Raw genomic sequence first — 61,585 nt, forward strand, 5'->3', positions numbered from 1 at the left:
GGCCCAGGCGTCCGGGCCGCCATTCCCCCCCCCCCCCCCCCCCCCCAGCTAGGCCCCACAGTGCTCGGCAGAGGACCCAGGCGTCCGGGCACCCGCCCAGCCCCCGCCAGCAGCCGAGGCGCCTCCTCCATTAAACTTCTTTCCCAAAATAAAGCCGAGAAACGAGTCTATAAAACTCAGGAAATTTCAGGGAATTTCCCTGATGTCACAGCGAGGGGGGCGGCGGGGGGGGGGAGATGGGGGGAGGGACCCCTGGGAGGGCGGGGCTTAACCAGTGGCCCCGCCCACTCTGGCAGGGCGGGGCCGACGCGGCGGCCTCACCCAGGCCGGGCGGGACTTGCCCACGTGGCCCTTGGGCGCGGCGCCTTTAAGAAGCGCGGGCGGTGCCTCGCCCTCCGCCGCCGATTGGCCGCGGGGAGGGGAAAGGCAGCCGCCTCGGCTTCTCATTGGGCCTCGCCTCTGTCAGTCAGCACGGCGCCCCGAGCCGCCCACGCGGGGAGGGAGCGTTTGTCAATCGGGGCAGGGACTGGCCAATCAGCGAGGAGGCGCCCGCCGCGGGGGCGTGGCCTCGCCCGCTCCATTCAGAACTTTCCGCCGGCGGCGGCTATGACGTAACGGGGGGGGCGGGACCACCCACCGCGCCGCGGGGAGCCCCCGATCCCCCCCCGCGGCTCCAGGGCCCCTCGCTGTGCCCACCTCGAAGATCCTGTTGCCTCCCCCAGCCCAGCCCAGCCCTAGGACCCCCCCACGGCCCCAATCCTGGCCCCGAGGACCCCTCTGGCCCCCCCAATCCCGGCCCCAGAGGCCCTGGCCTCAATCCTGCGACCCCCCCTGCACGGCCCCGATCCCAGGACACCCCCCTCAGAACGCCCCAATTCCAGCCCTGGGACCCCCCACACACACACATTGCCCTGTTCCCAGCCCTAGGACCCCCCCACGGCCCCAAGGACCCCTCTGGCCCCCCCAATCCCAGCCCCAGAGGCCCTGGCCTCAATCCTGCGACCCCCCTGCACGGCCCCGATCCCAGGACACCCCCCTCAGAACGCCCCAGTTCCAGCCCTGGGACCCCCCCCACACACACATTGCCCTGTTCCCAGCCCTAGGACCCCCCCACGGCCCCGAGGACCCCTCTTGGCCCCCCCAATCCCAGCCCCAGAGGCCCTGGCCTCAATCCTGCGACCCCCCCGCCCCCGCATGGCCCCGATCCCACGACACCCCCCCCCCCCGAATGCCCCAATTCCAGCCTGGGACCCCCCCTCCACATTGCCCTGTTCCTAGCCATAAGACCCCATACCTTGATCCCAGCCCTAGGACCCCCCATGCTACCCCCTTTCCAGGGACGAACCCCCCCCCCCCCCACTATACTGCTCCCAGCCTCCCTGTCCCGATGTCAGCAGGGGGGGGGGGGCCTCTCCAAATCTGGCCAACCTCAGCCTCCCCCAGTTCCCCCCTCCCGCCCCAGCGGTGGTGCAGATGGAGCCGGACCCGCAAACAGGGCCCAGCTCCGGCCACACCGGACTCAGGAACAACTTTGGACATCCCAACGCGGCCAAACCTCCCTCCGGGCCCCCGACAGCCCCAGCTCCTTGGGGAGGCCCCTACCCGCCCCCCCCCAAACCCCCCCCCCGGCACCATCAGCCTCGCGCAGCCCAGTCACCCGGCGGGCGAGGGGCAAAGCAGCAGCTCCCGCCTTCACTCCCTTTTATTAAAAAAGTCGCAGAAAAGGCTGAGCACGGGCACGCTCGTGCCAGGTCCAGCGCCACCGGCTCCACCGGCCGTCCCCAGCAGCTGGGGGGCCCCGGGGGCTCCGGAGGGCTGGGGGGGGGGTCCCGAGGCTCGGGAAGCCTGGCTCAGGGCTGAGCCTTCTTGGCTTTGCCCTTCTTGGCAGCAGCGGGCGGCGGCGCCTTCACCAGCGCCAGCTTCTTGGGCAGGCTGCCGCTGGCCCTCATCACCACCTCGTGCTCGATCTTCATCCGGATGCCCACCTCCAGGCTCTGGGAACGGCACCGTTGGGGGGGGGGGGCGGCCTGAGACCCCCCCCCGCTCTGCCCAGCGCCCGCCTGCCCTCCCCCCAGTCCGTGGGCAGCCCCCTCCTCACCTTCTTCAGCTTCTGCTGCTGGATCACGCGGACTTTCTTGGGGGCGATGGTGCGGCCTGGGGAGGGGGCAGTGCTGGGCTGGGGGGTTGGGTACCCCCACACACACCACCACTGGCCCCATGGGGACACCAGGACCCTCCCCCGGGGGCCAGCGCTGAGCCCCCAGCATGGGGGAGGGGGGGGCAGGCGGCGGGCTGGGAAACAGCGAGCCAGGGGGGCCCTGGGACTCCCTGGGCCCCTGCCCCCTTCCCAGGGGACCCCCCTGAAGATCCCCCCCTCTCTCCAAGGCCCCCCCGTGCCCCTGCCCCCTTCCCAGGGGACCCCCCGGAGACCCCTCTCTTCAAGGCCCCCCCTTGCCCCTGCCCCCTTCCCAGGAGACGCCCCCCAGAGATCCCCCTCCCCAAGGGCTCCCCCGGCCCCTCCCGGCGACCCCCTCTCCTTTCCAGTGCCCCCCCCGGCGACCCCCTCCCCAAGGGCTCTTCCCACCTCCGCTACCCCCCAAGCGACCTCCCTTTCCCCGCCCTTCTCCCCCCAAGGAGCCCCCCGACGCCAGGGGAGGGATGCTCGAAGGGACCTCCCCCAAGCGCCCCCCACAGGGATCCCCCCCCCAAGGGGCTGTCCACCCCTCACCTCCCTTCCGCGGCCCCCGGGCCGCCGCCGAGGCCGAGGCCGCCGCCGCTTTCGCCTTTCCCGGCCGCTTTGCCGCCGCCTTGAGCCTGCCCTGAGCCATGTCGCGCCGCGCTTCCGGGTTCTGCCCGCTTCCGCCTCCTCCGCGAACTGCACGCCGGGATGCAGCGAGGCGGAAGCGGGGTGGTGGGCGCAAAGGTCTGCGGCGGGCGCAAAGTACGCCGGGATGCAGCGAGGCGGAAGCGGGGTGGTGGGCGCAAAGCTCTGCGGCGGGCGCAAAGTACGCCGGGATGCAGCGAGGCGGAAGCGGAGCGGCGAGCCGGTTATGGCTCCCCGAACTCCATCAACGCTCCCCATTAAATGCGGCTCCGAGCTGCCGGGAAGGGCTTTATTGACCCCGCTCAGTCCCCCCGCGCCGCGGCCAGGGCCCGGGACAGCTCCCCGGGGGCGTAGACCCCCGTCTCGGTGATGAGGCCGCCCGTGATGAGCTCGTGGGGGGTGACGTCGAAGGCCGGGTTCCAGACGTCGATGCCTGGGGGTGGGGAGATGGGGGTCAGGCCGGCCCCGCCGGACCCCTCCGCCCCGCGTGGGGACACCGTGACCCCACGGGGACCTGCCAGCCCTGTAGGACACCTCCATCCCGTGGGAGACACCACGACGCTGTGGGGGACACCACGACTGCAGCCGGATCCAGCAGCCCCCCCAGCGTGACGGATGGGGACAAGGATGGGGACACACCAGCCCTGTGGGACATCCCTGCCCCATATGGGGCACCCTCACCCCGGCCAGATCCAGCAACCTCTCAGGGAGGTGGGGACATGCCAGGCCTCGGGGACATCTCCTTCCCATATGGGACACCACACCCCCCCCCAGCCCGATTCAGCACCCCCTGAGAGGACGGGGATAGGGACGTGCCAGCCCAATGGGACACCCCTGCCCCATGTGGGACACCATAACCCCAGCCAGCAGCCCGCCGGGGGGACAGGGACAAGGATGGGGACGTGCCAGCCCTGTAGGACATCATCTCCATCCCACGGGGGACACCACAACCCCAGCCAGATCCAGCAACCTCCCAGGTGGGATGGGGACATGCCAGCCCTGTGGGACCCCCCCAATCCCACGCAGGCCCATGAGCACCCCAGGGGGTGACAGGGGACAGCACGGCCACCACAGCCTGGTGGGACCCACCTGGGGCAGCCACGCGGACGCCCTGGAAGTCTGTGAGCTCCTCGCCGGGACGCTCCTCGATGGGGATGTGGGCACCGCTGGGCAGCTCGGGGTCGCAGGAGGAGCTGGGGGCCGCCACGTAGAAGGGGACGCCGTGGTGCCGGGCCGCCACCGCCAGCTGGTAGGTGCCGATTTTGTTGGCCGTGTCGCCGTTGGCGGCCACCCGGTCGGCTCCCACCACGACGGCTGCAGGGCGAGAGGCGGCGTGAGGCCCGTCCCCCGCGCGCCCGTCGGCCCGCCGCCGCCGTGCCCGCGTCCCCGGCTCACCGTGCACGCCGCGGTCCCGCAGGGCGGCGGCGGCGGCGCTGTCGGCGATGAGCGTGGCCGGGATGCCATCGTGCACCAGCTCGAAGGCCGTCAGCCGGGCGCCTTGGTTGTAGGGCCGCGTCTCGGTGCAGTAGGCGCGTGCCAGGCGGCCCTGGGCGTGCAGCGAGCGCACGACGCCTGCCGACCGCGCGGCGGTCAGGGCCGGCGCTCGCGGCCAGGCCGCTCCCCGGCACCGCAGGGCAGGGAATCGGGGCAGATCTGGCAGGTGCCAGGCTGGCCCGGACGCCTGGGTCCCTCGTCACGTACCCAGGGCGGTGCCGTAGCCGGCGGTGGCCAGGATGCCCGTGTTGCAGTGGGTGAGGACGGTGACGGCGGCGCAGGGGACGTGCTGGAGGATGTGCCGGGCGCCGTGCGCTCCGATGCTCCGGTTGTCTTCCAGGTCCTTCTGCAGCAGGGCCTCCGCGTGCTCGATGACGCTGCGGCGCCGGCGAGACGGGCTCGGCCTCCCGCCCCCGCGCCGGGCAGCCTCCGTCCCTCCCGTCCCGCCGGGCATCCCCGTCCCCACGATCCCGCGTCCCGCTGCCCTGCCGGGCACCCCCGTCCCCACGATCCCGCGTCCCGCTTCCCCGCCAGGCACCTCCATCCCCACTATCCCACGATCTCATATCCCGCTCCCCTGCTGGGCGCCCTCCATCCCTGTGATCCCACCTCCCCACTGTGAATCCTCCATCCCTGCGATCCTGCATCCTCTCTTCCTGGGATTCTGCATCCCGCCTTCCCACCAGGCACCCTTTCCTCGCGATCCCACTGGGCATCCTTCATCCTCCTCATCCTGCCTCCCGGCTGGGTTGTTCTCTATCCCTGCTCCCTGCGATCCTCCGTCCTCCTGATCCCACCGGGAATCCTCCCTGCCTGCTCCCCGCGATCCCGCCGGGCACCCTCCATCCCTGCGATCCTCCGTCCTCCTGATCCCACCAGGAATCCTCCCTGCCTGCTCCCCGCGATCCTGCCGGGCACCCTCCATCCCTGCGATCCTCCGTCCTCCTGATCCCACCTCCCCACCGGGAATCCTCCCTGCCTGCTCCCCGTGATCCCGCCGGGCACCCTCCATCCCTGCGATCCTCCGTCCTCCCTGCTCCCCGCGTGGCCCCGGCCCTACCTGTCGCGCAGCTCCCGGGCGGTGACGCCGGGGCTCCGTGCCCGGCGCCGCAGGGCGTCGCGCAGCCGCTCGGCCTCCCGGGCCATGTTGACGGCGGTGGGCCGCGCCGTGAGCAGGTAGCTCAGCCGCTCGCCCACGAAGGTTTCCAGCGCCGCCGCGTCGCTCTCCGGCCCGGCTCCGCCGTGCAGCTCCACCGCCAGGCTCAGGCAGCCCACGAGGGCGATGGCCGGGGCCCCCCGCACCTGCGGGACGCGCGCGGGCCGTGGGACGCCGGCCCCCGGCCCCCTCGGCACCCCCGCCGCCGGCTCCTCACCTCCATGGCCCGGATGGCCTCCCAGGCCCGCTCCACGCCGTCCACGGCCTCATAGCGGATCTGCCCCGGCAGCAGCAGCTGGTTGAGGATGGAGAGGGAGCCGCGGCGGTACCGGATCGCCTCCAGGCTCATGGCCTCGGCCGGAAGGAGCCCTCGCGCTTCCTGCCTCCCTCGCCTCCTCCCGGGGACAGGGGGAGGGACCCGGGCGCCCGAGCGGAGCCGGGGAGGGGGGAACGAGACGCCGCGGAGCGGCGCCGGAGCCCCACGGGCACAGCCAGCCCGCGGCTGCTCCCGTTCCGGGCGCTGGGATAAGCCCGAGCGCAGCTCGGCTCCGGCCCTTGGTTCCCATCCCGCACGGGGGAGCGGGAGAGACGGCACTTGCCCTTTCCGGGTGCTGCAAAGTCCCTTTAATACGCACAGGGGAGCAGGGCGAAGGGAGTGTATAAATTACAGGGGGGAAGGGGGGGCGATGCCCCCAGCCACCGCCTCCAGGACCAGCCCCAAGGGACGCGGGGACCTGCCCCGCTCAGGAGCTCTCCGGGTCCGAGCCGGAGTCCGAATAGTCGGCAACGAGGGAGGTGTTGTGGCCGGAGGCAGCGGGGCCAGGGGCTGCCGGGGAGGCATCGCGGGGGGCCGCCCCGGCCTCGGCCGCCCCGTCGGGCTCGTCGGTGGGCGCCGGGAGGCCGCCCGGCGCCTTCTCGCCCCGCTCCAGCGCCTTCTCGCCCCGCTCCAGCGCCGCCGGCTCCGCCGGGGCCTCGGGACCGTCTCCGGAGCGGCGCCGGACGATGCCGAGGCAGGCGGAGGCGGTGGAGGCGCCCGGGGCCGCCCGGCCCGGCGGTGCTCGGCCCCCCCGGCCCAACTTCCGCAGCGCGTCGCCGGCTTTGCTGCTCGGAGCCGAGGAGAACCACGACCGGCTGGAGATCTCCGTCCGCTTCATCTTCTGCTTGTCCTCGTAGGCTGGGAGGGGGCAGACCGGGACGGGCTCAGCGTCGCAGCCATGCACGGGGGTCCTTCCCCTCCCTGGGGACCCCAGGAGCCCCGGGTGCCCCCGGCTCCCCCCTCCCCGGGGCGGGACGCACAGTCCAGGCTGTGGTACTTGAGCAGGGCGGCCAGGCGCCGGTCCTCCTCGGCCTCCGGCACCAGAGGGATGCTCAGGCCGGCCTTCGCCTGCAGCGCCGCGGCCTCCTCTTCCTCTTCCCGCAGCGTCTTCTTCTCCTCCTGGGTGGGGAGGGAAGGGGGACAACCGCGGGGGGACGAGGCTAAGCGGGGAGGGGAACGGCGCCGCGGCCCCCCGCCTCCGCGCGGCCGGGGGGCCGGGAGCTCACCCTGAAGCGCCTCCGGAGCATGCTGTTGAGGGCGAAGTCGTCCTTCCAGGCGCTCTGGGCCTCCTGGAGGCTGGCCAGCGTGGGCACGGCTCTCTGCAGCACGGCCCGGTCGGCGACGCCGTGCTCCAGCCGGTACATGGCGTCCGTCTCCAGCTTCGCCTTGTCCTCGTGCTCTGCGAAAGGAGGCGGCCGAGGAGGGGTCGGGGCACGGGGGACTCGACGGCTGCGCCCCCCCGGGACCGCCGCCGCCGGGACTCACCGGTGGGCAGGACCTGCTCGTTGTCCTGCATGTCCCAGCGCTCCTCCTTGCGCCGGGCCCCGCTCACGATGACGTAGTCGCAGCCCGCCGGGTCCGTCTGCATCTCGATGTAGTTGACGCACAGGTGACATTTCATGCGAAACCTGGGAGCGGAGGGGACGGCGACGGGGTCGGGAGCTCCTCGTCCCCCGGGACGAGGGGTCCCCGCGCCCGTCGCAAAGCGCCTCAGACACCGGCAGGCGACGCGGGAGCCCCGGGGCCGCCTCTGCGCGAGCCCCCAGCACCCACCTGTAGATGGGAGTCGTGTAGTAAGTGCCGACCTTCTTCTTCTCCGCGTTGTACCGGACGCCTGGGGACACGGAGACGCGCGGCTGAGCCCTGCCCTCCCGTCGGCCGACGTCTCCCCCCTCCAGAGCCACTGGCCACCGGGTGATTTCCCGTCCCTCCGTCCGCAGCTCCCGTCAAAAGGGATCTCCGGGGCTAAAGCAGCACCGGAGCAGCAGCCGGAAGGTCCCCGCAGCATTCAGCTGGGCCGCCAAGGACCATCCTAGTCCCAGGACGTGGCTCAAGGTGGCTCTGGGCACCAGCGGAGCACGTCGGAGGAGACTGGATCATGTCAGGGGGGGTCTGCAGGGACCCGGGGACACGCTGGAGGGGGGGAGGAAGGATGCCGGAGGGGGTCAGGGACACCTCAGGGATGCCGGATGGGGGTCAGGGAGATGCTGGAGAGGTCCTGTGGCACCCAGGACGTGCTAGAGGGGGAGGAAGGATGCCGGAGGGGGAGGAAGGACACCCTGCGGATGCCGGAGGGGGGTCCAGGGCGTGCCGGAGGGAGCCTGGGGCACCCAGGACACACAAGAAGGGGTCAGGAACACCCTGGGAATGCCGAATGGGAGTCCGGGGGGTGCCAGAGGGAGCCTGGGGCACCCAGAATGTGCTGGTGGAAGAGGAAGGATGCCGGAGGGGGGTCAGAGACCCCTCGGGGATGCCGGAGGGGGGTCCGGGGCGTGCCGGAGGGGGCCCTGGGGCACCCAGGACATGCTGGTGCAGGAGGAAGGATGCCGGAGTGGGGTCAGAGACCCCTCGGGGATGCCGGAGGGGGGTCCGGGGCGTGCCGGAGGGGGCCCTGGGGCACCCAGGACATGCTGGTGCAGGAGGAAGGATGCCGGAGGGGGGTCAGAGACCCCTCGGGGATGCCGGAGGGGGGTCCAGGGCGTGCCGGAGGGGGCCCTGGGTCACGCGGAGCGGGGCGGCCGGCTCACCCATTCCGATGTGGTTCTTGCAGCCTTCGCACCAGATGTTGTACGGCATCTCGAACCTGCGCGGAGAGCAGGAGCCCGTCGCCGGGGGCGGGGGGCCGCCGAGGCCCCGGCGGTCGCGCCCCCCCCCCCCACACCCCGCGCCGGGGGGGGGGGGGGGGGGGCTCTCCCCGGCCCGCGGCCCCGCTCACCTGATGACGAGGATGCCCTGGGAGAGCTTGCGGGCTCTCTCGCGCAGCGGGTGGCTGTGGTGGTACTTGTTGAGGGAGCCATGCTGCGGGGGCGAGCGCGGGGGTCAGCCGGGCGCCGCAGAACACCCTCCCCCCCCCCCCAAACGGCTCCGGCACCCGGAGACCCCCCCCCACGGCAGCGAAGCCCCCAAACCGTGCTCAGGGCGAGCCCCGCAAACAGCCCCGGGGGCCCCAGGAGCCCGCGCTCACCTTGGCCGGGTCGAAGTCGGGCGGGTAGTACTTATTGACGCCCTTGCGCTCGCCCTGCGGGGAGGAGACGGCCGGCGTCGGAGGCGGCTCCGGGCACATCCGCGCCGGCTCCGGCGCCGCCGCCTCCACTCACCATGGCGTCGGGTCTCTAGCGCCGCGGGGCCGGGACACGCGGGACCTGGGGAACGAGGAGCCGCGGTCAGCGCGGAGCTGGGCCCTCGGCACGCCGGGAACGCCGCCCGCCCAGTACGGGCGCCCGGGCTCCCAGTCCTTACTGGGGGAGGGACACTGCTACCAGTAAGGGGCGCTGCACTCCCAGTACGGGCTGCGGCAAGGACAGCGCTCCCCGTCTGGGGCTAATGGCCACCAGTATGTGCTGGGGCAGGAACACACTCCCAGTACAGAGCTATATAACGGTCACTAGAACATACTGGGGCAGGGACACCCTCCCAGTACGGAGCTATATAATGGTCACTGGTATGCACTGGGGCAGGGACGCCCTCCCAGTACAGGGCTCATGGTCACCAGTAAGTATGGGGGCGAGACACCGCCCCGATACGGGGCTCGCGGTCACCAGTACGTACTGCAGCACGGACACCCTCCCAGTACGCGCTAACTAACGATCACCGACGCGCACTGGACCAGGGCCGCCCCCCCACTACGGTGTTCACAGCCACCACTACGTACTGGGACAATAACGCTTTCCCAGTATGGGGCCAGCGGGCACCTGTAGGCACTGGGATGGGGACACCCTCCCAGTATGGGCCCAGTAGGCACCAGTACGTACTGGGACAGGGCCGTCCTCCCAGTATGGGCCCAGCGCGCACCGGTATGTACTGGGACAGGGATGCCCCCCCAGTATGAACCCAGGAGGCACCAGTACATACTGGAACAGGGCCGCCCTCCCAGCACGGACCCAGCGCGCACCAGTACGTACTGGGACGGGGCCGCCCTCCCAGCACGGGTCCAGCACGCACCAGTATGTACTGGGACGGGGCCGCTCTCCCAGCACGGGCCCGGCGCGCACCAGTACGTACTGGGACGGGGCCGCCCTCCCAGCACGGGCCCGGCGCGCACCAGTACGTACTGGGATGGGGCCGCCCTCCCAGCACGGACCCAGCGCGCACCAGTACGTACTGGGATGGGGCCCAGCCCCCACCTCACCTCTTCCTGCTCCGCTCCTGACGCCCCACCTCTTCCTCTACGTCACTACCCGACAACGACGTCACCAGCGCAAAAAAGGGCGGGGCCCCGCCCCCCGCCCCGCCCCCCGCCCCGCCCCAATCCCCGCGGCTCCGCGGGCGGCCACGTGCAGCGCCGCGCGCGCGCGCTTCCCCGCCCCGCCCCGCTCCTGTCGTCACTTCCTGCTCCGCTTCCGCCCTTCGTCCCCCGCCGTGATGGCGGCCGCGGAGCTGAACGCGCGGCGCGGCCCAGCGCCGGGAGGAGAATTCCCGACCTTGTCCCCCCGCCCGATCACGTTCCCCACCCCCACCACCCCCCCCGGGGGGGAGATGGTATCGCCCGGCCGGGGGGGCGGGGCCAAGGGCGGCGGGGGGCGGGGCGCCCTTGCCGTGGCGTCGCCGCCATGGCTACCGTGGCAAAGGGCTGCCTCGGTAGGTATGGCGGCCGGGAGGGGGCGGGGCCTCGCGCCGCCGCAGCGGCTGCGCCCGCAGCCCCGCGGGGACTCGCGCGCGCGCCCGTGCGCACGCACCGCCGCGCGTGCACGCACGCGCGCGCATCCTTGCACGCGCGTGTGCCCGTGCTCACCTGTGCGCGTGCACATGCCCATCCTTGCACACGCGTGTGCCCGTGCACACCTATGTCAGTGCACAGGCACATCCTTGCACATGCATGTGTCTGTGCACACACACACCCCTGCACACGTGTGTGCCTGTGCACACCTGTGTGTGTGCACATGCACATCCTTGCACATGCGTGTGCCCGTGCACACCTGTCAGTGCACAGGCACATCCTTGCACATGCATGTGTCTGTGCACACACACACCCCTGCACACGTGTGTGCCCGTGCACACCTGTGTGTGTGCACATGCACATCCTTGCACATGCGTGTGCCCATGCACACTTATGTCAGTGCACAGGCACATCCTTGCACATGCATCTGTCTGTGCACACACACACCCCTGCACATGTGTGTGCCCATACGCACCTGTGTGTGTGCACATGCACATCCTTGCACATCCGTGTGTCCATGCACATACACACCCCTGCACACATGTGTGCCTGTGCACATGCATATCCTCACGCACACGTGCTCATGCCGATGCGCATCCCTGCACACGTGTGCCCATGCACACATGCATCCCCACATGCACATACCTGTGCACACGTGCAGCCTCGCACACGTATGCCTGTGTGCACACGTGTTCCTGTGCACACATGCATGCCTGCACACACGTGCCCATGCGCACACATGTTTGTGCGCACACATGCCCGTGCACCCGCGTATCCTCACAAATGCGCACACCACCCCTGCACACACGTGCCCATGCACACGCACATCCCCACCCATGCACACACGTGCCCGTGCACGCATACCCCCCCCACATGCCTGCTTGTGCACACCCAGCTCTGCACATGCACACCCACGCACGTGTGCCTCCCCGTACACACAGGCCCGTGCAGGTGCACATCCCTGCACACGCCTGCCTGTGCACACGCACATCTGCACCCACGTGTGCCAAACGCCGCCCGCGTGGGGCCCTGCAGAGCGGGCGCCGCTCCGCCGACGCCGCGGCACCTTTCCGGGGCCACGGGAGGGTCCCGGGTGGGGATCTTTTTTCCAGGGAAAAGCAAGAAGCCGCTGCAGGTCTTCCCTGCCCCGAGCAAGGGCGTCCGGGCGGAGCGTGCCGGGACGGATCCGGGTTCACCCCTCGCTGCCCTTCTCCGGGGGGCTGACGAGCTGCCGAGGCTCCCGGCGCCGACTCGCCGGGGGCGATCCCGGGAAACGGGGCCGGGACCCAGCGGATGCCGGGTTTGCAACCCGGAGCCGCTCTGCAGCGTCTCCGACTCCCAAATCCGCAGATCCTGCCGCTGCCTCGGCCTTAGAGCCGCCTGGGACGGATCCCGGCTCTTGGCTGTGGGGAGACGGACGGATCCGCGCGGAGCGTGCACGGAGCAGGGGGCCGCCGGCGCTTCCAGGGCAGCCGCTGTCTCCGCAGGCGCTTGCCGAGCTCGCGGGCGGCCTCTGATCCCGGCGGCTTGAAGCCGCCGGCGGCAGCGGGAGGCGGCTGCTGCGTCGCGGCGGCAGGTCGCTGCTTCCCGCTCCGGCGCCGCTTCCTGCTCCGGCGCCGCATCCCAGCCCAGGGGCCCCCGGCGCCGCTTTGCCCCCTCCCCGCGGGAAGCTCCTGGGGGCTCAGAGATGGAGCTCAGCGCCCGGCCGCGCTCCCTCCGGCGGCATTCCCGGCCTGTGCCAGCAGCATCCGGAGCCCTGGAGCCGCGGCGGCCCTGGGACCGACCCCCTGCAGCAGCACCCGGCGGCTCCGGCGTTGTCCCGCGCATCGCGGATGCACCTGGGCTGAGCGGAGCAGGATGCGTCCCGCCCCCCCCGGGGTCCCTGCTCTCCCGCAGCGCCCGGCGGGCGTCACAAGCTCGCGGGGCCTCAGCGCCGTTCCGCGGCTCTCGGCGCCTATTTGGGGGCTCTCGGCGCCTCGAGCCGGAGCCGGTGGCGGCGGCACTGTCCCGCGGGAGGCCGGAGGCGGCTGGTGCGGCTCCGCTGCCAGCCTCCCGCCAAGCCCCTTCCTGGCTCCGGATGCTCCGGGCATATGGGGCTCGGCCGGAGGCTCCTCTCGGGAGCTGCTCCGGCTCCCGGGCAAGCGGTGCGTGGGCTGGCGCGTGCAGCTAACGAGCTTTAATTGCAGGGGCGACGAACAAACCGTCAGTGAGCACGGGAAAGGGCGGGAAAGCCGGTGGAATTCCTCACGGAGGAGCCGGGCCGCGGGAAAGGGAGTCCGGCCTGGCAGTGCGGTGGGAAGTGCAAATCCGCGGCACCCGTGGGGCAAAACCGGCCGCCCGCGTCGGCTCCCGGAGCCCGTCCGGGTGCGGGGCCGAGCAGCAGGGTGGGCGCCGGGCGCGGGAACGGCTGGAGCACACGGGAACGGCTCAGGTGCATGGGAATGGCTGGGGCACGTGGGAACGGCTGGAGCATGCGGGAATGGCTGGGGCACGCGGGAACGGCTCAGGTGCATGGGAACGCCTGGAGCACGTAGGAACGCCTGGAGCACGTGGGAATGGCTTAGGTGCATGGAATGGCTGGAGCACACGGGAACGGCTGGAGCACGCGGGAACGGCTGGAGCATGCGGGAACGGCTCAGGTGCATGGGAACGGCTGGAGCACGCGGGAACAGCTGGAGCACGTGGGAACGGCTGGAGCATGTGGGAATGGCTTGGGCACATGCGAATGACTTGAGAGTGCGGGAATGACTGGAGCACGAGGGAATGGTTTGGGAGTGTGGGAATGACTGGGATGCACGGGATGCACGGGAATGGTGGGGATGCATGGGAATGGCTGGGATGCACAGGAACAGCCTGGACGCATGGGAATGGCTGGGACACACGGGAATGATGGGGATGCACGGGAACCACTGGGATGCACAGGAGCAGCTGGGATGCACGGGAACAGCGGGGACGCATGGGAACAGTGGGAATGCACAGGAAGGGCTTGTGCGCAGGGGAGCGCGGCTCCGGCATGGGCCCGCCGGAGCCCCCCGTCTGCCCCCTTTCCAGCGCCGGGAAGGGGCTGCGGCGCCGCCCCGCTCCGCTCCACTGCGGTTCTGGTGCTGCCGGCACGGGACAAAACCTTCAGCCCGGACAAGGGGGGCGGCGAGGTCGGGGTGAACCGGGGGGGGGGGGGGGTGTGTGTGTCCCTCACCGGGGCCTCGGGGCCGCAGGGTTATCGCAGAGGCGCTTGCAGACAAGGACCGCGGGCGAACAGGATCAAGGCGCGCGGGGCGGGCGCGACGCCGCTCCGGGCGCTCGTTCCCTTTGTGCGGGTCAAGCCGACTTGTAAAACCGGCCGCCTAATTAAATCTCCTGGCAGCGGATGGAGGCGAGCGCCGGGCCGGCGGCCGCGGCGCGAGGCGGCAGCGGGCGGCCCCGCGGAGCCCGGCAGAGCGGAGCCGTGCCGTGCCGTGCTGTGCCGTGCCGTGCCGTGCCACGCCGTGCCACCGGTGCCGCACCAGGGCGAGCGGCTGGCGCGTCTCTGCTTGCGGTCGGGCGCATGGATGTGATTGGGCGCACGCTCGTGCCACGCGTGCCGTCGGTCGTGCGTGTGGCCTCGCACATTGACCGCGTGGACACACACCTGATCTCGCACACGAGTGTGCACGGGCTCACGCACGCTGCCTGCACGGTCATGCACGCGGTCTTGCACGAGACTGCGCGCACATGGCCGCACAGGCGCTCTAGTACCAAAGTGTGCGCAGGCTGCTGCGTGTGGCCACGCACGCGCTCTTGCACACGAGCGTGTGCAGGCTCGTCCATATGGCCGTGCGCTTGCTCTTGCACGTGGTTGCATGCACACTTGTGCACATGGCTATGCACATGCTTTTGCACGTGAGTGAGTGACGAGTGTGCACGTGGCCACACACACGCTGCTGCATGCAGCTGCACGCACACTCGGGCGTGCGGCCCTGCACGCGCTCTTGCACCTTTGCATGCACGCTCGTGCATGAGGCCGTGCACGCGCCCTTGCATGCGGTTGCGTGCACGCCCGCGCACGTGGCCCTGCACGTGCCCTTGCACGCCCGCACTCCCGGCCTCGCGCACGCCGCCGGCCCCGCGCCGCTCCCGCCGCGGCCGCCCTCCGGCGCGGGGCAGGATGTGGCCCGGCGCCCGGCCTCTGCGTCGCCCATTGGTCCCGGCCCATCATGTGCCGAGCCGGGCCGCGGCCCCGCCGCCCTGAGCTTGCACGAAATTGCTGCGCTGCTGCACATCCGAGCTCAACCTGCCGGTGAATCAGAGCTGGCCCTTCTCGCTCTTTTTTTTCCCCTTCCTTTTTTTTTTTTTTTTTTTCCCTCCCCTCTCCCTCCCTCCTCCCCTCCTCCCTCCCTCCCTAACACCAGTCTTATTTTAGCTATAACCCAAGAGGAGGAGGAGGTGGAGGAATACAGGGCAGGGAAAAAAAAAAGAAAGGGAAAAAAAAAAAAAAAAAAGCGAAGCTCGGCGAGGCGCTGCCGCAGCCGGGGAAGCCGGATGAGGAGCTGGCGGATGGGACCCGCTTCTCCCCGCGCTGGATGCCGCCGCCTCCCGCTGCTGCCTTCGGCCCCGAGATGATGCGGGAGTGACCCCGCCGGGGCGCCCCCCGCGCCCCCCGCAGCGCTTCTGAGCTATATTATATTTTTTTTGATTTTTGCCTTTTATTTCTCCTTTTTTTTTTCCCCTCTTCCCTCCCCCCCGGCTTTTCCCGTTAGTATTTTTGGAGCCCGGGGGCGCCCTTGATGCGCCCCCCCCCGGCCCGCTGCCCGGCCCGGGGGGCGCCGGGGGGCTCCGAGCGGGGCCGGGCTGCGCCGCGCTCCGCTCCGCTTCGCTTCCCTGCTATTTTCTGAATTTTCCTGGTGCCGGGGGGGGGGGGCGCTCCCTTCCCTCCCCCCCCCCCCCCCCCCGCGCTCCGGTGCTGCATTTGCCCGGCGCCCCCCCGCCGAGGCGCCGCCAGGCGCTGGTGCATTGGGGGCTCCCGGCTCGCGGCCCCCCCGCCCGCCGCATTTGCCTTTTAACACCTCGGCCGCGGGGTTTCTCTTCTTTTTTTTCTTTTCCTCTTTTTTTCTTTTTTTTCCTCGCCGCTGGTGCATTGGGGATTTTTTTCTTTTTTTTCTCCTTTTCTTTTTTTCTTTTTTTTTTTTGGGGGGGGGGGAGATCGCAGCCCTCCCTCCGCCCCCCGCGCCGCTCCGCTCCGCGGCTCGGGCAGCGGCTGGACCGGGAACCGGGGCGCTTGGTGCACTGAGGAGTCCGGATTTCTTTATTATCACTATTTTTTTTTTTTTTTTTGGAGGGGGGGTGAATTTTTTTAATTTTTTACCTTTCCCTGCTTCCTTGCCGGGGGGAGCCGCCCGCCGCACCGCTCTCCCCAACCCCCCCCCCCGTCCCCAATCCGGCGAGCGCGGCGATGCCCCGGGCGCCCGCGGCGGCCGCCTGAGCGCCCCCCCCGACGCCGCATGGGCTGCGAGGGGCCCCCCCGCCCCGCCGCGGATCCGCCGGCCCTTGGCTCTGCGCACCATGGCTCGCTTCGGGGAGGAGGGGGCGGCCCGCTACGGGCCGCCGGGCGCCGCGGCCGGCGGCCCCCCCGGGGCGGCGGCGGCGGCGGCGGCGGCGGGGGGCGGCCGGGCGCCGGGGGGGCCCCGCGCCGGCGGCGGCCCCGGCCCGCAGCGCGTCTACAAGCAGTCGATGGCCCAGCGGGCGCGGACCATGGCGCTCTACAACCCCATCCCCGTGCGCCAGAACTGCCTGACCGTCAACCGCTCGCTCTTCCTCTTCAGCGAGGACAACGTGGTGAGGAAGTACGCCAAAAAGATCACCGAATGGCCATATCCTTGCCTGGCAGCGGCGGCGGCGGCGGCGGGGGGCTCCGGCGGGCGCCCCGGCCCCGGGCCCCTGCGGCCGGACAGGCGTCGCTCCCGCACCCCCATCCCCAAATCCCCGCGTCCGGACAGGCGTCGCTCCCGCGCCCCCATCCCCAAATCCCCGCGTCCGGACAGGCGTCGGTCCCGCACCCCCATCCCCAAATCCCCGCGTCCGGACAGGCGTCGGTCCCGTGCCCCCATCCCCAAATCCCTGCGTCCGGACAGGCGCCGCTCCCGCGCCCCCATCCCCAAATCCCCGCGTCCGGACAGGCGTCGGTCCCGCGCCCCCATCCCCAAATCCCCGCGTCCGGACAGGCGTCGGTCCCGCGCCCCCGGCCCCGAACCCCTGCGTCCGGACACGTGTCATTCCTGCGCCCCCATCCCCAAATCCCCACGTCCGGACAGGTGCCCCGTCCCCCAATCCCTGTGTCCAGACAGGCATCGTTCCCATGCCCCCGTCCCCAAATCCCTGCGTCCGGACAGGTGTCGTTCCCGAGCCCCCGGCCCCCAATCCCTGTGTCTGGATAGGTGTCGTTCCTGCGCCCCCATCCCCAAATCCCCACGTCCAGACAGGTGCCCCGTCCCCCAATCCCTGTGTCCAGACAGGCATCGTTCCCATGCCCCTGTCCCCAAATCCCTGCGTCCGGACAGGTGTCGTTCCCAAGCCCCCGGTCCTGAACCCCCACGTGTCCAGACAGGCATCGTTCCCACACCCCCATCCCCAAATCCCCGTGTCTGGCCGGGTGCCCCATCCCCAAATCCCTCCGTCCGGCCAGGCATCATTCCCGTGCCCCCGTCCCCAATTCCCCGCATCCAGTGGGCACCATTCCCACATTCCATCCCCAAATCCCTGCATCCGGCCAGGCGCTGTTCCCGCACCCCGTCACCAAATCCCCGCGTCCAGCCGGGCGCCGTTCCCGTGCCCCATTCCCGCTCCTGAGGTGCCGGTTCCCACGAGGTGCCGGCCGGGATCGGGGCGTCCCCAGCCTTGCCTGGGCCACCATGACCCCCCCCGGCCGGGCTCCGTTCCCACGGTGGCTCCCACTCCCGGGGTGCCCGGGAAGCGGCTCCTGGGGACGCCGACTGCTTCGACTCGGGTGGGAAGTGCCCAAATGTGCCAGACCCGCTGGGATGGGAGCATCCTGCCAGGAAAGGGCCGGGATTTTGGGCCGGGAGCACCGGGCGGCTTCGAGCGGCACCTTTGTGCCGATGCAGGTGGCTTCGGAGCCGTTGGTGCCGGTGCCCGGCCCGGCAACGTCCGCCTGGCTCCTTCCTCCGCCTGCCCGTGACCGCCGGAGCCGCCGGGGCCAAGGGCTCGTTTTGGGGAGATTTGGGCCAGATCCTGCCCGTGCCTCGCTCCCCCCTCCGGTGAACGGGCTATGCCACGTGGTGCCGGCGATGCCGGTGGTGAACGCTTCCCGCAGCGCCGGGGCCCTCGCGGCCGCAGGGAGAGGGGCTGCGGCGGTGCCGGGGCTTGGGCTGCCCCTCGGCCCCGGGAGCCTCCGGCGGGACTGGCAGCCACGCGGCGTGATGGATAGCCGAGGTGTGCCGGATAGCCGTGCGGGATAGCCGGGGCGTGCCGCATAGCCGTGTGGGATAGCCACGCTGTGATGGATAGCTGTGCTGGATAGCCATGTGGGATAGCCATGCCGGATAGCCAAGGCGTGCTGGATAGCCGTGCTGGATAGCCATGCCGGATAGCCATGCCGGATAGCCAAGGCGTGCTGGATAGCCGTGCTGGATAGCCATGTGGGATAGCCATGCCGGATAGCCAAGGCGTGCTGGATAGCCGTGCTGGATAGCCATGCGGGATAGCCAGGATGTGATGGATAGCCATGCCAGATAGCCAAGGCGTGCTGGATAGCCGTGCTGGATAGCCATGTGGGATAGCCAGGATGTGATGGATAGCCATGCCAGATAGCCAAGGCGTGCTGGATAGCCGTGCTGGATAGCCGTGCTGGATAGCCATGCGGGATAGCCATGCGGGATAGCCGAGGTGTGCCAGATAGCCGAGGTGTGCTGGATAGCCACGTGGGATAGCCGAGGTGTGCTGGATAGCCAAGGTGTGCCGGATGGCCACGTGGGATAGCCGAGGTGTGCCGCATAGCCAAGGTGTGCCGGATGGCCACGTGGGATAGCCGAGGTGTGCCGCATAGCCAAGGTGTGCCGGATAGCCACGTGGGATAGCCGAGGTGTGCCGGATAGCCAAGGTGTGCCGGATGGCCACGTGGGATAGCCGAGGTGTGCCGCATAGCCGAGGTGTGCCGGCTATCCGTGCTGGATAGCCGAGGTGTGCCAAAGAGCCAAACTAGATAGCCAAGGTACGTTGGATAGCCAAGCCGTGCCGGATAGCCGAGCTAGAGAGCCAAAGTGTGCCAGATAGCCGAGCCGTGCCGGACAGCTGAGCTGGTCCTGGGGTGGACTCGGCGCCCGGAGCATGGGCACCGTGGGAGCGCGCGGGTCCCCCGCGGTGGCTGCCGGCCCTCGGGGCCCCCGGTGAGGCGGTGGCAGTGCCGAGCCGGGGGGCTGCCGGGGCGCCCTGGCCGCGGCGTTGCTGGCTGGGGAAGGGTGCCTGTGCCGCACCGTGCCGTGCCGTGCCGTGCCGCGCCTGCACCGCGCCGCTTCGGTCCCGGCCGGGCCGAACCCCCACCAGCACCGCGGCTGGCTCGGTTTCCCCACGCGGCGCCGTGCCGGGGCCGTGCCGTGCTGCGCCGTGCCGCGCCAGGCCGGAAGTTTCTTTAGGTTATTCCTTGACTCGGCCGCACTCCTTTTGAATACATGATTTTAGCCACCATCATCGCCAACTGCATCGTCCTGGCGCTGGAGCAGCACCTGCCCGACGAGGACAAGACGCCCATGTCGGAGCGGCTGGTGAGCGCCGGCGCTCGGCGGCACCGGGCGGCACCATCCCCCCCCCGCCCCCCCGCAGCGCCCCCGGACCCGGCTGCGTCCCAGATTCCTCCGTGCCGGCAATCTGGGCCAGGCGGGCGTGCGGGGGACGGGGGACGTGGGGACGCGAGGACACGGAGACGTGGGGACGGGGGATGTGGGGAGGTGGGGACACGGGGACGTGGGGACGGGGGACACGGGGACATAGGGAAGTGGGGACAGGGGACGTGGGGATGGGGACGGGGGACGTGGGGATGGAGACGGGGGATGGGGAACAGGGGATGTGGGGATGTGGGGACGTGGGGACATGGGGATGCAGGGGTGCAGAGATGTGGGGATGGGATGGGGGGATGTGGGGACATGGGGGTGTGGGGACAGGGGACGTGGGGATGGGGATGGGGGGATGTGGGGACATGGGGATGCGGGGATGCGGGGACATGGGGATGTGGGGACAGGGGACGTGGGGATGGGGATGGGGGGACATGGGGACATGGGGACATAGAGACATGGGGATGTGGGGACATAGGGAGGTGGCGATGCAGGGACATGCGGACATGGGGACATGGGGATGCTGGGACATGGGGACATGAGGACGTGAGGACGCAGGGACGTGGGGACACGGAGACACGGGGATGTGGGGACGTGGGGACATGCAGACATGGGGACATGGGGATGCTGGGACATGGGGACATGGGGACGTGAGGATGCAGGGACATGGGGACACGGAGACACGGGGACGGGAGGACGTGGGGACATGGGGATGCGGGGACATAGGGATGTGGGGACCGGGGACAGGGGACATGGGGACATGGGGACATGAGGATGTGAGGATGCAGGGACGTGGGGACACAGAGACACGGGGATGTGGGGATGTGGAGACATGGGGACATGGGGATGTGGGGACATAGGGATGTGAGGACACAGGGACGTGGGGACATGGGGACATGGGGATGTGGGGACATGGGGATGTGGGGACATGGGGACACAGGGACATGGGGATACAGGGATGTGGGGCCATGGGGACACGGGGCCATGAGGATGCGGAGACACGGGGAGGCGGGGATGTGGGGACATGGGGACGTGGGGACGTGGGGATGCGGGGATGCAGGGGTGCAGAGACGTGGGGATGGGGCTGGGGGGACGCGGGGACGCGGGGACGCGGGGACGCGGGGCCGGGGGGCCGGGGGGCCGGGGGGCGGGGAGGCGTGGCCGGCGGCTGACGCGCCGCGGCGCCCCGCGCCCGCAGGACGACACGGAGCCGTACTTCATCGGCATCTTCTGCTTCGAGGCCGGCATCAAGATCCTGGCGCTCGGCTTCGCCCTGCACAAGGGCTCCTACCTGCGCAACGGCTGGAACGTCATGGACTTCGTGGTCGTGCTCACCGGGTGAGCGCCGCCGCCCGCACGCCCGCCCGCACGCACGCACGCACGCGTGCACACGCACACGGGCACGCACACGCACACGGGCACGCACACGCACACGCGTGCCACCGCGCGCACACGCCTGTGAATGTGTTCGTGCGGCCACGTGCACGCGCCTGTGTGTGTGTGCGTGCTACCACCTGCACACGCCTGCGCGTGTTCGTGCAGCCACGTGCACACGTGTGTGTGTGCGTGCTACCACCTGCACGCGCCTGCGCGTGTTCGTGCAGCCATGTGCACACGCGTGTGTGCGCATGCATCCACATGCACATGCCTGTGTGTGCTCGTGCAGCCACGTGCACGCGCGTGTGTGTGCATGCGGCCACGTGCACACACCTGTGCGCATGCAGCCACGTGCACGCGCGCGCGTGTGTGTGCGCGCACGCGCGCCGCGGGCCGTGCCCGGCCGCCACTCGGCTCCCCGGCTCCGCAGGCGCCTCTCAGCGCCGTCGCGCCGTCCCCCGCGGCTCAGCACCGCCGGCGGCTCCCAGCCCGCAGCCCGGCGGGGTGCTGAGCGCCGCCGGAGCACCCGGGGACACAGCGGCGGCGGCAGTGCGCCCAGCACCCCGTCCGCCGGCGCCCTGCGCCCCGCGCCGGCGCTCAGCACCCCGCAGCGTCTGCGCTGCACCTCGTGCCGTGCGCCCAGGCACGCATCCTGCACCCCCTTAGCGTGCACTGTGCACCCGGTACTCTGCACCCTGCGCACTGCACCCAGGCACGCATCCTGCACCCCCTTAGTGTGCACTGTGCACCCGGTACTCTGCACCCTGTGCACTGCACCCAGGCACGCATCCTGCACCCCCTTAGTGTGCACTGTGCACCCGGTACTCTGCACCCTGTGCACTGCACCCAGGCACTCATCCTGCATCCCCTTAGCGTGCACCGTGCACCCAGTACTCTGCACCCTGCACCCTGCACCCAGGCACGCATCCTGCACCCCCTTAGTGTGCACTGTACACCCAGTGCTCTGCACCCTGCACCCTGCACCCTGTGCACTGTGTCCTGTGCTGTGCATCCTGCACCCAGGCATGTACCCTGCACCCTCGAGCATGCACCATGCACCCAGTGCTCTGCACCCTACACCCTCCGCACTGCACCCAGGCACACATCCTGCACCCTTGAGCATACACCATGCACCCAGTGCTCTGCACCCTACACCCTCCGCACTGCACCCAGCACACATCCTGCACCCTCGAGCATGCACCATGCACCCAGTGCTCTGCACCCTACACCCTCCACACTGCACCCAGGCACACATCCTGCACCCTTGAGCATACACCATGCACCCAGTGCTCCGCACCCTACACCCTGCGCGCTGCACCCAGCACACATCCTGCACCCTCGAGCATGCACCGCGCGCCTGGCAGCCCCACCGCGAGCCGCCCCCGTGGGTGCCCCCCGCTGCAGGCAGCCCCGGCGGGCCGGTGTCCCCATTTCCCCCCTCCCCACAAAAAAAAACCCCTCGCAGATTGTATCAATGGAGCCGGGCTGTCGCCACGGCAACGGGCATGAATGAACACGGAGGGTAACCGTGGCGACTGTGAATGGGAACGGCCGGTTGCCATGGCAACCGGGCGATGGGAAGGGACCCTCCGGCATGGCGCGGGGTGGCAGCCGGCTCCGCTGTCGCTCCCGGACACCTGGGTCCCCCGCGCCGCAGGCCCGGCGGTGCCGGCAGTGCTTGGGCCCGCGGGTGTCCCGGCAGCACCCATGGGCGCCCCGGCGGTCTGGTGACCTGGTGGCCCGTAGGGGCCACGGGGCCACACTGGGACATGGTGGGTGACGGGGAGACGTGGCTGGGCTGGAAGGTGGTGGCCCATGGGGAGGCAAGACCAGATGGGGCCGTGGTGCTTCTTGGTGGCCGTGGTGCATGGTCCAAGGTGGACATGTGGCCACACTGGGACGTGGTGGCTCTCATGGCCATGGTGGCATGGCCCATGGTGGACATGTGGCCAGACTGGGATATAGTGGCTCTTGTGGCCATGGTGATGTGGCCCATGGTGGACATATGGCCACATTGGGACACGGCGGCTCTCAGTGGCTGTGCTGACATGGCCCATGGTGGGCATGTGGCCAGACTGGGATGTGGCCACGGGGCCATGGGCCATGGTGGCACGATCCAAGTTGGACATATGGCTGAATTGGGATGTGGTGGCTCTCAGGGCCATGGTGGCATGGTCCAAGGTGGACATATGGCTGAATTGGGATGTGGTGGCTCTGGTGGCCATGGTGGCATGACTCATGGTGGACATATTGCCAGATTGGTCCATGGTGGCTCTCGTGGCCATGGTGGCATGGTCCAAGGTGGACATGTGGCTGGACCACGACGTGGTGGCTCTCATGGCCATGGTGTCATGCCCCATGGTGGACATACGGGCAGGTTGGGCTGTGGTGGCTCTGGCGGCCACGGCGGCAGGGCCTGTGGTGGCCACGGCGGCCCGCGGTAGCCAGCGCACCTGACCCGCCGCTGTCCCGTCCCGCAGCATCCTGGCCACGGTGGGCTCCCAGTTCGACCTGCGGACGCTGCGGGCCGTCCGCGTGCTCCGGCCGCTCAAGCTGGTCTCGGGGATCCCAAGTGAGTGCGGCCCCGGCGGCCCCGGGGGTCCCCCTCCGTGGGTGCCCCCCGCGGGTCCCCGCCGCCGCCTGAGCCCGCCGCTCGCCCCGGGCAGGTTTACAAGTCGTCCTCAAGTCCATCATGAAGGCGATGATCCCCCTGCTGCAGATCGGCCTCCTCCTCTTCTTCGCCATCCTCATCTTCGCCATCATCGGGCTGGAGTTTTACATGGGCAAGTTCCACACCACCTGCTTCGACCTGGTGACGGGTAGGTGCCGCCGCCGGCGCCGCCGGCTCCCTCCCGCGCGTGTCCCCCCCCCCGGCGCCGGCTCCCTGGGCCCGTGGCCCGCGCTCGTTATGGAACGGCCTAATTAATCCGGCACCCCGGTGGAGGCGCCGCTAATTGCAAGGTTGCAACGTGGTGATGGTGGCGGCAGTAGTGGTGGCAGTGGTTGCGGAGGTGGTGGTGGTTGCAGTGGTGGCGGCGGTGGTCGCGGCGGTGCCGGTGGTGGTGGCGTCGGTGGCAGCGGTGATGGTAGTGGTGGCGGTGGTGGCAGCAGTGCTGCTGGAGGTGGTGGCAGTGGTTGCAGTGGTGGTGGCAGTGGTGGCAGTGGCAATGGTGGCGGTGGTGGTGGTGGTTGCAGTGGTGGTGGCGGTGGCAGTGGTGGCGGTGGCGGTGGTGGTTGCAGTGGTGGTGGCGGTGGCAGTGGTGGTGGTGGCAGTGGTGGCGGTGGCAGTGGTGGCGGTGGTTGCAGTGGTGATGGTGGTGGTGATGGTGGCGGTGGTGGTGGTGGTTGCAGTGGTGGTTGCAGTGGTGGCGGCGGTGGTGGTGGTGGCAGTGGCGGCGGTGATGGTGGTGGTGATGGTGGTGGCAGTGGTGGCGGTGGTTGCAGTGATGGTGGTGGTGATGGTTGCAGTGGTGGCGGTGGTTGCAGTGGTGATGGTGGCAGTGATGGTGGTGGTGGTGATGGTGGCAGTGGTGGCGATGGTGGTGGCGGTGGTGGCAGTGGTGGCGGTGGCTGCAGTGATGGTGGTGGTGATGGTGGTGGTGATGGTGGTGGAGATGGTGGCGGCGATGGTGGTGGAGAAGGTGGCGGTGGTTGCAGTGGCGATGGTGGTGGAGATGGTGGCGGCGATGGTGGTGGAGATGGTGGCGGTGGTTTCAGTGGCAGCGGTGGCGGCGGCGGCGGGGACGGGGACAGGACGCAGCCCCGACGCGCCGCCCCCCCGTCCCGCCCCGCCCGGCCCCGCTCGCCGCAGACGAGATCAAGGTGGAAGTTCCTTGCGGGACGGACGAGCCGGCCCGGATCTGCCCCAACGGCACCAAGTGCAAGAAGTACTGGGAGGGGCCCAATTACGGGATCACGCAGTTCGACAACATCCTCTTCGCCGTGCTGACTGTCTTCCAGTGCATCACCATGGAAGGGTGGACGGACCTCCTCTACTATGTGAGCGCCCGCGCCGCCGCGCGCCCGGGGCGGGACGGGGAGGAGAGGGACGGGGGGAGAGGGACAACGGGGAGAGGGACGGGGGGAGAGGGATGGGGAGGAGAGGGACGACAGGGAGAGGGATGGGGGAGAGGGACGGCGGGGAGAGGGACGGGGAGGAGAGGGACGGGGGGAGAGGGACAACGGGGAGAGGGACGGGGGGAGAGGGATGGGGAGGAGAGGGACGACAGGGAGAGGGATGGGGGAGAGGGACGGCGGGGAGAGGGATGGGGAGGAGAGGGACGACAGGGAGAGGGATGGGGGAGAGGGACGGCGGGGAGAGGGATGGGGAGGAGAGGGACGACAGGGAGAGGGATGGGGGAGAGGGACGGCGGGGAGAGGGACGGGGAGGAGAGGGACGGGGAGGAGAGGGACAAGGGGAGAGGGACGGCGGGGAGGGGGCGGGGAGGAGAGGGACGGGGAGAGAGGGACGGGGAGGAGAGGGACGGCGGGGAGAGGGACGGCGGGGAGAGGGACGGGGGAGAGGGATGACAGGGAGAGGGATGGGGAGGAGAGGGACGAGGGAGAGGGATGGGGGAGAGGGACGGCGGGGAGAGGGACGGGGAGGAGAGGGACGGGGAGGAGAGGGACAAGGGGAGAGGGACGGCGGGGAGGGGGCGGGGAGGAGAGGGACGGGGAGAGAGGGACGGGGAGGAGAGGGACGGCGGGGAGAGGGACGGCGGGGAGAGGGACGGGGGAGAGGGATGACAGGGAGAGGGACGGGGAGGAGAGGGACGGTGGGGAGAGGGACGGGGAGGAGAGGGACAAGGATGGGGGGGAGAGGGACGGCGGGGAGAGGGACGGGGAGGAGAGGGACGGTGGGGAGAGGGACATGATGGGGAGAGGGACAGCAGGGAGAGGGATGGCAGGGAGAGGGATGGCACAGGGAGCTGCCCGGACGCCTGGGGCCCCGCGGAGCGGGGAGCGGGCGGGGGCTCTGCGGCAGCTCGGGCTGAGCCCCGGCGAACTCGGCGCACGGGCGCGGGAACGCTCAGCCCCCGGCTCCCCCCCCCCCCCCCCCCCCGGGGCTGCAGAGCAACGACGCCTCAGGGAACACTTGGAACTGGCTCTACTTCATCCCCCTCATCATCATCGGCTCCTTTTTTATGCTGAACCTCGTGCTGGGGGTGCTGTCCGGGTAAGCGGCGGCGGGGGCGGGCGGGGGCCGGGCCGGGGCCGGCGCTGACCCCCCCGCGCCCGCAGGGAGTTCGCCAAGGAGCGGGAGCGGGTGGAGAACCGCCGGGCCTTCCTCAAGCTCCGGCGGCAGCAGCAGATCGAGCGCGAGCTCAACGGCTACATGGAGTGGATCTCCAAAGCGGGTGAGGGTCCCGCCGCCGGCCCCCCGGGCCGCTGCCGCCCCCTGCGCTGCATCTCCTCCAAACCCCTGGCTGCGGCCCCGCCGTCCCGCATCCCCTCCGTGCGGCACCCTCCATCCTCCATCCATCCCTCCATCCTCCATCCTCCATCCATCCCTCCATCCTCCATCCCTCCATCCTCCATCCTCCATCCTCCATCCCTCCATCCTCCATCCTCCATCCCACATCCCCTCCATCCTCCATCCTCCATCCTCCATCCCTCCATCCCACATCCCCTCCATCCATCCCTCCATCCCTCCATCCCACATCGCCTCTGTGCTGCATCTCCTCCATCCTCCATTCCCTCATCCCTCCATCCTCCATCCCTCCATCCCCCCATCCCACATCCCCTCCATCCCATCCCTCCATCCTCCATCCCTCCATCCCCCCATCCCACATCCCCTCCATCCCATCCCTCCATCCCATCCCTCCATCCTCCATCCCTCCATCCCTCCATCCCACATCGCCCCTGTGCTGCATCTCCTCCATCCTCCATTCCCTCATCCCTCCATCCACCATCCTCCATCCCTCCATCCCTCCATCCCTCCATCCCTCCATCCTCCATCCCCTCATCCCTCCATCCCTTCATCCCTCCATCCCTTCATCCCTCCATCCCTCCATCCTCCATCCCCTCATCCCTCCATCCCTTCATCCCTCCATCCTCCATCCCTCCATCCCTCCATCCCTCCATCCGCCATCCCCCCATCCTCCATCCCTCCATCCCTCCATCCTCCATCCCTCCATCCCACATCGCCCCTGTGCTGCATCTCCTCCATCCTCCATTCCCTCATCCCTCCATCCACCATCCTCCATCCCTCCATCCCTCCATCCCACACCCCCTCCATCCCCATCCCCCCATCCTCCATCCCTCCATCCCTCCATCCCTCCATCCTCCATCCCTCCATCCCTCCATCCCTCCATCCGCCATCCCCCCATCCTCCATCCCTCCATCCCTCCATCCCCTCATCCCTCCATCCCTTCATCCCTCCATCCTCCATCCCTCCATCCTCCATCCCCTCATCCCTCCATCCCTCCATCCCCTCATCCCTCCATCCCCTCCATCCCCTCCATCCCTCCATCCCTCCATCCTCCATCCCTCCATCCCTCCATCCTCCATCCCCTCATCCCTCCATCCCCTCATCCCTCCATCCCCTCCATCCCTCCATCCTCCATCCCTCCATCCTCCATCCCCTGCGTGCTGCAGCCCCTCCGCGGTGGCCGCTGCTCCGCGGGAGCCCGCGGCCCTCGGCCAAGCGCTGCCGCGATGCAGCTTGGCCCCGGCCCCAGCTCCGCGGCGGAGGCTTCCCCGGCCGCCCCGGCCATCTGCCGCCGTGGCCTAGATTCACGCGGGCGCTTTTCCCCCAGAAGAAGTGATCCTGGCGGAGGATGAGACCGACGGAGAGCAGAGACTCCCCTTCGATGGTAAGTGCCCTGCCCCGGGGCACGGGGCTCCCGCTGGCCACCAGCCAGGGGCTCCTGGCCACCAGCCGCGGGGGGGTTATAGCCACCAGCCGGGGGGTTATAGCCACCAACTGGGGGATTATAGCCACCAGCCGGGGGGGATTATAGCCACCAGCCGGGGGGTTATAGCCGCCAACTGGGGGATTATAGCCACCAGCCAGGGGGTTATAGCCACCAGCCAGGGGCTCCTGGCCACCAGCCGGGGGGTTATAGCCACCAGGTGGGGGGGTCTATAGCCCAGACCGGGGTCCCATAGCCCCGAGCCAGGGGGTTTTAGCCCAGACCGGGGTCCCGAAGCCCCGAGCCGGGGTTTTGCCTGGGGGCGGGGGGCGCCGCGGGGGCCGGGGGCCGCCCCGAGTGACGCCCGTCTCCCCCTGCCGCGCGTGGCCACCGTCGGAGCCCTGCGCCGCGCCACCCTCAAGCGGAGCCAGACGGACCTGCTGCGCCCCGAGGACGTTGACGAGCAGCTGGCCGACATCTCCTCCGTGGGTGCGTGGGGCCGCGGGCGCTGGCGCCGCCGGGCCGCGCCGGGCCGGGCCGGGCCGTGCCAGGCCACCCGCCGCCAGCGACCCCCTCCGCTCCCCCCGGCAGGTTCCCCCTTCGCCCGCGCCAGCCTCAAAAGTGCCAAGCTGGAAAACTCCACGTTTTTCCACAAGCGGGAGAGGAGGATGCGTTTCTACATCCGCCGCATGGTCAAAACTCAGGCCTTCTACTGGACCGTCCTCAGTCTGGTAGCTCTCAACACCTTGTGTGTTGCTATAGTTCACTACGACCAGCCAGATTGGCTATCCGACTTCCTCTGTGAGTAGCGCCCGCCGCGCCGGGCCCGCGCTGGGCCGCGGGAACGCCGGGCTGGGTGTGGGAATGCTGGGCTGGGCCGTGGGAACGCTGGGCTGGGCGTGGGAACGCTGGGCTGGGCCGCGGGAACGCTGGGCTGGGTGTGGGAATGCTGGGCTGGGCCGTGGGAACACTGGGCTGGGCGTGGGAACGCCGGGCTGGGCCGTGGGAACGCTGGGCTGGGCGTGGGAATGCTGGGCTGGGCCGCGGGAACGCTGGGCTGGGTGTGGGAATGCTGGGCTGGGCCGTGGGAACACTGGGCTGGGCGTGGGAATGCTGGGCTGGGCGTGGGAACGCCGGGCTGGGCCGTGGGAACGCTGGGCTGGGCGTGGGAATGCTGGGCTGGGCCGTGGGAACGCCGGGCTGGGCCGCGGGAACGCTGGGCTGGGTGTGGGAATGCCGGGCTGGGCCGTGGGAACGCTGGGCTGGGCGTGGGAATGCTGGGCTGGGCGTGGGAACGCCGGGCCGGGCCGTGGGAACACTAGGCCGGGCCACGGGAACCGGACCGGGCGCGGGAACGCTGGGCTGGCCGTGGGAACCGGGCTGGGCGCGGGAACTGGCCAGGTGTGGGAACGCTGGGCTGGGCCGTGGGAACTGGGCCTCGTGCGGGAACGCTGGGCCGGGCTGTGCGAACGCCGTGCTGGGCTGCGGGAACTGGTTTGGGCGCGGGAATGCTGGGCTGGGCCGTGGGAACACTGGGCCGGGTGCGGGAATGCTGGGCCGGGCCGTGGGAACCAGGCTGGGCGTGGGAACGCCGCGTTGGGCTGCAGGAACTGGTTTGGGCGTGGGAACCAGCTGGGTGCGGGAACGCTGGGCTGGGCCGTGGGAACTGGGCCGGGTGCGGGAATGCTGGGCCGGGCTGTGGGAACGCCGCGCTGGGCTGCAGTAACTGGTTTGGGCGCGGGAACGCTGGGCTGGGCCGTGGGAACACTGGGCTGGGCCGTGGGAATGCCGCATTGGACCGCGGGAACTGGGCTGGGTGCGGGAACACCACGTTGGGCCATGGGAACCGGGCCGGGCACGGGAATGCTGGGCTGTGGGAATGCCGCGGGAACGGGGCCAGGCTGTGGGAATGCCGCGCAGGGCTGCAGGAACCGGGATCGGTGCGGGAACCAGGGCGGGCGTGGGAACGCTGCACCGGCGCCAGGCCATGGGAACCCAGTGCCGGGCTGCGGGAACTGGGGCAGGGGTGGGAATGCTGCACTGGTGCCAGGCCACGGGAATGCTGTACTGGGCTGCGGGAACTGGGGCAGGTGTGGGAACGCTGCACTGGCGCCAGGCCACGGGAATGCTGTACTGGGCTGCGGGAACTGGGGCAGGCGTGGGAATGCTGCACTGGTGCCAGGCCACGGGAATGCTGTACTGGGCTGCGGGAACTGGGACAGGCGTGGGAACGCTGCACTGGTGTCAGGCCATGGGAATGCTGTACTGGGCTGCGGGAACTGGGGCAGGCGTGGGAATGCTGCACTGGTGCCAGGCCACGGGAATGCTGTACTGGGCTGCGGGAACTGGGGCAGGCGTGGGAACGCTGCACTGGGTCGTGGGAAGCGGGACGGGCGCGGGAACGCTGCACCAGTGCCGGGCTGCAGGAATTGGGGCAGGCGGGGGAGCGCCGGGCCGTGGGAAGCGGGACGGGCGCGGGAACGCCGCGCGGGGCCGCGGGAACGCCGGAGCAGACGCCGGAACCGCCGTTTGGCTCCCTCTTCCCTCCGCAGACTATGCAGAATTCATTTTCTTGGGACTCTTTATGTCCGAAATGTTTATAAAAATGTACGGGCTGGGGACGCGGCCTTACTTTCACTCGTCCTTCAACTGCTTCGACTGTGCCGTAAGTGCGGCCCCGCGCCCCGCGCGCGCCGGCGGCGCTGTGCCGTGCCGCGGCCCCGGCCCCGACGCCCGCTCCCCTCCGGCAGGTCATCATCGGCAGCATCTTCGAGGTGATCTGGGCCGTCGTGAAGCCGGGAACATCCTTCGGGATCAGCGTGCTACGAGCTCTCAGGTTACTGCGCATCTTCAAAGTCACCAAGTAAGTGCGCCGAGCCGCCGCGCACCCGCGCGCCGAGCGGCCGTGTCCGTGCCGTGCACGGAGCCGCCGTGCGCCCGCGCGCCGAGCGGCCGTGTCCGTGCCGTATACGGAGCCGCCGTGTGCCCGCGCGCCGAGCGGCCGTGTCCGTGCTGTGTGCCGAGCCGCCGTGTCCGTGCCGTGCACGGAGCCGCCGTGCGCCCGCGTGCCGAGCGGCCGTGTCCGTGCTGTGTGCCGAGCCGCCGTGTCCGTGCCATGCACGGAGCCGCCGTGCGCCCGCGCGCCGAGCGGCCGTGTCCGTGCTGTGTGCCGAGCCGCCGTGTCCGTGCCGTGCACGGAGCCGCCGTGCGCCCGCGTGCCGAGCGGCCGTGTCCGTGCTGTGTGCCGAGCCGCCGTGTCCGTGCCATGCACGGAGCCGCCGTGCGCCCGCGCGCCGAGCGGCCGTGTCCGTGCTGTGTGCCGAGCCGCCGTGTCCGTGCCGTGCACGGAGCCGCCGTGCGCCCGCGTGCCGAGCGGCCGTGTCCGTGCTGTGTGCCGAGCCGCCGTGTCCGTGCCGTGCACGGAGCCGCCGTGCGCCCGCGCGCCGAGCGGCCGTGTCCGTGCTGTGTGCCGAGCCGCCGTGTCCGTGCCGTGCACGGAGCCGCCGTGCGCCCGCGTGCCGAGCGGCCGTGTCCGTGCTGTGTGCCGAGCCGCCGTGTCCGTGCCATGCACGGAGCCGCCGTGCGCCCGCGCGCCGAGCGGCCGTGTCCGTGCTGTGTGCCGAGCCGCCGTGTCCGTGCCGTGCGTGGAGCCGCCGTGCGCCCGCACGCCGAGCGGCCGTGTCCGTGCTGTGTGCCGAGCCGCTGTGTCCGTGCCGTGCGCGGAGCCGCCGCGCGCCCGCGCGCCGAGCGGCCGTGTCCGTGCTGTGTGCCGAGCCGCCGTGTCCGTGCCGTGCCCGGAGCCGCCGTGTGCCCGCGCGCCGAGCCGCTGTGTCCGTGCTGTGTGCCGAGCCGCCGTGTCCGTGCCGTGCGCGGAGCCGCCGTGCGCCAGCGCGCCGAGCGGCCGCGCGCCGGCGCGCCCAGCCCCGCTGTGCCCTGCCAGGTACTGGGCTTCCCTGAGGAACCTGGTGGTCTCCCTGCTCAACTCCATGAAGTCCATCATCAGCCTCCTGTTCCTCCTCTTCCTCTTCATCGTCGTCTTCGCCCTCTTGGGGATGCAGCTCTTCGGGGGGCAGTGAGTGGCGGCGCGGGGGGCGGGAGGGGGGCTGGGGCACCCGCTGTGCCGGCGGGGGCTCAACCGTGCGCCGCCGCCCCCGCCGGCAGGTTCAACTTCGACGACGGGACCCCCCCGACCAACTTCGACACCTTCCCGGCAGCAATAATGACGGTCTTTCAGGTAGGGCCCCTGCGGCGCAGCACGGCGCGGCACGGCTCGGCGCGGCTCGGCACGGCCGGGGCGGCAGCGGGTGCCCGGTCCGTCCCCCCCTGCCCGCGCCCCCGCTCCTATCCCCCCCCCACCAGATCCTGACAGGCGAAGACTGGAACGCGGTGATGTACGACGGCATCAAATCTCAGGGCGGCGTCAAGGGCGGGATGGTTTTCTCCGTCTACTTCATCGTCCTCACCCTCTTCGGCAACTGCATCCTCCCAGCGGCGCCGCCGGGGGATGGGGAGGGGCAGGACGCCTGGGCCCGCGGGCGTGGTGGGGCGATTGGGGGGGACAGGATGCCTGGGGCCCCCAGCACGGCGGGAATGGGGATGGTGATGATGGGGGGGGTCAGGACGCCTGGGCCCGCCGGCGCGGCACGGCACGGGAATGGGGATGGTGATGATGGGGGGGGTCAGGACGCCTGGGCCCGCCGGCGCGGCACGGCGCGGGAATGGGGATGGTGATGATGGGGGGGGTCAGGACGCCTGGGCCCGCCGGCGCGGCACGGCGCGGGAATGGGGATGGTGATGATGGGGGGGGTCAGGACGCCTGGGCCCGCCGGCGTGGCACGGCGCGGCACGCTGCCCCCCGGACGCGCTTTGCCTTGACGGGGCGCCCAGACACCCTCCTGAACGTCTTCCTGGCCATCGCGGTGGACAACCTGGCCAACGCGCAGGAGCTCACCAAGGTGAGGGCCCGGCGCGGCGGGCGGCGGCGGGGGGCCGCGCCGGTGGCACCGCCGCCGGGACCCTCCCCGCCGCCGCCGCCGCCGCCACGGCCCCCTCGGGCGTTGCAGGACGAGCAGGAGGAGGAGGAAGCCGCCAACCAGAAGCTGGCGCTGCAGAAGGCCAAGGAGGTGGCCGAAGTGAGCCCGCTCTCGGCGGCCAACATGTCCATCGCCGCGTGAGTGCCGGGGCCGCCCCGGGGCCGCCCGGTTCCCCCCCCCCCCGGGCCGGGCCGGGCCGGGCCGCCGCCGGCACGCTCGCCCTCGGTGTCTCCCTGCAGGAGGGAGCAGCAGAGGAACCAGAAGGCGCCGCGGTCGGTGTGGGAGCAGCGGGCGAGCGAGCTGCGCAGGCAGAACCTGCTGGCGAGCCGGGAGGCGCTGTGCCCCGCGCCGGAGCCCGACGAGCGCCGGCGCCTCGGCCCCGCGCGCCGCCTCCGCCCGGACGCCAAGACCCACCTGGACCGGCCGCTGGTGGTGGAGCCCCGGGAGAACCGCAACAACAACGCCAACGGCGAGGCGCCGGCCGCCGGCGACGGCTCCCGGCGACCGCCCCGCGCCGCCGCCCGCCGCGACCGCCCGCCCGAGCCGCACCGGCGGCACCGGCCGGCCGAGGGCGAGCGGGAGCAGCAGCAGCGGCGGCGGCACCGCGGGCGCCGCCGGCCGGACGCCGGCGAGGACGAGGAGGACGAGGAGGAGGAGGAGGAGGAGGAGGAGGAAGGAGGCGGCGGGCGGGCGGAGCGGCGGCCGCGGCACCGCGACGGCGAGGACGGCGAGCGCCGCCGGCGCCACCGGCACGCCGGGCAGCCCGAGGGGCGGCGGGAGGACAAGGAGCGGCGGCACCGGCGGCGGAGGTGGGCGGCCGGGGCGGCGGCGCGGGGCGGCGGCGGGGCCCCCCCCTCGCCGCGGCCCCCCGCTCTGAGCCCCCCGCCGGCGCCCGCGTTGCCTCCCCAGGGAGAACCACGGTCCCGGGGGGCCGCCCGGCCCCACGCTCTCCACCGCCCGCCCCATCCAGCAGGAGCCGGGCCGGCCCGGGCCCCGCGCGGCCGAGGACGCGGACAACGCGACCAACGACAAGCTGGCCGCCGGCGAGCCCCCGGCGCCCGCGGGCGCCCGCCGGAGCCCCGACCCGGAGCCGGCCAAGGCGCCCGCGAGGCCCGAGCACACGGCCGTGGAGATCCCGCCGCCCTTCGCGCCGCCCGCCCGCGGCGCCGTCCTCCAAGGTAGGCGCGGACGTGGCTACGGGCGGCCACCTGGCTCGGCGCCCGCCGGCGCGGGCTCTGGCACGCGTCCCCCTGCCCGCAGTGAACAAGAACGCCAACCCCGACCCGCTGCCCAAGAAGGAGGAGGAGAAGAAGGAGGAGGAAGCCGGCGAGCAGGAGGAGAACGGGCCCAAGCCCATGGTGCCCTACAGCTCCATGTTCATCCTCTCCACCACCAACCCGTGAGCGCCGCCCCGGGGCGGGTGGGGGGTGGGGGGGGACACACGCGGGCCCGGCACCCGGCGGGGGTCCCGGCCGCCCCGCCGCGGCCCTCAGCGCCCTGCCGGGCTCTCGGCAGCTTCCGCCGCCTGTGCCACTACATCGTCAACCTGCGCTACTTCGAGATGTGCATCCTCCTGGTGATCGCCATGAGCAGCATCGCCCTGGCCGCCGAGGACCCCGTGCAGCCCAACGCCCCCCGCAACAACGTGAGCCCCCTCCCCCCCCGCCCCGCAGCTCCGTCCCAAGGAGACCCACCTCGCGGGTCCTGCTAGGGGCTGCTCATCCCCGGGGCCACCTTCTGCTACCGCCGAGACCTACCTATGGGGCCACTTGCGCCCATGGCCACCTTCTCCTGCCCCTGAGACCTACCCACAGGGCCACTCATTCCTGGGGCCATCTTCTCCCACCTCCAAGACCTACCTATGGGGCCACTTGCACCGTGGCCACCTTCTCCTGCCCCCAAAACCCACCTCAGGGGACCTGCTAGGGGCTGCTCATCCCCGGGGCCACCTTCTCCTACCTCCAAGACCTACCTATGGCATCACTTGCACCCATGGCCACCTTCTCCTAGCCCTGAGACCTATGAGACCTACCTTAGGGGTCCTGCAATGGGGCCACTTGTCCCCATGGCCACCTTCTCCTACCTCCAAGACCTACCTATGGTGCCACTTGCGCCCATGGTCACCTTCTCCTGCCCCCAAAGCACACCTCAGGGTCCTTCCAAGGGGCTGCTCATCTCCATGGCCACCTTCTCCTGCCCCCGAGACCCACCTCGGGGTCCTGCAATGGGGTCACTCATCCCCATGGCCACCGGGTCAAGCCGGGTGACCCCGGGCGGCCCCACACCGGTGTCCTCGGCACCCCCGGGACCTTCTCGCCGTCATGCCCAGGTCTTGCGCTACTTCGACTACGTCTTCACGGGCGTCTTCACCTTCGAGATGGTGATCAAGGTGAGCGGGGTGGGGGGCGGCCGCGACGGGGCGCGGTGGAGGCTTGGGGGCTCCCGGCCGTCCTGGCGCCCCCGTCACCCCCTCGTCCCCTCCCGGCAGATGGTGGATCTGGGGCTGGTGCTTCACCAAGGTGCCTATTTCCGGGACCTGTGGAACATCCTGGACTTCATCGTGGTCAGCGGGGCGCTGGTGGCCTTCGCCTTCACGTGAGTGTCCCCCCCCGCCGCCCCCGCCGCGGGGCCCGGACTCCTGGGCCCCCCGCGGGGCTGAGGGGCCGCAGCACCCCGTGGGGACGAGGGGACACATGGGGGGAGCAGGCGGGGGGCGGCGGGCAGGGGACAGGGATGGCTGCTGGGGTCTGCCTCTCCCAGTGCTTCCCAGTGCCTCCCAGTATTTCCCAGCACCTCCCAGTTCTTCCCAGCACCTCTCAGTGCCCCCCAACACCTCCCAGTGCCCCCCACGGCTCCCAGTACCTCCTAACACATCCTAGTGCCTCCCACCACCTCCCAGTGCCTCCCAGTACCTTCCTGCACCTCCCAGTTCCCTGCATCTGCCCTTGGCTCCCTCAGCCCCTGCTGGGACCACGTCTGGGCCTGGGACACTCACACGTGCACACATGCACCCGCACACGCGCACACGCACCCACCCCGTGCACACGCACACCCCCATGCATGCACACACTCCTTGCACACGCACACCGCCATGCACACCCACTCCTGTACACACGCACACCCCCGTGCACACACACACTCCTTGCACACGCACACCGCCATGCACACCCACTCCTGTACACACGCACACCCCCGTGCACACACACACTCCTGTGCACACATATGTACCTGCCCTGTGCACGTGCGCACCCCCGTGCACACCCGCCCCGTGCACACGCACATCCCCGTGCACGCACACACCCCTGTGCACACCCACTCCTGTACACACGCACACCCCCGTGCACACACACACCCCCGTGCACACATATGCACCCGCCCTGTGCACGTGCTCACCCCCGTGCACACCCGCCCCGTGTACACACACATCCCTGTGCACACGCCCCGCGCCCGCCCGCGCCTCCCGCGCTCCGCTGTGCCGCTCGACGTCCTTCCTCGCCGCTGGCTGCTGCACCGTGCCGTGCCGTGCCGTGCCGTGCCGTGTCCTGCCGTGCCGTGCCGTGCCGTGTCATGCCGTGCCGTGTTGCGCCGTGCCGTGCCGTGCCGTGTCATGCCGTGCCGTCCTGTGTCGCGCTGTGCCGTGTCGCACCGTGCCGTGCCGTGTCATGCCGTGCCGTGCCGTGTCATGCCGTCCCATGTCGCGCCGTGCCGTGTTGTGCCATGCTGTGCCGTGCCGTGCCGTGTTGTACCGTGCCGTGCCGTGTCGTGTCGTGTCGTGCCGTCCTGCTGCCACCCCGGTTCCCCGGCCCCCGGCACCGGTGGCCCCGCGGCCCCGCTTGCCTGGGGGCTCAGTCTGCTACAGGGCAAAACCCCCCAGAGCAGGGGCAAAACCCCCCCCAGTGCAGGGGGGAACCCCCCAGTGCAGGGGCAAAACCCCCCAGTGCAGGGGGCAAAGACCCCCCAGTGCAGGGGGCAAAACCCCCCAGTGCAGGGGGCAAAGACCCCCCAGTGCAGGGGGGACCTCCCCCCCCCCAGCGCAGACTGTGCAATATGCTGGCAAAGGATGCACAATCTGTTAATAAAGAACACATAACCTCTTAGTAAAGGATATGTAACCTGTTAGTACAGGATGCCTAATCCCCTAGTAAAGGATGCACAATCCATTAATAAAGGATGCAAAATCCCTTAGTAAAGGATGTGTATAATCTGTTAGCAAAGGATGCACAATCCCTAGTAAAGGATGCAAAATCCATTAATAAAGGATGCAAAATCCCTTACTAAAGGATGTGTAATCCCTTAGTAAAGGATGCACAATCCCTAGTAAAGGATGCAAAATCCATTCATAAAGGATGCGTACGAATTCTGTTAGTAAAGGATGTGTAATCCCTTAGTAAAGGATGCACAAGCCGTTAATAAAGGATGCGTAATCCCTTAGTAAAGGATGTGTAATCCCTTAGTAAAGGACGCACAATCCCTAGTAAAGGATGCAAAATCCATTCATAAAGGATGCATAATCTGTTAGTAAAGGATGTGTAATCCCTTAGTAAAGGATGCATAATCTGTTAGTAAAGGATGCGTAATCCCTTAGTAAAGGACGCGTAATCCCCTAGTGCGGGATGCCCGACCCGCTGGCCGAGGCTGCGCGGCCCCCAGTAAGGGTGCGCGGCCGCGGTGGAGGAGCGGCGAGCCCGGCCGTCGGCGGGGCGGGGGGCACACGTGCGCGGGCGCCGCCGCCGCCGGCTCTCACCGCGCCTTGTCTCTCCCCTGCCGCCGCCGCCGCCGCCGCCGCCGCCGCCGCCGCCGCAGGAGCAGCTCACGGTAAAGTCCCTCCGCCTTCCCGTCTCCCGCTTCTGCCCTTCCTCGTGCGCAATGGGGGGGGGGGTTCGCCGGCGCCCGGCCGCTCCAGGACGCCTGGGCCCCGGAGCGCGGTGGGGGGCGTGTGTGTGGGGGGGGTGTGGGGGGACACCCCGGGGCACCCTTGGGTGCCGGGACCTCACGGACGCCCCGTCCCCCCCCCCCACCACCCCGTGCAGCGGCAGCAGCAAAGGGAAGGACATCAACACCATCAAGTCCCTCCGCGTCCTCCGCGTCCTCCGGCCCCTGAAGACCATCAAGAGGTTGCCGAAGCTCAAGGTGGGCCGCGGCGGGTGGGGGTCCCTCGAGGGGGGGGGGGCTCCGCTCTTCCCAGGCGTCCCGAGCCGGCGCCCACCCCGTCCCGTCCGCCGCCCTCCAGGCCGTCTTCGACTGCGTGGTGAACTCCCTCAAGAACGTCCTCAACATCCTCATCGTCTACATGCTCTTCATGTTCATCTTCGCCGTGGTGGCCGTCCAGCTCTTCAAGGGCAAGTTCTTCTACTGCACCGACGAGTCCAAGGAGTTCGAGAAGGACTGCAGGTAGGGCCTGCCGTGGGGACCCCTCCGGCCACCGCGGGCGACGGAGACGCGGCCGGGCTCTGCCGGGACCTGTCCCCGCCTTGGTCCCATCGCGTTTTCCCACCGCAGGGGGGAATATCTGGTCTACGAGAAGGACAACGAGGTGAAGGCGCAGAAGCGGGAGTGGAAGAAGTACGAGTTTCACTACGACAACGTGCTCTGGGCTCTGCTCACCCTCTTCACCGTGTCCACGGGAGAAGGCTGGCCGCAGTAAGGGCGTGGGACCTCCCCGAGCTTCGTGGGGGCCCACCAGCTGTCTCCCACGCGGGGGCAGGGGGCACTGGGGTCTCACCTGGGTTTAAGCCTAGAGGAGCACGTCCTGGTGGACCGAGCCCCGGTTTGGACACCTGGCTCCTGCAGGACCAAGAGCCGTGTGGGGTTGGACCGCGCTGGGGATGCCCGGGGGGTCTCGCACCTCCCCGTGGCTTCCCCACCCCGTCTCTGCTCTCGGCCCACCGCAGGGTCCTCAAGCACTCGGTGGACGCCACCTACGAGAACCAGGGCCCCAGCCCGGGCTACCGCATGGAGATGTCCATCTTCTACGTGGTCTACTTCGTGGTCTTCCCCTTCTTCTTCGTCAACATCTTCGTGGCCTTGATCATCATCACCTTCCAGGAGCAGGGGGACAAGATGATGGAGGAGTACAGCCTGGAGAAGAACGAGGTGCGCCGCGCGCCAGCGTCCCGGCGGGACCTGGAGGGGGGGGACGCGTCCCACGCTGTGGTTTCCCCCCCGCAGAGGGCCTGCATCGACTTCGCCATCAGCGCGAAGCCCCTGACGCGCCACATGCCCCAGAACCGCCAGAGCTTCCAGTACCGCATGTGGCAGTTCGTGGTGTCCCCTCCCTTCGAGTACACCATCATGGCCATGATCGCCCTCAACACCATCGTCCTCATGATGAAGGTGGGTGCTTGGGGCGGGCCGGGCCGGGCCGCGGCGGCGTTTCCGTCCCTGGGGTCTGCCCCTGCTCCCCGTCCCACCGCTGTCCTCCAGGACCCACCCCCGTCCCCTGGACGTGTCCCCGCTCCTTGGGAGCCGCCTTGGGACCCCTTCTCGTCCCCGCGCCCCAGGACCCATCTTGTCCCATAGGACCTGTCCCGGCCCCTTGGGGCTGTGCTGTCCCCCAGGACGTGTCCCCGTCCCCCAGCGCTGTCCCCCCCCCCTCGGAGCGTCCCCACCGCCTCGGCGCGTCCCCGGCCCCACCTCCCGTGTCCCCCGCAGTTCTACGACGCCTCGGACGCCTACGAGAACGTGCTGAAGATGTTCAACAACGTCTTCACCTCGCTCTTCTCCCTCGAGTGTCTCCTCAAGATCATGGCCTTCGGCGTGCTGGTAGGCGCCGCCGCGCTGCCGGGGACGGCACCGGCACCGCCGGCTCGCGCGAGCGCCCCGGCTCCGGGGCTGCTCCCGCCCCCCGAGCCCGGAGCGTCCCCAGCCGGGGGCCGAGGCTGCGGCGCGGGGCGCGGGGCGTCCCCCCTCCCCCGGCCCTTCGCACCCTGCTTCGGCTCGGCACCCTGGGGAGCCGGTGCGCGGTGATCACGGGATCCCGGGGAGCCGGTGCGCGGTGATCACGGGATCCTGGGGAGCTGGTGTGCAGTGATCACGGGATCCCGGGGAGCCCGTGCGCGGTGATCACGGGATCCCAGGGAGCTGGTGTGCAGTGATCACGGGATCCCGGGGAGCCCGTGCGCGGTGATCACGGGATCCCGGGGAGCTGGTGTGCAGTGATCACGGGATCCCGGGGAGCTGGTGTGCGGTGATCACGGGATCCCGGGGAGCCGGTGCGCGGTGATCACGGGATCCCGGGGAGCTGGTGTGCAGTGATCACGGGATCCCGGGGAGCCGGTGCGCGGTGATCACGGGATCCCGGGGAGCTGGTGTGCAGTGATCACGGGATCCCGGGGAGCCGGTGCATGGTGATCACGGGATCCCGGGGAGCTGGTGTGCAGTGATCACGGGATCCCGGGGAGCCGGTGCATGGTGATCACGGGATCCCGGGGAGCTGGTGTGCAGTGATCACGGGATCCCGGGGAGCCGGTGCGCGGTGATCACGGGATCCTGGGGAGCCGGTGCGCAGTGATCACGGGATCCCGGGGAGCTGGTGTGCAGTGATCACGGGATCCCGGGGAGCCGGTGCGCGGTGATCACGGGATCCCGGGGAGCTGGTGTGCAGTGATCACGGGATCCCGGGGAGCCGGTGCGCGGTGATCACGGGATCCCGGGGAGCTGGTGTGCAGTGATCACGGGATCCCGGGGAGCCGGTGCGCGGTGATCACGGGATCCCGGGGAGCTGGTGTGCAGTGATCACGGGATCCCGGGGAGCCGGTGCATGGTGATCACGGGATCCCGGGGAGCTGGTGTGCAGTGATCACGGGATCCCGGGGAGCCGGTGCATGGTGATCACGGGATGCCGGGGAGCTGGTGTGCGGTGATCACGGGATCCTGGGGAGGCAGTGCGCGGTGATCACGGGATCCTGGGGAGCCGGTGCGCAGTGATCACGGGATCCCAGGGAGCCGGTGCGCGGTGATCATGGGATCCTGGGGAGCCAGTGCGTGGGTGATCATGGGACCGAAAGAAGCCGGTGCACAGGTGATCATGGGATCCTGGGGGTCTGGTGCACAGGTGACTGCGGGATCCAGGGGATCTAGTGCACAGGTATTTGTGGGCTCGTGGGGATCTGGTGCACGGGTGATTGTGGGATCCAGGGGATCTAGTGCACGGTATTCATGGGCTTCTGGGGAGCTGGTGCACGGGTGATCACGGGATCCCGAGGAGCCAGTGCACAAATGATCACGGGATCCTGGGGATCTAGTGCACGGTTATCACGGGATCCCAGGAGCTGGCCCAGGGACGACACCAGTCGGGGCGGCGCCTCAGGGCCCGTCCGCCGCGGAGCCCCCGCCGCCCCGTCCTGCCCTTCCTCCTCCTCCTCCTCCTCCTTCGTTGCTTTTTCCCTTCCTTTCCAGAACTATTTCCGCGACGCCTGGAACATCTTTGATTTCGTCACAGTGCTGGGGAGCATCACGGACATCCTCGTCACCGAGTTCGGGGTAGGCGGCTCCACCGCCCCCGCCGGCCTGCAGCCCCCTCCCGGGGCTCGGACCGGCAACGGGGCTCCGATCCCTCCTGGGGGCTCCGATCCCTCTCGGGGGCTCCGATCTGCTCCCGGGGGCTCCGATCCCTCCCGGGGGCTCCAATCCCTCCTGGGGGCTCCGATCCCTCCTGGGGGCTCCGATCCCTCTCGGGGGCTCCGATCTGCTCCCGGGGGCTCCAATCCCTCCCAGGGGCTCCAATCCCTCCCAGGGGCTCCGATCCCTCCCAGGGGCTCCCATCCATCCTGGGGGCTCCGACCCCTCTCGGGGGCTCCAATCCCTCCTGGGGGCTCCGATCCCTCCCGGGGGCTCCAATCCCTCCTGGGGGCTCCGATCCGTCCTGGGGGCTCCGATCCCTCTCGGGGGCTCCGATCTGCTCCCGGGGGCTCCAATCCCTCCCAGGGGCTCCAATCCCTCCCGGGGGCTCCGATCCCTCCCAGGGGCTCCGATCCATCCTGGGGGCTCCGATCCCTCCTGGGGGCTCCAATCCCTCCTGGGGGCTCCGATCCCTCCCAGGGGCTCCGATCCGTCCTGGGGGCTCTGATCCCTCCCAGGGGCTCCAATCCACTCCCGGGGGCTCCGATCCCTCCCAGGGGCTCCGATCCCTCCCAGGGGCTCCGATCCCTCCCGGGGGCTCCGATCTGCTCCCGGGGGCTCCAATCCGTCCTGGGGGCTCCGATCTGCTCCCGGGGGCTCCGATCCCTCTCGGGGGCTCCGATCTGCTCCCGGGGGCTCCGATCCGTCCTGGGGGCTCCGATCTGCTCCCGGGGGCTCCGATCCCTCCCGGGGGCTCCGATCCCTCTCGGGGGCTCCGATCTGCTCCCGGGGGCTCCGATCCCTCCCGGGGGCTCCGATCCCTCTCGGGGGCTCCGATCTGCTCCCGGGGGCTCCAATCCCTCCCAGGGGCTCCGATCCGTCCTGGGGGCTCCGATCCCTCTCGGGGGCTCCGATCCGTCCTGGGGGCTCCGATCTGCTCCCGGGGGCTCCGATCCCTCTCGGGGGCTCCGATCTGCTCCCGGGGGCTCCGATCCGTCCTGGGGGCTCCGATCTGCTCCCGGGGGCTCCGATCCCTCTCGGGGGCTCCGATCTGCTCCCGGGGGCTCCGATCCGTCCTGGGGGCTCCGATCTGCTCCCGGGGGCTCCGATCCCTCCCGGGGGCTCCGATCCCTCTCGGGGGCTCCGATCTGCTCCCGGGGGCTCCGATCCCTCCCGGGGGCTCCGATCCCTCTCGGGGGCTCCGATCTGCTCCCGGGGGCTCCAATCCCTCCCGGGGGCTCCGATCCGTCCTGGGGGCTCCGATCCCTCTCGGGGGCTCCAATCCCTCCTGGGGGCTCCGATCCCTCCCAGGGGCTCCGATCTGTCCTGGGGGCTCCGATCCCTCCCGGGGGCTCCGATCCGTCCTGGGGGCTCCGATCCCTCCCGGGGGCTCTGATCCCTCTCGGGGGCTCCAATCCCTCCTGGGGGCTCCGATCCCTCCCAGGGGCTCCGATCTGTCCTGGGGGCTCCGATCCCTCCCGGGGGCTCCAATCCCTCCTGGGGGCTCCAATCCCTCCCAGGGGCTCCGATCCATCCTGGGGGCTCCGACCCCTCTCGGGGGCTCCGATCTGCTCCCAGGGGCTCCGATCCCTCCCAGGGGCTCCAATCCACTCCCGGGGGCTCCAATCCCTCCTGGGGGCTCCGATCTGCTCCCGGGGGCTCCGATCCCTCCTGGGGGCTCCAATCCCTTCCGGGGGCTCCGATCCCTCCCAGGGGCTCCGATCTATTCCTGGGGGCTCCAATCTGCTCCTGGGGGCTCCGGTCCCCTCCCAGGGGCTCAGACTCCTCCCGGGGGCTCCGATCCCCTCCTGGGGGCTCCGGTCCCACCTCACCTCTCGTCGCCCCCCCCCTCCCCCGCCCCGCAGAACAACTTCATCAACCTCAGTTTCCTGCGCCTGTTCCGGGCCGCCCGGCTCATCAAGCTGCTGCGCCAGGGCTACACCATCCGCATCCTGCTCTGGACCTTCGTGCAGTCGTTCAAGGTGAGCGGCGCCGGGGACGGGGACGGGGACGGGGATGGGGATGGGGATGGGGATGGGGACAGGGATCAGATGGGGATGGGGATGGGGACGGGGACCGGGGCCAGTGATGGGGATGGGGATGGGGACGGGGACAGGGATGGGGCGAGGGATGGGGCCGGGGCTGGGAATGGGGATGGGGATGGGGCCGGGGATGGGGATGGGGCCAGGGATGGGGCCGGGGCTGGGGATGGGGATGGGGACGGGGCCAGGGATGGGGCCAGGGATGGGGCCGGGGCTGGGGATGGGGATGGGGATGGGGCCGGGGATGGGGATGGGGCCAGGGATGGGGCCGGGGCCGGGGATGGGGATGGGGCCAGGGCCAGGGATGGGGATGGGGACAGGGACGGGGATGGGGCTGGGGATGGGGCCAGGGCCAGGGCCCGGGCCGGGGCCGCCGCCGCCACGCCGCCCGCTCTGCCCCCAGGCGCTGCCCTACGTCTGCCTGCTCATCGCCATGCTCTTCTTCATCTACGCCATCATCGGGATGCAGGTGAGTCCGGCCCCCCCCCCCCGCCCCCGCCCCCCGCCCTGGTCCGGCCGTCGGTCCGGCCGTCTGTCCGGCCGTCGGCCCAGCCCGCAGCGCCGCGTCCGCCCCAGGTGTTCGGCAACATCGGCATCGAGGAGGAGGAGGACGAGTCGGCCATCACGCAGCACAACAACTTCCGCACCTTCTTCCAGGCCCTCATGCTGCTGTTCCGGTGAGCGCGTGGGCGGGCGGGGGGCTGGGTGGGCACATGCATGGGTGGGCACGTGGCTGGGTGCGTGGGTGGGCAGATGTGTGAGTGGCTGCACGGGGGGGTGCACGGGTGGGCAGGTGAGTGCATGGGTGGGTGCATGGACAAGTGTATGGGTAGGTGCATGAGTGGGTGGGTGCATGAGTGAATACATTGGTGGTGCATGGGTGGGCGCATGGGTGGGTGCATGTGTGGGTGGGTGCATGGGTGGTGCATGAGTGGGCACATGGGTGAGCACTTGGGTGGTGCGTGTGTGGGTGGGTAGATGGGTGCATGGGTGGGTGTGTTGGTGGGTACATGTGTGGGTGCATGGGTGGGTGGATGCATGGGTGGGTGCGTGGGTGGTGCACAAGCGGGTGCATGGGTTGGCATGTGGGTGGGTGCATGGGCCGGTGGATGCATGGGCAGGCATGTGAGTGGGTGCATGGGTGGGTGCATAGGTGGTGCACGAGCAGGTGCGTGGGTGGGCGCGTGGGCAGTCCATGGGTGGGTGCGTTGGTGGGTACGTGTGTGGGTGCATGGGTGGGTGGATGCATGGGTGGGCGCGTGGGTGGGTGCACGGGTGGTGCATGAGTGGGTGCATGGGCAGGCATGTGGGTGGATGCATGAGTGGGCATGTGGGTGGGTGTGTGGGTGGTGCATGGGTGGGTGGATGCATGGGTGGGTGCATAGGTGGGTGGGTGCATGGGTGGGTGGGTGCATGGGTGGTGCACGAGCGGGTGCGTGAGTGGGCGCGTGGGCGGGTGCGTGGGTGGGTGGATGCATGGGTGGGCACATGGGTGGTGCACGAGCGGGTGCATGGGTTGGCACGTGAGTGGGCGCGTGGGTGGGCGCGTGGGTGGGGGCCGCGGCCTGACGGCGCTGCCCGCAGGAGCGCCACGGGGGAGGCCTGGCACGAGATCATGCTGTCGTGCCTCAGCGGCAAACCCTGCGACGAGAACTCGGGCATCAAGGAGCGCGAGTGCGGCAACGAGTTCGCCTACTTCTACTTCGTCTCCTTCATCTTCCTCTGCTCCTTCCTGGTGAGGGGCCCCCCCGGGCCGGCCCGGGGTGGGGGTAGGGGGGGTTTGGGAACCTCCCCCCCGCCCCCCCGCCGACGCCGCCTCCTTCCTTCGTCCCCGGGCAGATGCTGAACCTCTTCGTCGCCGTCATCATGGACAACTTCGAGTACCTGACGCGCGACTCCTCCATCCTGGGCCCCCACCACCTGGACGAGTACGTGCGCGTGTGGGCCGAGTACGACCCCGCCGCCTGGTAAGCACCGGGGGGGGGGGGGGGCGGGGGGGGCCGGACACCTGGGCCCCCAGCACCCCGGACGGGGTCCGCAGCGAGCGCCGGCGCCGCCGCGGGGGGCACGTCCCGCCGCGCGGCCCCTTTTTTGCACCACCCCCCACCAGCAGCAGCCAGGCCTGGGGGGGGGGGAGGGAGGGGGGGTCCCCTGCAGCGCCCTGCCTGGGCGCACTGGTCCGGACTGGGCCGGACTGGGACTGGGGGAGCTCTGCAGCGTGGCCTCCATCTGCCCCCCCCACCCCCTCCAGCCTGCCCCATTTCCCCACCAAACGGGGCCGTTTGGGGGGCAAATCCGCCCCCCCTCCCCGACCTCCGCCAGCCTCTAGCGGGGGGGGGTGGCAGCAGCAGCGGCCGGAGGTGGCGGTGGGGGGGGGGGCACCAAGGCGTCCTCGCCACCTCCCAACCTCCCCCCCCCCTCCGCTAAAGGGTGCCGGGGGCGCCCGGACGCCTGGGCCCCCCCACCCCTCCTCCAGCAGCGGCGGGGGGGGGGGGGACGGCCCGCTCGCGCCGCGCGCCCGCGGTCTTCCTCGCGCCCGGTGGCGCCCGCACTAACCCCCCTGTATTCTTCTTGCAGTGGCCGCATTCATTATAAGGATATGTACAGTTTATTACGCGTAATATCTCCCCCCCTGGGCTTAGGCAAGAAATGCCCTCATAGGGTTGCTTGCAAGGTTTGACTTACACTAAAAACCTGCTGAGCATCAACGGAATGAATGTTGCTTATGGACTCTCGGATATATATATGATATCTAGATATATATATATATATGTGTGTGTACACATACACGTCCCGCACTGCCCCCCCGCCCGCCCAGGGCCAGCCCCGACGCGCCCGCCTGCACCGCGCCGCGGGCCGAGCCGCATGGAGCCCCCCCGCCCCCCCGGTCCCGGGTCCCCCCCCCCGACCCCCCCGTCCCTGCTTGCTGCCAGCCCCGCTGGGGCGAGCGGTGGGGAGGGGGGGGGGGAACGGACACGGGACGGACACGACCGGGCCCCCCACCCGCCTCCCTCCCTCCCGCCGCGGGGCTGCACGCGCATCGGCCATCGCCTGCCTCCCCTTCCCCTCCATCCTCCTCCTCCTCCTCCTCCTCCTCCTCCGGGGCACCACGGCGGCGGAGGGGGGGGTGCGCGGCGGTCTCACCCCCTCCCCATCCCGGCCGCCGGATGGGTTTAACCCTCTTTTTTATCCTTCTCCGCGTCTCTCTCTCACTCTTTCTCCTCTTTTTTATTTTTTTTTAACCTCTTTTTTGTCCTTTGCCTTTCCGATGTTCTCTTCCTTCTTGTTCTCTCCGCTCCCAGGGGCCGGCTGACTTTCATGGATATGTATGAAATGCTGAGACATATGTCCCCACCCCTGGGTTTAGGGAAGAAATGCCCGCCCCGTGTTGCTTATAAGGTAGAATAAATCTTCGAACCAGAGTGCACCCCCCGCCCCACCTTCGAAAGTCACGCCGAGGTTTTTAACGCAGCTCCTTTGGAGCCGAGCCTCTCGTCCGGCAGCGCTCACTCCGCCGAGCGGATGGGGTTTTCGGCCTCTTTTTCCTCCCGCCTCCACTCCGGCGCGGCCGCCGGCCCCGCGAGGCTTTCGTGTGTCAGTCAGGACGGGGTGGGTAAGAACCGCTGCCCGAGGAGCATGTCCCCGCGCCCAGCGGCCCCTGCCCTCGGCGCTGGCCGGCCCCCTCCGCCTGCAGGAGCCGGCGTCTCCCCGCTCCGGGGCTTCGTCCTCCAGCCGGCCCCCGCGGGAACCTCGGCCCTGGAAGTTCCCGCGGGGCGTGGGAAACTCGGCCCTGGATTTCCCACAGGGCGCGGGAACCTCGGCCGTGGAAGTTCCCGTGGGGTGTGAGAACATCGGCCCTGGAATTCCCACAGGGCGTGGGAACCTCAGCCCTGGAATTCCCAAGGGGCGTGGGAACCTTGGCGCTGGAAGTTCCCACAGGGCATGAGAACCTCGGCCCAGGAATTCCCATGGGGTGTGAGACCTCAGCCCAGGAATTCCCATGGGATGTGGGAACCTCAGCCCTGGAATTCCCAAGGGGCGTGGGAACCTTGGTACTGGAAGTTCCCACAGGGCATGAGAACCTCGGCCCAGGAATTCCCACAGGGTGTGAGAACCTCGGCCCAGGAATTCCCACAGGGTGTGAGAACCTCACCCTGGAATTCCCCCGGGGCGTGGGAACCTCAGCCCAGGAATTCCCATGGGGTGTGGGAACCTCAGCCCAGGAATTCCCATGTGGCATGTGAACCTTGGCCCTGGAATTCCCACTGGGCATGGGAAACTCAGCCCTAGAATTCCCACAGGGTGTGGGAACTTTGGCTCTGGAAGTTCCCATGGGGTGTGGGAATCTCAGCCCTGGAATTCCCACGGGGTGTGGGAACTTTGGCCCTGGAAGTTCCCATGGGGTGTGGGAATCTCAGCCCTGGAATTCCCATGGGGCGTGGGAATCTCAGCCCTGGAATTCCCACGGGGTGTGGGAACTTTGGCCCTGGAAGTTCCCGCAGGGCGTGGGAACCTCAGCCCTGGAATTCCCACTGGGCCGCGGGAAACCGCCCCGGGCTCGCCGCCGCCTGCCCGGAGGAGCCTCTTCCGGGGGGACCCGCTGCTCCTGGGGGGCTCGTCCCCCCCTTTCCTCAGCCCCGCCGCCCCCAGCCCCGTCCCCCCCCTCTCCGGCACCGACGCGACCTCTCCTCCCCCTCTCGCTTCCCCCCTCCATCTCACCTCCGCCTGCCTCGTCCTCCCCCGGCAGCGAGTCCCCCCCCCCCCCGCCGCGGGGACACTGCGTGTGTCCCCCCCCCACGGCGGGGGTTGGGGGGCGGCTCGGGCAGCCGCCCCGCCCGGCCCTGGGGCTCGGCCCGGCTCCGTGCCTCGGCTCGCTCGCCCGGCTCCGTCGCCCCCCCTACACACACACACCACACCCCGCGGTGGCCCCCCCCCCGCACCCCAAGATATCCATCCGTCCGTCCGTCCGTCCCGCCTCGCAGGGCTGCATGGGGAGGGTGCCCGGCCCTGCCGGCGGCCCCCGGGGGCCTCCCGCCACCGGGAGCCGGACGGGGGAGGGGGGGAGTGGGGGGGGGCTGAGGCCTGGCAAACTCACGGCTCCTGCTCCTGGTGAGCCCCCCCCCCCAGCCCGGGCACAGCTCCACAGACCCCCCAGCCCGCGCCGCGGCCCGGAGCCCGGCCGCCCGCCCGCTTGCATGCGCTCGCCCGCTGCATGCGCCGCCCGGACGCCGGGGCCCCGCTTGGCGCCGCTTGGCCGTGCCCCCCCCCCCCTCCACCCCACCACCACCACCACCGCCGTGGGGCGTCCCGGGGCCTGGGGAGAACGCGGGGGCGGGAGCGGGGCGGGAGCGGGGCGGCCGTGCCTCGGTTTCCCCAGGCGGGCGGCCGCGTTCTCGGCACCCCGGGGCGCCGCGCGGCCGGCGGGGCCGGGGGCGGGGGGGGGGCCACGCCGTGACCCGCCGCCGTCTCCGCTCGGCCCCCCCCACCCCCCTCCCCGCAGCGGCTGCTCCGCATGGACCTGCCGGTGGCCGACGACAACACGGTGCACTTCAACTCCACCCTCATGGCCCTGATCCGCACCGCCCTCGACATCAAGATCGCGAAAGGCAAGGGGGGGCCGGGACGGCGCGGGGACGGGGACACTGCAGGGATGGGGACACCGTGGGGACGGGGACACTGTGGGGATGGGGACACCGCGGGGATGGGGACACCGTGGGGACGGGGACACTGTGGGGATGGGGACACCGTGGGACGGGGACACCATGGAGATGGGGACACCATGGGGATGGGGACACCGCAGGGATGGGGACACTGTGGGGACAGGGATGCCGTGGGGACGGGAATGGGGACACCGTGGGGATGGGGATGGGGACACGATGGAGATGGGGATGGGGACAGGGCCATGGTGGGGACGGGGAGCAGGCGCCTGGCGGCCTGGGGACAGGGGATAGGCAGGGGACTTGGTTTTGGGATGGGGCATCTGGCAGGGCTGGGAGGGTCCCTGGAGGGGACCGGGGTGGCGGAGGGGTGCCGTGGGGGGGGGGGGCACAGAGGATGAGGAGGTCCCCAGGGGGACGAAGGGCGCCGGGGCCGGGGGACCCTGCTCTCAGCCCCCTCTCCGCAGGGGGAGCCGACAAGCAGCAGATGGACGCGGAGCTCCGCAAGGAGATGATCGCCATCTGGCCCAACCTGTCCCCCAAGAACCTGGACCTGCTCGTCACCCCCCACAAGTGTAAGAAGGCGCCGCCCCGGCCGCGTCCACGAGCCCCCCCGTGCCCCCCCCCGCGGCCCCCCTCACCCCCCTCTGCACCCCACAGCCACTGACCTGACCGTGGGGAAGATCTACGCTGCCATGATGATCATGGAGTACTACCGGCAGAGCAAGGCCAAGAAGCTGCAGGCCATGAGGGAGGAGCAGGTTGGTCCTGAGACCTGGCCGTGCCCAGCCCGGAGCAGCCCAGCACCTCTGCAGCCTCCAGCATCCCTGTCCCAGCTCCAGCACCTCCTCAGGCATCTCCAGCATCCCTGTCCCAGCTCCAGCACCTCCTCAGGCATCTCCAGCATCCCTGTCCCAGCTCCAGCACCTCCCCGGGCATCTCCAGCATCCCCGTCCCAGCTCCAGCACCTCCCCGGGCATCTCCAGCATCCCCGGCCCAGCTCCAGCACCTCCCCAGGCATCTCCAGCATCCCCATCCCAGCTCCACCACCTCCCTGGGCATCTCCAGCATCCCCATCCCAGCTCCAGCACCTCCCCAGGCATCTCCAGCATCCCCATCCCAGCTCCACCATCTCCCCAGGCATCTGCAGCATCCCCGTCCCAGCTCCAGCACCTCCCCAGGCATCTCCAGCATCCCCATCCCAGCTCCACCACCTCCCTGGGCATCTCCAGCATCCCCATCCCAGCTCCACCACCTCCCTGGGCATCCCCGGCCCAGCTCCAGCACTTCCACATGCATCCCCATCCCAGCTCCAGCACCTCCCCGGGCATCTCCAGCATCCCCATCCCAGCTCCACCACCTCCCCAGGCATTTCCAGCATCCCCATCCCAGTTCCAGCACTTCCACATGCATCCCCAGTGTCCCCATCACTGCTCTAGCACGTTCCCAGGCATCTCCAGCATCCCTGTCTCAGCTCCAGCACATCCCCAGGCATCTCCAGCATCACCATCCCAGCTCCCGCACGTCCTTGGGCATCTCCATCCCAGCTCCAGCACTTCCACATGCATCTCCAGCATCCCCATCCCAGCTCCACCACCTCCCTAGGCATCTCCAGCATCCCTGTCCCAGCTCCAGCACCTCCCCAGGCATCTCCAGCATCACCATCCCAGCTCCCGCACGTCCTTGGGCATCTCCATCCCAGCTCCAGCACTTCCACATGCATCTCCAGCATCCCCATCCCAGCTCCACCACCTCCCTAGGCATCTCCAGCATCCCTGTCCCAGCTCCAGCACCTCCCTTGTGCCACGTTCATGTCCCCACCATGTCCCCTACTGCTCTCGTGTCCCCACAGAACCGGACACCCCTGATGTTCCAGCGCATGGAGCCGCCGTCCCCGACGCAGGAGGGGGCCCCGGGGCTGGACGCAGTGGCCGCAGCCGAGTCAGGCGGGGGGCTGTAAGTGCCGCCGGCTTCATCCTGCTCATCCCCGTCCCTGGTGCAGGGGCCTCGCGGGATGGCGCTGAGCCGCTCTGTGCCCCGCAGGGCCACGCACGACAGAGGCCTCAAGGAAAGCCAGTCGTGGGTCACCCAGCGTGCCCAGGAGATGTTCCAGAAAACGGGGACCTGGAGCCCCGAGCGGGGGCACCCCGAGGACATCCCCAACAGCCGCCCCAACTCCCAGGTGAGGCCCTAGGGTCCCCCCAGCCTTGACCAGCCCTGTGTCCAGCTGTCCCGTGTGTCTGTCATGGAGGGTCTCCACGTTCCCAACCATCCCAGGAACCTCATCCCTCTGCGTCCACCCATCCTCATGTCCCAAACCATCTCCTGAACCTCATCCCTCTGTGTCCACCCACCCCCATGTCCCCAACCATCCCATGAACCTCATCCCTCTGTGTCCACCCACCCCCATGTCCCAAACCATCCCAGGAACCTCATCCCTCTGTGTCCACCTGTCCCCATGTCCCCAACCATCCCATGAACCTCATCCCTCTGTGTCCACCCATCCCCATGTCCCAAACCATCTCCTGAACCTCATCCCTCTGTGTCCACCCATCCCCATGTCCCAAACCATCTCCTGAACTTCATCCCTCTGCGTCCATTCTTCCCCATGTCCCAAACCATCTCCTGAACTTCATCCCTCTGCAACCATCCATCTCCGTGTCCCCAGTGGTCCCCAAGTCTCCATGGGAGTGTCTGGGGCGGGGGGGGGGGGTCGCAGCACGGAGGTCTTGGCACGCTCATCCCTGGCCGTGCCTCGGTTTCCCCCCGCTAACGGCCCTGCCCCTCGGCGCCCCGCAGTCCGTGGAGATGCGCGAGATGGCCAAGGACGGCTACTCCGACAGCGACTACCTGCCCATGGAGGGCCACGGCCGGGCCGCCTCCATGCCGCGGCTCCCCGCCGAGAACCAGGTGAGGGCGTCGCTCCCGCCGGGCGCGGGGGGGGGGGTGGTCCCGGGGGGTGGGATGGGGGGGGACACACACCCCGGGCTCGTCACCAAGACGTCCCGCTCGGTCGCAACCCTCTTCGCCCGGGACCGGTCCCGCTCGTCCCCCTCTCCGCCTGCATGCGTCCGGGCGCCGGGACGGGGACGGGCACGACGGGGTGGGCACGGGGACGGGGATGCTCTGGCTGCTCTGCTCGCCGCCGCCGCTCGCCTGGCCCCCGCTTGGCTCCGTGCGGGGGGCGCCGCCGCCGCCGAGGACGCGCCGCTCTCCGCTCCGCCCCGGCCCCGCTCCTCTCCCCGGTGTCGGCTCCTCTCCCGGCCCCGCGTTCACTCTCGTCTCTCTCTCTCTCCCTGCTCTGTGGGCACCGCCTCGGCTGGCTCTAACAGAGGAGGAAGGTCCGACCCCGAGGAAATAACCTCAGTGTAGGTACCGCCGGGGCCCCAACGCTCTCAGCCCCGCCAGAGCCCACCCGGAGCCCCCCGGCACCAGCGCCCGCATCGCCGTCTCCCTCCGGCTGGCCGGCGGGCTGGCCCTCCATCCCGTCATCCCTCCAGCCAGCCGCTTCGCCATCTGTCCATCCGCTTCTCCATCCATCCACCCATCCACCCACCCATCCACCCACCCACCCTTCTGTCCATCCATCCACTTCTCCATGTGTTCATCCGCTTCTCCATCCATCTATCCATCCACCCACCCATCCATCCATCTGCCCACCCACCCACCCATCCATCCATCCACTTCTCCATGTGTCCATCGGCGTCTCCATTCATCCATCTATCCATCCATCCACTTCTCCATGTGTCCATCGGCGTCTCCATTCATCCATCTATCCATCCACCCGCCCATCCATCCATCCATCCATCCACTTCTTCATGTGTTCATCCACTTCTCCATTCACCCATCCATCCATTTCTTCATATATCCATCCACTTCTCCATCTCTCCATCCATCCACTTCTCCATCCATTCATCCACCTCTCCATGTGCCCATCCACTTCTCCATCCATCCATCCATCCATCCACTTCTCCATGTGTTCATCCACTTCTCCATCAATCCAGCTATTCATCCATCCACTTCTTCATATGTCCATCCACTTCTCCATCCATCCATCCATCCATCCATCCATCCACTTCTTCATATGTCCCTCCATCCACTTCTTCATGTGTTCATCCACTTCTCCATCCATCCATCTTCATACGTCCATCCACTTCTCCATCTCTCCATCCCTCCACTTCTCCATACATACATACATCCACTTCTCCATGTGTCCGTCCACTTCTCCATCTCTCTACCCATCCACTTTTTCATATGTCTATCCACCCACTTCTCCATGTGTTCATCTACTTCTCCATCCATTCATCCATCCATCCGCTTCTCCATGTGTTCATCAGCTTCATCCATCCATCCATTCATCCATCCATCCATCCACTTCTCCATGTGTCCATCCACTTCTCCATCTCTCCACTTCTCCGTCCATACATATGTACATTCACTTCTCCAAGTGTCCATCCACTTCTCCATCGATCCATCCATCTATCCACTTCTCCATCCATACATACATCCACTTCTCCATGTGTCCACCCACTTCTCCACCCACCCACCCACCCACCCACTTTTCCATGTGTCCATCCACTTCTCCATCCGACTGTCCATCCATCCATCCACTTCATCCATCCATCTCTTGATCCCACTGCCACTTGCTCCATCCGTCTCCACCATCCTCTAGTCTATCCCTTCATTGCACCATCCCTCCATCCATCTCAGTCTTTCCTTCCTCCCTCCATCTCTGTCCCTCTATCCATCCTTTATTCCTTCCTCCATGCTTCTAGCTCCCTCTCCATCCACCCTCCATTCATCTGTCCCGTCCCTCTCTCCCGTCCTCCCTCCCAATCTCTCTCGCTCTGTCCTGCCTATCCAGAAGCAGCAGCTCATCAGCCGTCTCGACTCTGCAGTCCGTCTGTCTGTCCATCCTTAGTTGTTCTCCTGTCCCCGTCCCTCCCTCCTTAGCCCCACTGGCATGTCCCTGTGTGCCCGGGACCCGTCCCTGCAGCTCCATCCCCGTGTCACTGCTGTGTCCCTCTCTCATCCCGCCTCCCCACCACGTCCCAGCCCTGGGGCCACATCAGGGCTGCTACGGCCGCCTGGACCCTCTTCTCGGCAGCGTCCTGTGTCCCAGCACCGGTGCGACCAGCAAGGACCAGCGTCCCTGTCCTGTGTCCCCCCGACCCCGTCCCCATCCTCCTCCGTCTCTCCCCACCGGCAGCCGGAGCCGCGCAGCGCCCGGGGCCTCGGCAGGAGCCGGCAGCGCAGCCTGAGGGCGAGAGCAGCAAGGGGGGACCCAGTCCTGCTCCGGGGGCCCAGCGGGGCCCGGGCTCGGCGGAGCCTGTCCCCGGGGCCGGGTGGGGGGCACCGTGTCCCCTCCCAGCCCGACGTGCGCCACGGGGCTGCCCGGACCCCCGGTGCAGAGCACGGTGGTGGCACGGCCCCGGCTGGAGGGCGCGTTGGGCCGGAGCGGGTGGCCGGGCAGGGGACAGCTCCGGCACCCGCTGCCCGGGGTGGGGACAGCTCCAGCAGGACGTGTCGGGACACTGGTCGGTGGCTCCGCAGAAGAGGAGCTCTAGGTCTGGGGCAGGAGAGAGGGGAGAGATGTGGCTCCATCCATGGGGCCAGGGGATGATGGCATGATGGGATGAGGGAGGGAGGCGTGGATGGATGGATGGACAGACAGATGGCTGAGTGGATGGATAGAGGGACAGATGAACAGAGAGATGGACGGACAGACAGATGGATGGATGAATGGGTGGATGAACAGGCAGACGCACAGATGGACGGATGGATGAATGGACAGATGGCTGAATGGATGGATGGATGGATGGACGGATGGATGAACAGGCAGACAGATGGATGGATGGAGAGATGGCTGAGTGGATGGATAGATAGACAGATGGACAGACAGATGGACAGACAGAAGAATGGATGGATGAATAGGTGGGTGGATGGATGAACAGGCAGTTGGACAGATGAATGGATTGGTGGATGGATGGACAGGCAGATGGCTGAGTGGATGGATATATGGACAGATGGATGGACAGATGGATGGAGGGATGGATAAGTGGGTGAATGGATGAACAGGCAGGTGGATGGACAGACAGATGGATGGACAGATGGCTAGGCGGATGTATGAGTGGATGGATGAGGGCAGGGAGGGTTGGATGAATGAAAGGTTGGACAAACAAGTGGATGAAAGGTTGCGTGGGCAGATGGATGGATGAAGGGTGCCGTGGATGGATGGATGAAGGGCTGAGCAGGCAGGTGGATGAAGGGCTGAGTGGGCAGGTGGATGGATGGATGGATGAAGGGCTGAGCGGGCAGGTGGATGAAGGGATGAGCGGGCAGGTGGATGGATGGATGAAGGGCTGAGTGGGCAGGTGGATGGATGGATGGATGAAGGGCTGAGTGGGCAGGTGGATGAAGAGCTGAGTGGGCAGGTGGATGGATGGATGAAGGGCTGAGCGGGCAGGTGGATGAAGGGCTGAGTGGGCAGGTGGATGGATGGATGAAGGGCTGAGCAGGCAGGTGGATGGATGGATGAAGGGCTGAGTGGGCAGGTGGATGAAGGGCTGAGCAGGCAGGTGGATGGATGGATGAAGGGCTGAGCGGGCAGGTGGATGAAGGGCTGAGCAGGCAGGTGGATGGATGGATGAAGGGCTGAGCAGGCAGGTGGATGGATGGATGAAGGGCTGAGTGGGCAGGTGGATGAAGGGCTGAGCAGGCAGGTGGATGGATGGATGAAGGGCTGAGCGGGCAGGTGGATGAAGGGCTGAGCAGGCAGGTGGATGGATGGATGAAGGGCTGAGTGGGCAGGTGGATGAAGGGCTGAGTGGGCAGGTGGATGGATGGATGAAGGGCTGAGCGGGCAGGTGGATGAAGGGCTGAGTGGGCAGGTGGATGGATGGATGGATGAAGGGCTGAGCGGGCAGGTGGATGGATGGATGAAGGGCTGAGCAGGCAGGTGGATGGATGGATGAAGGGTTGAGCAGGCAGGTGGATGGATGAATGAAGGGCTGAGTGGGCAGGTGGATGAAGGGCTGAGCAGGCAGGTGGATGGATGGATGAAGGGCTGAGTGGGCAGGTGGATGGATGGATGAAGGGCTGAGTGGGCAGGTGGATGAAGGGCTGAGCAGGCAGGTGGATGGATGGATGAAGGGCTGAGCGGGCAGGTGGATGAAGGGCTGAGCAGGCAGGTGGATGGATGGATGAAGGGCTGAGTGGGCAGGTGGATGAAGGGCTGAGTGGGCAGGTGGATGGATGGATGAAGGGCTGAGCAGGCAGGTGGATGGATGGATGAAGGGCTGAGTGGGCAGGTGGATGAAGGGCTGAGTGGGCAGGTGGATGGATGGATGAAGGGCTGAGCGGGCAGGTGGATGAAGGGCTGAGTGGGCAGGTGGATGGATGGATGGATGAAGGGCTGAGCGGGCAGGTGGATGGATGGATGAAGGGCTGAGCAGGCAGGTGGATGGATGGATGAAGGGTTGAGCGGGCAGGTGGATGGATGAATGAAGGGCTGAGTGGGCAGGTGGATGAAGGGCTGAGTGGGCAGGTGGATGGATGGATGAAGGGCTGAGCAGGCAGGTGGATGGATGGATGAAGGGCTGAGCAGGCAGGTGGATGGATGAATGAAGGGCTGAGTGGGCAGGTGGATGAAGGGCTGAGCAGGCAGGTGGATGGATGGATGAAGGGCTGAGTGGGCAGGTGGATGGATGGATGAAGGGCTGAGTGGGCAGGTGGATGAAGGGCTGAGCAGGCAGGTGGATGGATGGATGAAGGGCTGAGCGGGCAGGTGGATGAAGGGCTGAGCAGGCAGGTGGATGGATGGATGAAGGGCTGAGTGGGCAGGTGGATGAAGGGCTGAGTGGGCAGGTGGATGGATGGATGAAGGGCTGAGCAGGCAGGTGGATGGATGGATGAAGGGCTGAGTGGGCAGGTGGATGAAGGGCTGAGTGGGCAGGTGGATGGATGGATGAAGGGCTGAGCAGGCAGGTGGATGGATGGATGAAGGGCTGAGCGGGCAGGTGGATGAAGGGCTGAGTGGGCAGGTGGATGGATGGATGAAGGGCTGAGCAGGCAGGTGGATGGATGGATGAAGGGCTGAGTGGGCAGGTGGATGAAGGGCTGAGCGGGCAGGCGGATGGATGGATGAAGGGCTGAGCAGGCAGGTGGATGAAGGGCTGAGTGGGCAGGTGGATGGATGGATGAAGGGCTGAGCAGGCAGGTGGATGGATGGATGAAGGGCTGAGTGGGCAGGTGGATGAAGGGCTGAGTGGGCAGGTGGGTGGATGGATGAAGGGCTGAGCAGGCAGGTGGATGGATGGATGAAGGGCTGAGTGGGCAGGTGGATGAAGGGCTGCGCAGGCAGGTGGGTGGATGGATGAAGGGCTGAGCGGGCAGGTGGATGGATGGATGAAGGGCTGAGCAGGCAGGTGGATGGATGGATGAAGGGCTGAGTGGGCAGGTGGATGAAGGGCTGAGCGGGCAGGTGGATGGATGGATGAAGGGCTGAGCAGGCAGGTGGATGGATGGATGAAGGGCTGAGCGGGCAGGTGGATGAAGGGCTGAGTGGGCAGGTGGGTGGATGGATGAAGGGCTGAGCAGGCAGGTGGGTGGATGGATGAAGGGCTGAGCGGGCAGGTGGGTGGATGGATGAAGGGCTGAGCGGGCAGGTGGATGAAGGGCTGCGCAGGCAGGTGGATGGATGGATGAAGGGCTGAGCGGGCAGGTGGATGGATGGATGAAGGGCTGAGCAGGCAGGTGGGTGGATGGATGAAGGGCTGAGTGGGCAGGTGGATGGATGGATGAAGGGCTGAGCAGGCAGGTGGATGGATGGATGGATGAAGGACTGAGCAGGCAGGTGGATGGATGGATGAAGGGCTGAGCAGGCAGGTGGATGGATGGATGGATGAAGGGCTGAGTGGGCAGGTGGATGGATGGATGAAGGGCTGAGCAGGCAGGTGGATGGATGGATGGATGAAGGACTGAGCAGGCAGGTGGATGGATGGATGAAGGGCTGAGCAGGCAGGTGGATGGATGGATGGATGAAGGGCTGAGCAGGCAGGTGGGTGGATGGATGAAGGGCTGAGCAGGCAGGTGGATGAAGGGCTGAGTGGGCAGGTGGATGGATGGATGGATGAAGGGCTGAGCGGGCAGGTGGATGGATGGATGAAGGGCTGAGCAGGCAGGTGGATGGATGGATGGATGAAGGACTGAGCAGGCAGGTGGATGGATGGATGAAGGGCTGAGCAGGCAGGTGGATGGATGGATGAAGGGCTGAGCGGGGAGATGGATGGATGGATGAAGGGCTGAGCAGGCAGGTGGATGGATGGATGAAGGGCTGAGCGGGCAGGTGGATGAAGGGCTGAGTGGGCAGGTGGATGGATGGATGGATGAAGGGCTGAGTGGGCAGGTGGATGAAGGGCTGAGCAGGCAGGTGGGTGGATGGATGAAGGGCTGAGCGGGCAGGTGGATGAAGGGCTGAGTGGGCAGGTGGATGGATGGATGGATGAAGGGCTGAGTGGGCAGGTGGATGGATGGATGAAGGGCTGAGTGGGCAGGTGGATGGATGGATGAAGGGCTGAGTGGGCAGGTGGATGAAGGGCTGAGCAGGCAGGTGGGTGGATGGATGAAGGGCTGAGCGGGCAGGTGGATGAAGGGCTGAGTGGGCAGGTGGATGGATGGATGGATGAAGGGCTGAGTGGGCAGGTGGATGGATGGATGAAGGGCTGAGTGGGCAGGTGGATGGATGGATGAAGGGCTGAGCAGGCAGGTGGATGGATGGATGAAGGGCTGAGCGGGCAGGTGGATGGATGGATGAAGGGCTGAGCAGGCAGGTGGATGAAGGGCTGAGTGGGCAGGTGGATGGATGGATGAAGGGCTGAGCGGGCAGGTGGGTGGATGGATGAAGGGCTGAGCAGGCAGGTGGGTGGATGGATGAAGGGCTGAGCAGGCAGGTGGATGGATGGATGAAGGGCTGAGTGGGCAGGTGGATGGATGGATGGATGAAGGACTGAGCGGGCAGGGGGCAGCTAGATGGATGGAGATGCACATAGGCTGATGTACGTAGGTAACTATGTTCCCTCAAGCCCCCCCTTCCCACCAGGAGACGGTTCGTCCCCCCGTCGGCACCCCGGGGCTCCCATCTACCGGCGTTGGTCTGCTCTCTCCCCCGCAGACCATCTCGGACACCAGCCCCATGAAGCGCTCGGCCTCCATGCTGGGCCACTCGCGCTCCAAGGGCATCCGCCTGGACGACTACTCGCTGGAGCGGGTGATCCCCGAGGACGGCCAGCGGCACCACCAGCGCCGGCGGGAGAGGAGCCACCGGACCTCTGAGCGCTCCCTGAGCCGCTACACCGACGTGGACACAGGTGGCCACCGCGGGTCCCCTGTCAAGTCCCGCATGTTCTCCCGCATTGGGCACCCCATGGGCCACCCCCTGCCTCATGTGTCCCCAAGGCCACCTATCTTCTCCACTGGGTTCACGTCTCCTCCTGGTTTGGGTGTCTGAAGTGCCACTCTGACCCTTTGCTGGGTCCCCATCTCCTGTCTCAAGTGTCCCATGGGTCACACCATCTCCTCCACCATGTCCCCATATCCTCGAGTCCCATGGATCACACCATCTCCTCCACCACATCCTCCTGAGTCCCATGGGTCACACCATCTCCTCCGCCATGTCCCCATGTCCTCTTGAGTCCCATGGGTCACGCCATCTCCTCCACCACATCTTCCTGAGTCCCATGGGTCACACCATCTCCTCCGCCATGTCCCCATGTCCTCTTGAGTCCCATGGATCACACCATCTCCTCCACCACATCCTCCTGAGTCCCATGGGTCACGCCATCTCCTCCGCCATGTCCCCATGTCCTCTTGAGTCCCATGGGTCACACCATCTCCTCCACCACATCCTCCTGAGTCCCATGGGTCACACCATCTCCTCCACCATGTCCCCATGTCCTCTTGAGTCCCGTGAGTCATGCCATCTCCTCCACCATGTCGTCTTGTGTTGCATGGGTCACACCATCTCCTCTACCGTGCCTCTGTCTCCTCTTGCTCTGGGCATCCCTTGGGCCACTCGCCGTCCTTCCTCACCCCCCACCGTCCCCTCGCAGGCCTGGGCACGGACCTCAGCGTCACCACGCAGTCGGGCGACCTCCCCGGCAAGGACCGAGACCAGGAGCGAGGCCGTGCCAAGGACCGCAAGCACCGGCACCACCACCACCACCACCACCACCACCACCACGGCGCCGGGGACAGGGAGCGCTACGCGCCGGAGCGGCACGACTACGGGCGGCCCCGCTCCCGAGACCGCCGCTGGTCCCGCTCGCCCAGCGAGGGCCGCGAGCGCGTGGCCCCTCGGCAGGTGGGTCCCGCCGCCCCCTCGCCCCTCCGCCTCTAGGGCCGCAGTGGGGCGGGGGACGAGACATTCCCCCCCCCAAAGGCAAAGGGCGAGGGGGGGGGGGGGACAAGGGCTGCCGCCCTCGGCCGGGTCCCCAGCAGCACCCGGCTCGGGGGCTTAAACCAAAGATCCCCCCACACACCTCCACTGTGCCCCCCCCCACGCAGACCCCACCACCACCACCATAGGGGATGGAGACCCTGCGGGGGGTGGGGGGCAGCATCCCCCTCCCCCCCCCCCGCAGCACCCAGAGCTGCTTGGATGAGGTGGGGGGGGTGCAAGGTGCCCCCCCCAAGCCCACCCCAGTTTATACTGGTGGTGGATTCCCCCCCCCCAAGAAAAGGTGGTCCAGGATGCACCCAAAGGAGGGTGATGCATGGGGGGGGGGCCAGGATGCACAGTTGGGGGGGGGGTGGAAACCAGCCGCCCCCGCCCCAAAACCCCATCTCCGCCCTCAGCCCCGCCGCCCCGCACAGAGGCATCTCGCTTGGCGCTCCCCCCCCCCGCCCCCCACCCGTGCCCCCCCACCCCACCCCACCGCACCCCGCGCTGCTCGGCGGGGGCCTGCCCTGATTCTCCTCTCTGTTTCCGCATCCGCTGGGCTTGGCCGCGCCGCCACGGCGAGGGGGTGGCCCAGGTAAGCGGCTCGGGCCGGGCGCGGGGGCCTCCCCGCGCCCCCCCTGCTCCCCCCCCCTCAATCACCCCCTCTTCCCCCCCGCTCCGGCGCCTTCCTGGCTGCGCTGGACAGTTTGGAATGAAGCCCACGGGCTGGAGGTTGGTTTTTTTTTGGGGGGGGGCGGAGAGGGGCCAGGGAGCCCTGGCTGCAGCGAGGCCCCCCCCCCACATCCTCCCCCCCCGGTACTGGGGTGCACCCGGGATCAGGGTGCACAGCCCCCGCTGCCTGCAACGGTGCTGGGGCACAGCTCTGCTCTAGGCACCGGGTGCACGGTGCCCTGCACCCCCCAAAAGGGCACTGGGGTGCACGGTCCCCCCCCCCGAGATGCAGATTGGGGTGCACAGCCCCTGCACCCGCAAGGGCACTGGGGTGCACAGTCCCCCCCCCGAGCTGCAGATTGGGGTGCACAGTCCTGCACCCCGCAAGGGCACTGGGGTGCACAGTCCCCCCCCGAGCTGCAGATTGGGGTGCATGGTGCCCTGCACGCCCCAAAAGGGCACTGGGGTG

General features: G+C 68.8%; 4 protein-coding genes across 5 annotated transcripts; 1 reads left to right on the forward strand and 3 right to left on the reverse strand.

Annotated features, from left to right (window-relative positions):
* Positions 1-1,684: 1,684 nt before the first annotated feature.
* Positions 1,685-2,880, reverse strand: C33H19orf53 (chromosome 33 C19orf53 homolog). Its single transcript, XM_062598476.1, has 3 exons — positions 2,729-2,880; positions 2,099-2,154; positions 1,685-1,994 (listed from the first exon to the last, which is right to left on the reverse strand). Exons 1-3 carry the CDS (start codon positions 2,826-2,828, stop codon positions 1,851-1,853), a joined length of 300 nt encoding a protein of 99 aa, XP_062454460.1. The 5' UTR covers positions 2,829-2,880; the 3' UTR covers positions 1,685-1,850.
* A 219-nt stretch (positions 2,881-3,099) lies between these two features.
* MRI1 (methylthioribose-1-phosphate isomerase 1) lies at positions 3,100-5,985 on the reverse strand. Its single transcript, XM_062598475.1, has 6 exons — positions 5,692-5,985; positions 5,379-5,620; positions 4,526-4,695; positions 4,220-4,396; positions 3,914-4,138; positions 3,100-3,257 (listed from the first exon to the last, which is right to left on the reverse strand). The coding sequence occupies exons 1-6, from the start codon at positions 5,821-5,823 to the stop codon at positions 3,127-3,129; spliced, it is 1,077 nt and encodes a 358-aa protein (XP_062454459.1). The 5' UTR covers positions 5,824-5,985; the 3' UTR covers positions 3,100-3,126.
* A 90-nt stretch (positions 5,986-6,075) lies between these two features.
* On the reverse strand, positions 6,076-10,187 carry YJU2B (YJU2 splicing factor homolog B). 2 transcript variants are annotated; one of them, XM_062598472.1, is made up of 10 exons: positions 10,139-10,187; positions 9,108-9,152; positions 8,975-9,028; positions 8,726-8,808; positions 8,538-8,593; positions 7,564-7,624; positions 7,276-7,418; positions 7,017-7,189; positions 6,771-6,909; positions 6,076-6,648 (listed from the first exon to the last, which is right to left on the reverse strand). In XM_062598472.1, the coding sequence occupies exons 2-10, from the start codon at positions 9,108-9,110 to the stop codon at positions 6,218-6,220; spliced, it is 1,143 nt and encodes a 380-aa protein (XP_062454456.1). In that variant the 5' UTR covers positions 9,111-9,152; positions 10,139-10,187; the 3' UTR covers positions 6,076-6,217. The 2 variants fall into 2 exon arrangements, with proteins under 2 accessions (XP_062454456.1, XP_062454458.1); XM_062598474.1 differs by lacking the exon at positions 10,139-10,187 and adding an exon at positions 9,912-10,116.
* Positions 10,188-16,204: 6,017 nt separating this feature from the next.
* CACNA1A (calcium voltage-gated channel subunit alpha1 A) lies at positions 16,205-60,402 on the forward strand. The gene is made up of 47 exons (XM_062598345.1): positions 16,205-16,512; positions 19,314-19,419; positions 20,684-20,823; positions 23,343-23,434; positions 23,529-23,681; positions 24,674-24,861; positions 25,935-26,038; positions 26,104-26,219; positions 27,621-27,677; positions 28,116-28,205; positions 28,308-28,517; positions 30,269-30,381; positions 30,467-30,579; positions 31,657-31,788; positions 31,878-31,950; positions 32,076-32,193; positions 32,604-32,671; positions 32,780-32,886; positions 32,989-33,373; positions 33,473-33,558; positions 33,659-33,927; positions 34,010-34,148; positions 34,265-34,394; positions 35,079-35,138; positions 35,238-35,344; positions 37,780-37,879; positions 37,980-38,140; positions 38,249-38,389; positions 38,641-38,842; positions 38,918-39,082; positions 39,401-39,511; positions 41,147-41,230; positions 43,174-43,290; positions 43,754-43,819; positions 43,927-44,027; positions 44,935-45,085; positions 45,190-45,317; positions 46,653-46,749; positions 48,851-48,956; positions 49,475-49,582; positions 49,668-49,768; positions 50,860-50,963; positions 51,051-51,189; positions 51,807-51,917; positions 52,340-52,375; positions 59,179-59,374; positions 60,116-60,402. Exons 1-47 carry the CDS (start codon positions 16,205-16,207, stop codon positions 60,400-60,402), a joined length of 6,276 nt encoding a protein of 2,091 aa, XP_062454329.1.
* Positions 60,403-61,585: the final 1,183 nt, after the last annotated feature.

The sequence above is a fragment of the Rhea pennata genome, chromosome 33 (assembly GCF_028389875.1).
Source record: "Rhea pennata isolate bPtePen1 chromosome 33, bPtePen1.pri, whole genome shotgun sequence".
Classification (NCBI taxonomy): domain Eukaryota; kingdom Metazoa; phylum Chordata; class Aves; order Rheiformes; family Rheidae; genus Rhea; species Rhea pennata.

Coding starts and splice junctions, on each gene's coding strand:
- C33H19orf53 (XM_062598476.1), bottom strand. CDS start 2,828: ATGGCTCAGGGCAGGCTCAAGGCGGCGGCAAAGCGGCCGGGAAAGGCG. Junction 2,155..2,728: donor CCGGGGGCCGCGGAAGGGAG/GTGAGGGGTGGA, acceptor CCCCCTCCCCAG/GCCGCACCATCGCCCCCAAG. Junction 1,995..2,098: donor AGCAGCAGAAGCTGAAGAAG/GTGAGGAGGGGG, acceptor TGCCGTTCCCAG/AGCCTGGAGGTGGGCATCCG.
- MRI1 (XM_062598475.1), bottom strand. CDS start 5,823: ATGAGCCTGGAGGCGATCCGGTACCGCCGCGGCTCCCTCTCCATCCTC. Junction 5,621..5,691: donor AGGCCATCCGGGCCATGGAG/GTGAGGAGCCGG, acceptor CGCGTCCCGCAG/GTGCGGGGGGCCCCGGCCAT. Junction 3,258..3,913: donor CGTCCGCGTGGCTGCCCCAG/GTGGGTCCCACC, acceptor CCCCACCCCCAG/GCATCGACGTCTGGAACCCG.
- YJU2B (XM_062598472.1), bottom strand. Junction 7,190..7,275: donor CGAGCAGGTCCTGCCCACCG/GTGAGTCCCGGC, acceptor CTCCTTTCGCAG/AGCACGAGGACAAGGCGAAG. Junction 6,910..7,016: donor TGCTCCGGAGGCGCTTCAGG/GTGAGCTCCCGG, acceptor CTCCCCACCCAG/GAGGAGAAGAAGACGCTGCG.
- CACNA1A (XM_062598345.1), top strand. CDS start 16,205: ATGGCTCGCTTCGGGGAGGAGGGGGCGGCCCGCTACGGGCCGCCGGGC. Junction 43,820..43,926: donor ACGCCATCATCGGGATGCAG/GTGAGTCCGGCC, acceptor CGTCCGCCCCAG/GTGTTCGGCAACATCGGCAT. Junction 49,583..49,667: donor GCTCGTCACCCCCCACAAGT/GTAAGAAGGCGC, acceptor TGCACCCCACAG/CCACTGACCTGACCGTGGGG.